At 49.7% G+C, this 69,188-nt stretch overlaps 3 protein-coding genes across 5 annotated transcripts in view; 2 read left to right on the top strand and 1 right to left on the bottom strand.

Moving 5' to 3' along the window:
• Positions 1–15,955, top strand: part of Sdc4 (syndecan 4) — a 24,021-nt gene extending 8,066 nt beyond the window's left edge. The window contains exons 2-5 of the mRNA XM_045157626.1: positions 6,712–6,850; positions 8,715–8,761; positions 10,219–10,417; positions 13,953–15,955. Coding sequence (XP_045013561.1) covers positions 6,712–6,850; positions 8,715–8,761; positions 10,219–10,417; positions 13,953–14,104 — 537 coding nt within the window. The 3' untranslated portion in view covers positions 14,105–15,955. The remainder of the gene's footprint in view (positions 1–6,711; positions 6,851–8,714; positions 8,762–10,218; positions 10,418–13,952) is intronic.
• Positions 15,956–27,497: 11,542 nt separating this feature from the next.
• On the bottom strand, positions 27,498–42,134 carry Rbpjl (recombination signal binding protein for immunoglobulin kappa J region like). Its single transcript, XM_004663915.2, has 13 exons — positions 42,113–42,134; positions 40,707–40,815; positions 39,359–39,484; positions 37,001–37,071; positions 36,727–36,842; positions 36,340–36,514; positions 34,231–34,368; positions 33,722–33,831; positions 33,349–33,501; positions 31,495–31,650; positions 31,139–31,242; positions 30,070–31,023; positions 27,498–28,104 (listed from the first exon to the last, which is right to left on the bottom strand). The coding sequence occupies exons 1-12, from the start codon at positions 42,132–42,134 to the stop codon at positions 30,750–30,752; spliced, it is 1,554 nt and encodes a 517-aa protein (XP_004663972.2). The 3' UTR covers positions 27,498–28,104; positions 30,070–30,749.
• Matn4 (matrilin 4) lies at positions 40,508–60,987 on the top strand. 3 transcript variants are annotated; one of them, XM_045156505.1, is made up of 11 exons: positions 40,508–40,783; positions 43,360–43,473; positions 45,187–45,759; positions 47,569–47,691; positions 52,000–52,122; positions 52,208–52,330; positions 52,424–52,546; positions 58,108–58,536; positions 58,664–58,816; positions 60,450–60,557; positions 60,642–60,987. In XM_045156505.1, the coding sequence occupies exons 2-11, from the start codon at positions 43,395–43,397 to the stop codon at positions 60,698–60,700; spliced, it is 1,893 nt and encodes a 630-aa protein (XP_045012440.1). In that variant the 5' UTR covers positions 40,508–40,783; positions 43,360–43,394; the 3' UTR covers positions 60,701–60,987. The 3 variants fall into 3 exon arrangements, with proteins under 3 accessions (XP_045012440.1, XP_004663973.2, XP_045012439.1); XM_004663916.2 differs by having other exon boundaries at positions 40,616–40,783; positions 58,123–58,536; XM_045156504.1 differs by lacking the exon at positions 40,508–40,783 and adding an exon at positions 40,909–40,936.
• The last annotated feature ends 8,201 nt before the right edge of the window (positions 60,988–69,188 follow it).

Below are 69,188 nucleotides of genomic sequence, written 5' to 3'. Positions count from 1 at the left end.
CTGGGCTAAAGCAAGACCCTACCTTGAAAAACCAATAAATAAATAAATATCTCTTTTAAATATTTTATTCATTTGCAAGCAGAGAGAGATAGAGAATGGGAGCACCAGGGCCTCCAGCCACTGCAAACTCCAGATGCATGTGCCCCCTTGTGCACTGGTTTATGTGGGTAATGGGGAATCAAACCTGTGTCCTTAGGCTTCAAAGGCAAGAGCATTAACTACTAAGCCATCTCTCCAGCCCAAGCTCTCTATTTTCTTAGTATGAGGTGCTCAACATTGTGTGATCTTCGACAGGTTTCTACCCATAGTCTGAAGAAACCTGACTTGCTGTTGGAAAATAAAAGCAACATAATTGCCATTATAGAAGTTCCTCTGGCCCTCTAGCCTGCAAAGCCCCTCTGGAGCACCTTCTGCAGGCTTCTTCAGGTCTCTGAGCACTAATCCCTGTCCCCCCCAAACCAGAAGGAAAGCACCTGGAGGGTAATAATAGCTAGCGCTCATTGAGCACCGGCTGCGTACCAGGGCACCTACTGGGTCCTCTACATTTAGTCCCCAAGATGTTACCAGCCTTGGTCACACAAAAAGGAAACTGAGGACTTAAGAGCCAGAACAAGCTTCCAGACTCATAGGAAGTGGCAGCTCTGTGGGTCTTGCCCATTGTGGCAAATGGGGTTAGGGGAAGAAGTAAACATGCCCAATCACCCTGTCGGGGAATCTCTTGCCAGAATTCCTCTGAGAAGTCCAGCAGTTGGAAACCCAAGGGTTCTCTCCTCTGTCTTCAAACCGATTTGTCCAGTTATTCTGAAAGCAGTATCTGGTGTGGCCTTGGCCCTGCCTTCCCTGGGGAGGAGGCGGTTGGGGGCCAGGCTCTCATTAGTTCACAGTTAACCAAGCCCTGACCCTGAACTCCTCCCCGGTGCTCCAGCCAAGTTTCTGTTCCCTTGTTTAAGCAATATCACTTTCACCTTTGTTTACACCTGGGCGAGGGAAGGGGTGCCCTGGAGTCCTGGCCTGGGCAGAGTGCTGTGGGCTGTGCATGGTTAGGGTGGAGGTAAAGAGTAGGTGGCAGTAAGAAACCTGGCTGTGGCTAAGCCAGGATCTGGGGAAAGAACTGAGTTTGACTCTTAGCTTTGTTGCTTTTCATCTGTGTGACTCAAATAAACCTCAAATTTCTCACCCACAAGACAGGTAGAACACCTTGTAATGTGACACACACGCACGCACACACACACACACACACACACACACACACACACACACACACGGCATGAGAGGCACTCCGTTAAGTGTCTTGACAACATACTGGCTATTCACCTCTGTCAGTCCCTTTACTTTCCTTGGGGTGACAGGTGAGGACTTTGGGAGAGAGTTGGTGACCTTTTCTTGGTTTCGTGCAGTAGTCTGAGGACTAGATGATGAACACCGCTGGGGTGACAGCTGCTGTCTGCATATTGGGTAAGACTCCTTGTGGGCACCCAAGATTCTGGAAGGCGGCGCTGGCTTGGGAGCTAGGAGACCTACGTTCTAAGCCTGGCTCTGCTGCCAGCTGCTTGGGCGACCTTGGCAAAGTGTCTGGTTTGTAATCTGTATTGAAGGTTATAAAATGAGAAGGTTGGGCTCAGAAACCTTCTGTGGGCAGGTGCTGTGTGAGTCCCTACAAAAGTGCACTTAACCCTGTTCTTTTCCCTAGATGGTTCTTTTAACTCCCAACACTGGTTTAGGTGCCCAAGAGCCACGGGGCCTTTTGGGGTCCAGGTTCACTGCCTTATTCATGTGGCTTTTATGGTTTGTGAAAGGGACAGCAATAAGACCCAAGGACCCAGAGAGGGTGTCCGTGAATGTGTACACATGTGACCACACATGCCTGGGCAGGATTGGGGTGAGCTGAGGAGAACAGACCGCATCCTTAGTCAGGAGCAGGGCTGGGTCCCTCCCTGGTCAGGGTTGGGCCTGAATGCTGGGTGGCCTGACTCTTCAAAGCCACCCCAAACTGAATAGGCCTTGTCTGAAAGAAGAGTGGGGGAAGACTGTTGGTGTCCTCCCAATCCCTAAAAAGAAAATTAAATAAATTATAAAGACCCACAATCCCATGCGGCTTAGGTCCTGTTTGGCTAGCCTTGTCCTAAATGGCTTCTACCCACTTGAGAGTCTCTTGTCAGAGGTGAGCAGAAAAGAGGCTAGAAAGGGGTAGGGAAGGAACCTCTTAAGCTCCAGGAGGGTTAATTCCTCCTGTCCTTCCATCCGTTCAGCTGCCTCCCAAGCCCCTTATTTGCTGTACAAAGGAAACCTTTTAGGTTTTCTCTCTCTCTTTCTTTCTTTCTTTCTCTCTCTCTCTCTCTCTCTCTCTCTGTATTTTTCTTTCTTTGCTTTTTTGAGGTAGGGTCTCTCTCTAGCCCAGGCTGACCTGAAATTCACTTTGTAGTCTTAGGGCAGCCTCAAACTCATGGCTACCCTTCTACCTCTGCCTCCCAAGTGCTGGGATTAAAGGCAGGTGCCACCACACCCGGCTCTTCTTCTTCTTCTTCTTTTTTAAACAGTTTATTTATTTGAGAGAAAGAGGCATCAGGGCCTCTAGCCATTGCACACAAATGCCAGGCACATGTGCCACCTTGTGCATCTGGCTTACTTGGGTCCTGGGGAATCGAACCTGGGTCCTTAGGCTTTGCAGGCAAGTGCCTTAACCGCTAAGCAATCTCTCCATCCCCTTTCTAGGCTTTTTCTAACACAGCCTGTCCTGTCAGAACTTTGGAAAAAGGATCTGATCTTTCCTGTGTCGCTGATCCCCTGGTGTGACCTCAGACTAAGTTCCTCTGAGAATTTAGCATAAAAGTGAAGGCTAGAAAGATGGCTCGGCGGCACTTGTTTGCAAAGCCTGAGGGTTGGGGGTTCAAGTCCCCAGTTCCCATTGTAGCCAGATACATTAACTGATGCATGCGTCTGGAGTTTGTGTGCACTGGCAAGAGGCCCTGCATCCAACCCATTCTCTTTCTCTCTTTAATCCCAGTATTTGGGAGGCTGAAGTAGGAAGCCTGCTGTGAGTTGGAGGCCAGCCTGGACTATAGAGTGAGTTTTAAGTTAACATTCAAAAACAGAAACATAAGTGAAGGCATAGGGGTGGCCAGGTGTCTCAAAAAAGGGCTAACCTGGAAATAAATCTTGGTTTCAGCCTCAGTTTTGCCACTGACCCAGTTGCCAAATCTTCACACCCCCTTTCTCATTTCTTCTCACATGTAATATGGAAGTAATTACTAGTAGTCTGTCATTGTGCTGTCTCTAATCTCCTGGACTGTTTGGAAACACCCTATAGCACTTTCACACAAACCAACATTCCACATTCCGTGGCTTCTGGGTATAAGATGGGATCAGAAAGGTCTGAGATCTGTGCTGGCGTTTTGGCCCTTGTCCTGAGCAGTTTGAATTCTGACATCCTGTCTCTACCTCCACCAGTCTGGTTTTCAAACCAAGTCAGTGTGTGGCCAATCAACTTACTTTTTCAGCGTCTCTCTCTCTTGGTCTTGTGTGTTCTCTTTATCTATTTCTCCATTGCTTTAGTTATTTATTTGTAAGCAGAGAAACAGAGAAAACACACACACACACACACACACACACACGCACACTTGTAACCTATGCCAGAGTTCGGGTCCAGTGTGGTCACTTTGTGCTTGTGCGACCTTAAGGAAATAATTTTGTCTTTCTGAGCCGTTTCTACCTCTGCCTACAGAGTCCACGTCATGCCAAATGCATGGATGCCAAGTGCGTAGTTAAGACCTGGCACTTGGGAAGTCAGGGAGGCTCCGTTTCAGATTCTGAGCCCCAGGTAATTTGCAGCAGGAGGTGGGGATAAGAGCTCTGGGTCCCCACCCTAGGTAGAGGCACTTACACAACCCAGAGGAACCTTCTTCCTGTGCTGCCAAACCGAAGCCACAGGCATGGTCTCCATGCGGGGGCTGGAATTCCAGTGCCCGCAGCCCAGTAGCGCCTGATTCCGGAGTCATGAAGTCATCTTAAAGGGGGGGGGGCTTAACGCCTGCTGGATCCCCACCCCCAGAGTACCAAGCACTCTACATCGATTTCCCCCAGCCCCCCCTGGAGAGAGGTGGGTGCCTCCTCCGCCTCCCTCCAAGTTCCCTTCCGGGAATCCAGCTTCCTGACCGCGGGGGTGGGAGAGCGGGCACAGTTAGTTTCTGCCACCTCTCCCCGGAAGCCAGTTTCGGAAGTGTAGAGGAGGAGCCTGTTTTCCAAGCAGCTTTCCTGACCTCTCCGGCACTCAGTAGCGTGTCTCAGGCGGGGACAAACAGCTGTTTCTTCTCAGACTCCCCAGGATGTCACAATCAGAAACAGATCTGGCTGCTTTCTACCCTAAGCTCTGCGTAGCTAATACTGGGTGACCTTAGGCAAGTCACTACCTTACTCCAAGCTGGAGTTTTCTCAAATTCTGTAAAAGAGAACAACACGTTCCCAGACCGACGGTTCAGCTTGTATTCTTTTTAAATATTTTTTTTAAACTTTTATTTTTACTTATTTATTTGAGAGAGAGAGAGAGAGAGAGAGAAAGAAGCATAGAGAGGGAGAGAGAGAGAATGGGCGTGCCAGGGCCTTCAGCCACTGCAAACGAACTCCAGATGTATGCGCCCCTTGTGCATCTGGCTCACGTAGGTCCTGGGGAATTGAACCAGGATCCTTTGGCTTTGCAGGCAAACACCTTAACTGCTAAGCCATCTCTCCAGCCCTTTGCATTCTTTTTATCATTCATTTATTTATGAGAGAGAGAATATGGGCGTGCCAGGGCCTCTAGCCATTGCAAACGAACTTCAGACACATGTGCCGCCATGTGCATCTGGCTTACCTGGGTACTGGGGAATTGAACCTGGGTCCATAGGCTAAGCAAGCAAATGCCTTTCTTAACTGCTAAGCCATCTCTCCAGCTCTTTCCCCCCTCCCCCCACCCCATATAGGATCTCACTCTAGTCCAGGCTCTCACTTGGCATTCATTATGTAGTCTCAGGCTGGCCTCGAATTCACAGTGAGTGATTCTCTTACCTCTGCCTCCTGAGTGCTGAGATTAAAGGCATACGCCACCACACCCGGCTCAGTTTGTATTCTGTGCTTCCCAGCAGACCCAGACCTCCTCCTGCAGTTGTGGAAGCCAGAGAAGATGAAGTGAGTTGGCAGGAGTCTTGCACAGTGACCCTTGGACAGGGCTATCCCATGGGCAGAGAGAAGGCTCAGTCCAGAGGCTAGAGGAAGTGCAGTGGGTATATGAACGTGTGCTATGCCTCTGAGGAAGTGTTGTTTAATACCTAGCTGAGCTAGGGGACAGGGTGGGGAGGGGGCAGAGTGACCGATTCTGCAGAGACTTGGGAAAGTTCTGTTCCTCTCTTGAACCTTGCATGTCTTCCTTTTGAAAACTGCTTGATGGGAGTGGGCCTCAGACTCTGGTAACCAGCTGGATCTTCCACAGGGGCTTTGTGTCCTGGTGTGAGGGTAGGGACTATGCCTCTGAGCCCTGCATGGAGCTGGCAAGAGCACAGATGTGTGTGAGAGAGGTTTAGACGATGCCATGAAGTCAGGAGTGTGCTTTTGAGTCACCCGTCTGACCTGAGGCTGGCTTGGGACGTGAGTGAGCCAACGCTTGTCTGTCCCAGCCCAGTCTGACTCAGCTGGGAATCGTGTCCCGGACGGGGCAAGACCAGAGCCAGTAAGTAGCCCACTCCCTGCGGCGTGTGAATCACCTGCCAGTGTATGTGGGGTGTGGAGTATGCTGGGGCTGGTGCGTGTTTATAGAGAAACGACACTACGTGCAGTCCTTTTCCTGTGAAGGGCACTTGTGCCACCAAAAGAAAATGATTTAGTCCTTAATGCCCACTGTCTCCTGTTTAAAAATGAATTAAAGCCAGGTGTGGTGGTACACATCTTCAATTCCAGTACTTGGAGGCAGAGGTAGGAGGACTGCAGTGAGTTTGAGGTCACCCTCAGACTACACAATAAATTCCAGGTCAGCCTGGGCTAGAGTGAGACCTTACTTTAGAAAACAAAACAAGGGGCTGAGGAAATGGGTTAGCAGGCAAGTCATGTGCCTGCAATGCCCAAGGACCCTGGTTTGATTCCCCAGGACCCACATAAGCCAAATGCACAAGGGGCACATGCATCTGGAGTTCATTTGCAGTGGCTAGAGCCCCTGGTGTGCCCATTCTCTTTTTCTCTTTATCTGCCTCCTTGTTCTCTCTCTCTCAAATAAATAAATAAAATATTAAAACAAAAAAAACAAAACAAAACAAAAAAAAAAACAAGGGCCAGATATGGTGGTGCACACCTTTAATCCCAGCACTCGGGAGGCAGGGGTAGGAGGATCACTGAGTTCAAGGCCAGCCTGAGACTACATAGTAAATTCCAGGTCAGCCTAGGCTAAAGTGAAACCCTACCTCACATAAACAAAAACAAAATGAGTTAACATCTTGTCTTCAGTTATTAATAAGCAGCCAGGTATGTAGCAAGTATTTAATAAATGGTACCTAGACATATTAATCTGTTTATTACCACCTTTATTGTTTTTATGAATCCAGCACATCAGAGGCCCAGCTGGATCCAGGATCTGGTCTTATCTCCTGTTAGTACTTATGTGTTCACTCGGTCAGCTCTTGAGGGTTCAGTTGCAGCACCCCAGTGGAGGAAGGGAGCTGTTGGCTAACGCTTTGCCTCTTTTTATCCTAGATCCGAGAGACTGAAGTCATCGACCCCCAGTATCTCCTAGAAGGCCGGGACTTCTCTGGAGCCCTACCTGATGATGAGGATGCCGGGGGACTTGGGCAAGAAGTCGATGACTTTGAGCTGTCAGGCTCAGGAGATCTAGGTATGGGGGTGTATATTGGACGAGCCTAGAGCTCAGACAGGGCTAGAGCACACGGTGAGAGACAGGTGTGTGTGTGTGTGTGTGTGTGTGTGTGTGTGTAGATTTTCATACAACACCCTTCCTCTACCTCGAAGAAAAACAAACTTGGTTTTTTTCAAGGTAGGGTCTCACTCTAGTCCAGGCTGACTTGGAATTCACTGTGCAGTCTCAGGGTGGCCTCGAACTCACGGTGATCCTCCTACCTCTGCCTCCCGAGCGCTGGGATTAAAGACGTGCATCGCCACGCCTGGCTTTCTGCTTCCAATTCTTGTAAGGCTCCAGCCTGATCCTGTCCACTAAGCTCCTCCCTCTGACGGAGGGTAAAGGGAGAGTGGGGAAGGAGAAACCCTAAGTGTTTTTTTTTTTTTTTTTTTTTCCCTTACTTTAGAAAGGAAAAGTACTGGCTCAGAAGTGGGGGCAGGCCAAGAGGCGTTAGTGTGGGCAGAGCTGTGGGTGGAGCACTAAGAGCCAGTCCCCCTGATTCAGTGTGTGCAGGCTTCTTGGGGCCTCTTGGGCCAGTGACTTCCTGGCCTCCAGGTCAGACAGCTGAGAAGCATCCTTCTACGTTTGGGGACACGTTCACAACTTCAAGTCTGAGCTTCGGAGTTACGTGATACAGAATGCAAGCCTTGACTCTCTTCCCTGAGATCCTTGGGTTCCCAATGTGTAAAATGGGAGCAGGAGCAGCTACTCATCAGTGTTTATGGAACTGAGCTGTGCGAAAGGTCTTAACACTCAGTAATGACGTTTGTGCTTTTAAAAATAAGTTTTTTTGTGTACATTAATGATATACAACCTGGTGGGATACTTGGCTACTTCTAGAAGCACAAGGGTGCCACAGTGAAACAAGCAAACATATTTCATTGTCTCATAGTTAACTTAAAATGCTTTCATATTGCAATATGTAGTAGTTAATATCGCAATTAAACTCTTCCTTCACAGACTTTAGTTCCCTGATGAGCTTGTTCAAATGTAGATTCTAATAAAGTTGGCCCGCCTGCCTTAATTCCTTTCTCCTTTCCTCCCTTCTCTCTCTCCCTCCTTTCCTTCCTTGTACTGAGGATGGACTTCAGGTCTTTGCACATACTAGGCAAGTATTCTACCACTTAGCTATAGCTCTTTTTCTTTCCTTCCTTCTTTCCTCCCTCCCTCCCTTTCTTTCTTTTTTTGAGGCAAGCCCAACAGACTGACCTCTTTTTTCTATGAGAGAGAGAGAGAGAATTAGCATGCAAGGGCCTCCAGCCACTATAATCAAACTCCAGATGTGTGCGCCCCCTTGTGTGCATGTGTGACTTTGTGTGCTTGTATCACTGTGCATCTGGGACCTGGAGATTTGCACATGAGTCCTTAGGCTTAGCAGGCCAGTGCCTTATCTACTCAGCCATCTCTCCAGCCCAGCTTTTGTTTTTTTTGAGACAAATTCTCACCGTGTAGCTCAGCCTGGCCCTGTGCTCTCCATCCTGCCGCCTCTGCCAGCGATTTGCTGAGGTTGCAGGTGTGTACTGCCTTGCCTGGCGACATTGTGCAGTTCTCACCAGCTCCTAGGCATGGCTGTTGGTTCTTGGATCCACTCTTTCCAGAACCAGGGTTTAGAGCCGATAAGGCACCCGTCTAGCTACCAGCTGGGCACCCCAGAGAGGCAGTGTGAGGAGCCCCATTGTTCAGAATATGTGATTGGGGTTGAGGTGAGAGTGCCCCCTTGCTGACTTGGAACTCTCAGGATGGCTTGTAAGAAGGACTGTCCCCAGCTGAGTGAGGCTGAAAGGGGACAGTGCCATGGGCATATGATGGATCTCCCGCTCACACAGCCATTTTGACCTTGCAGATGACTCAGAGGACCCCACAAGTCCTGATGGAGCCATCCAGCCCTTGGTAAGTGTTGTATGCTTTTGCCTGTCCCCCTTTTCTCCTTTCAACACATTTATTGAGAGGAGCAGAAAGCATAGCCCAATGGGCAGAATAATGGGAATATTTTTCATTTTTATTTTCAAATTTTTATAAACATCTTCCATGATTGTAAAAAATATCCCATGGTAATCCCTTTCCTCCCCCCGCTTTCCCCTTTGAAATTCCAATAATGGGATTTTGACTCCATTCTGCCAGAAGGTTTTTGACTGGGGGCCTGAGCTCACTTGGAGATGGGTACAGCTGTACATGGAAACTAGGCAGTTCTCTGTGCAGGGAAATCACCACAAACCAGCCCCTTTTGTGCACAGTACAGCAGTGTCCCCACATTATTATCAACCACACATGCAGGTCTGTGTACTGTCCACTTAGACTATCTCCCTGTGTAATTAAAGTCCTTGTCATTTTTTTTTTCAGGTTACATTCATTTCCTCTTAGTGTTGGAAAAGTTGTTTATTTATTTATTTTTCAGCTTTTTCAAGAAAGAGTCTCTCTCTAGCCCAGGCTTACCTGGAATTCATTGTGTAGTCTCAGGGTGGCCTCGAACTCATGGCAATCCTTCTACTTTTGCCTCCCAAGTGCTAGGATTAAAGGCGTGCGCCACCCCCTGCATTGTTTTTTTTATTTGACAGAGAAAGAGGGAGAGAGAGAGAATAGGCATGCCAGGGCCTCTAGCCACAGCAAATGAACTCCAGACACATGTGCCCCCTTGTGCATCTGGCTAACGTGGGTCCTGGGGAAATCGAACCTGGGTCCTTAGGAGTTGCAGGCAAACACCTTAACTGCTAAGCCTTCCCTTCATCCCCTGTGTATTATTTTTTCATGTCCCTCAGTCAAAGCATTGCAGCAGGCTCCTCTGCACACAGTCTCTGTCAGTTCTTCCTCAGGACAGAATCCCAGAGGCAGAATCGCTTTTTTTTTTTAAATAATTTATTTATTTATTTATTTGAGAGTGACAGACACAGAGAGAAAGACAGATAGAGGGAGAGAGAGAGAATGGGCACGCCAGGGCTTCCAGCCTCTGCAAACGAACTCCAGACGCGTGCGCCCCCTTGTGCACCTGGCTAACGTGGGACCTGGGGAACCGAGCCTCGAACCGGGGTCCTTAGGCTTCACAGGCAAGCGCTTAACCGCTAAGCCATCTCTCCAGCCCCAGAATCGCTTTCTTGAAAGGACCAGTGGGTTTTACCACGTCACTCCCAGGGAGTTCTCTGTTCTGCAGCAGCGGGCGGAACAGGTGTACCAGAAGGGTCCAGGCTGAGGGCTTTGGTGGCGTTATAGGTTGGTCCCTAGTCAAGTAGCATATGGTTCAGCCCACACTGTCCATCTGTCTCAGTGTCCTGTCATCTGTCTGTCTTGGCTTACTGCCTAGTTGGCTTCCTGCCCAGTGAGCTCAGTGTTTTCTCTCCTTTCCCTGCACTTAGGTGCCGCTAACTAACCACATTCCTGAGTGGGCAGAGCCTGGGATCCGGGTCCCCTCCAAACCCAAGGTACTGGAAGAGAATGAAGTCATCCCCAAGAGGGTCTCGCCCTTCGAAGGGGATGAGGACGTGTCCAACAAAGTATCCATGTCTAGCACCACCAAGGACAGCAACATCTTCCAGAGAACGGAGGTCCTAGCAGGTATGGTCTCGGTCCCTTGCTCCTCCTCACTGTCTTGATGGGGAAAGGGCAGCTGGCCGCAGTGCCTCTAGCCCATTAGATTACCCTGGAACACTGAAGGGGCTCCATCTCCCTTCAGGAAAGGCTGGGTTGGGAATGGGGGGTGGGGAGGGAGGATTGCATATCAAAGGCTTGTAAACAATAGGCATTGAATTGTCTCGCCTTAAGCCCCTCAGGTATTTTTCAGAGCAGCTTTCCCAGGTTGGGTTTAGCATCTAGGAGTTAATCATTAAAGGGTTAATTTCCCTTGAAAGCCTAGAGCTCCGTGGAATTAGATTGGCTCCTCTTCCCACAGTTTTAATCGCCACTTAACCTTAGCGGAGCTGCTTTTGAACCAGATATAATACCTCCATTTTACTCTTTAGTAAAACGGGAAAGACGATACTTCCTTGGGTTGGTGTAATGGGTTCATGAAAAATAAAATACGAAGTTCATTTGCAGACTATAACAGGGTGTTGTGACCGTTGACTCTTCACTGTCCCTTCAGGAGGTGGGACATAGAATATGTGACCGAATAGAGACCCTTCCTGGTATGGTTAAGCCCTGCCTGTAACAGCTGAGGCGGTATGAGTGGCTGTGCCAAGCCTGGCTTAGGGGACTGTTGGTCCTCCCCTCCCTGGCAGCTCAGGGTAGGGGTGGGAGTGGGCAGGGTGTGGTCTCCACAGAGAAAGGAAGGAACTCTCCACAGTTGTCAACTGGCTAAGAACCATTCTGGATAAACTGGCCTAGTGAGTGGGTACCCAAGCCCAGGCTGGGTAATTCCTGGTTCCTGGGAACCAGCTGGACCAACAGCTTCTAGTGAAGGAGCTCTGTGCCAAATGCCAGTGTCGCGCCTTCATCCAAGACAGGCGGAGAATCTCCCCGCATCTTGCAGATGAGGCTCCCTTGGAGTTTAGCCTTGATGACTCTGGTCCCAGCTCAGCTCAGCCCTGCCCCTGGCCCCTTGGTTCCTTGGTTCTTTCTAGTTATCCCTCTCTACTTTGTGATTTCTGGGTATGGAAGGATAGGCTGTCACAACAGAGGGTCCCCAGAAACCATTTGGTCCTAGGTGTTTTGGGCTGTTCTGTGGAAGCGTTAGGATTCAGAGCCCGCCCCTGTCTTCCCATCTTCCTTCATCTGTGGAGTTCTACTCTCAGCTAGCATATTTTAGAGCCACTGGCTACAGATTTTATTTACATTTATAGATTTTAAAAGATCTGTCCTTTAGGTTTTGTTTTAAGCAACTAAACAATCTGCTGAGTCTAAGGAAACTTGGAGAAAACTTTGGAAATCGTGGATCTAGTCTAAGCTTCTGTTTCTTACAATGGGGAGCATGAGGCCCCGGCCAGATCATATTGCAAGAGAAGAACGGAAGCCAGGCCATTTGTTTCCTCTGCCATTTGAGAATTATGCCAGTGTATGATCCTTATGAGAAAAGATAGGCTTTAATTCAGCCCATGTGTCCTACCTAGTGAAGGTCCAGCGACAAGTCAAAATATATCCTCTATTCCAGCAGCCTTTAAACTGCACCAAGGCGTTTTATTAAGTGTTATATGCCAGATGCTTCCAAGTGCCCCTCGTGGCATCACTCCAACCTGAAACTGAGTCGGAATAACTGCTCTGACTGAGGAAGTGGTGGGTCCAGGGTTGGGGGGGGGCACAGCTGATTTCTGAGCCCATGCTTGGACCTGGCCCCTGTAGGATGTCCTAACAGCCCGAAGGCCTAAAAGAGAAGTGGGGTCACGGGAGGGGAAGGCGATAGAAACAGGAATGGCACTGATGCCTGGTAACGCATGTTCTTTTTCTGGTACCTCCTTGGAAGTACTTTATTGTATTTTTACAGGATTTTAGGCAAGACAGAGCCTTGCTTAATTCCTCTGGGCCACTCTGCCTCATTCTGTACATAGATCGGCAGTGTGGGCAGGAATGGGAAATTAATCTTCTTAGCCTGAATAACTTAAGACTGAATTAGGGACTCAATCTGCCACAGAAAGGATTCTGTCAGCCATTCCTGCCCCCAGCACACAGGAATGAGTCATTTGGTCCATGTGGCGTGGTAGGGGACAGACAGACAGAAGCTCACCCAAGTTAAGAAGCCCACCTCTGCCTCAGTGTCATTTATTATTTTTTAAAGTATTTTTATTTATTTACTTGAGAGAGAGAGGCAGATAGAGAGAAAGAGAGAATGGTGTGCCAGGGCCTTTAGCCACTGTAAACGAACTCCAGGCACATGCTCCCCCTTGTGCATCTGGCTTACACGGGTCCTGGGGAATCGAACTGGCGTCCTTAGGCTTCACAGGCAAATGCCTTAACTGCTAAGCCATTTCACCAGCTCCCCCCACAACACTTTTTTGAGGTAGGGTTTCACTCTAGCTCAGGCTGACCTGGAATTCACTCTGTAGTCTCAGGGTGGCCTCGAACTCACAGCAATCCTCCTACCTCTGCCTCCCGAGCGCTGAGATTAAAGGCGTGCGCCACCACGCCCGGCTTACTGTTGCGCAGGTGCAGGTCAAGGTACTGGGGGACACTGAAAAGCGAGTGGGTTACAGCAGAAGACTCTTGAGCACACGGCCTGCACATGGGATTGTTCTAAGGAGCACTTTCTGTCAATTAATTTATTGAATCTGTAGGACAGAATATGAGAAGGGTCCTCCCTCGTGCTTCCATTTTGCGGTGAGATGAAGGAGTGAGTTTCATTGCCTAGTATGGGAGATATGGGGATGGACACAAGCCAGAGGCCAATAGAGGAAGACGTGTGCGCAGGAGCCATGCTTATCTGTGTTCAGTTACAAACCATCTGATGATCTGCAGTCTAACAGTATGGTTATTGGATGTAGGTAGGATGTAATGTCTGTAGACAAGCAGACCAGGCAGGTATGTGTGCACAGAGGGAAAGCCAGGCAGCAACCCGTGTTACGGATGGACGTGCCTGTTTATGATTCTTATTCCTGGCTCAGTGTTAAGCCATAGCTGGGGAGTCAGCTGATACTTGTTTATTTTTAGTTATTTGAGAATGACAGACAGAGAGAGAAAGAGGGAGAGGGAGAGAGAGAAAGAAGGAGAGGGAGAGAGAGGGGGGGAGGGAGGGAGAGAGAATGGGTGCACCAGGGCCTCCAGCCACTGCAAAGGAACTCCAGGTGCATGCGCCCCCTTGTACATCTGGCTAAAGTGGGTCCTGGGGAATCGAGCCTCGAACTGGGGTCCTTAGGCTTCACAGGCAAGCGCTTAACCACTAAGCCATCTCTTCAGCCCAGGCATCTGATATTTGGAAAGAGCCTGGGTAGATGCGGGTTGAAATGGTGTCTTTGCTGTCTGGGCCGTAGTTTGGCCCTAAGGTCTTCAGTGATTTGCGTAGTGAGGCCGTTAGGGTTAGATGTCCTAAGGTCTTCCACTTGCCTAGTGTAGGGGATGGAGATTGGGAGGTCAGCTGACTGCAAGAGAACTGACTGGGCGGACGGACATGTGTAGCCCAAGGTCCCGTTACTAACGGCTTACCCTCCACTCTCCCCCTGTCCAGCTCTGATTGTGGGCGGCGTGGTGGGCATCCTCTTTGCTGTCTTCCTGATCCTGCTGCTGGTGTACCGCATGAAGAAGAAGGACGAGGGCAGCTACGACCTGGGCAAGAAGCCCATCTACAAAAAAGCCCCCACCAACGAGTTCTACGCATGAAGCTTCCCACGGACACTGCTTGGACTTAAGCAGGGAGGGAAGCCAAAGGATTGCGAGCAGTGGGCATTAGTAGGGAGAGGGCACCTTAATCCTGACCTACCTGTCAGTATCTCCATCTCTGGTCACCTTTCCAGGGTCAGAAGCGAGAGCGTGTACTGCGCTGCCTCACTTTTCTTGATTCTTTGGACCCCAGTTGCCTTGGAAGAAAAATGGGGTGAAACTTGGCCTTTCTGAAGGCAAGCCTGGGATTGGGTCATAATTTTAAAACTTTCCAAATCAGAAGGTAGGACCAGTTCAGAGCTTGTATCAAACATGCCACATCTAGGACCATCCTTAAGCTGGAGAGGATATGAGGTATGTGTTAGAAGCCTGCCCAAGACTGCCTTCCTCCCTCTGTACACACCCTGTCCATCTGTCAGGAATCGGGGGAAGGGACTAGAACCCTCTAGACTTTGTGGTGTGTCCATCCATGGGTGCTTGTTCACACTATGGGTGTCTCTGTGGTATACCTTGGGCCATTCGGGGCTCTTTCAAGTGACTTGGAAATCAGTTTGTTTGTTTTTTTGTTTTTTTTTTTGAGGGGGTTGGACACGGGGTGGGGGGAGAGGTGAGTGTATAGAAAGCTCACACCGAAAGGGCTGTGTAGAATATTTGTAAATCTATTTTTTTTAAACGGTTCATTCCTTTATGCAGAGTGTCTGGTGCCTAGGCAGGAGTGTGGAGATACAGAGATATTCTTACTGAAAGCATTTCCACCGCACCTGCTAAGTTTGTATTTAATGGGTTTTTTTTGTGTATGTGTTTCTTGACAATGAGAGAAGAGCTGGAGATAAGATTTTTATTAATTTTTAATTTTTTACTATTTATAGCTTCAGACGGGCTTCCTCCCTCTTCCTTTTTTTTCACTTCCTTTAAACCCCCTTTTCCATTTTTTTTTAATACTTCATCACACTCCCCTATATATGACCTTGGCCATTTCTGAAGCTGCTTTATCTAAGAAATAGTTTTGGCTGAAACAGTTTTCTAGCAGATCCCAAAATACAATGTATGGGGATGGTGGGGTATTTGTGTATGTCCATGTGCTTATAATATATTGTTCTTACTTGGCTCTAGAAAAATAGATAAATATATTTTTTTAGGATATAGTGTGATATTTCCAGGTTCCTGTTGGCTGGGTGGCTGAGTGAGTGATGTTCCGTGTGGTTGGGTCTGTCCCTGTCCCATTCTTTTGCCCTGTTCCAGGTGCCTTCTCCTGACTGAGCTGAAATAGTTGAGGGTAGTAGCCCACCCTAACCCTCTTTGTGCCTTCTGCTTTGGGGCCCAGTGGGCACCCTTTCTCCCATCTCTCGGGATGTGCTGCAATACAGGAAACACATGTGGGCCAATTCACGTTCACGGCAATTAGAAATTCATGTCTCAGTTGTACTGGCTACTTTTGAGAGTGTTTGGTCACCACCCATTGGGCTCACTCCCAAGAGACCTAGACTGGCTTAGAGAGTTGCAGCTCGACTTCGCTGGGATGATGACCCTTGTCACCCTGGGCAAGGGAAGGGGACCAGAAGGGTGGGGGGTGATGTGATTTGTTATCTGGGCCTCACCCTCTCACAGGAGAGAGGCCTGGCGGCTTAGCCCATGGTAGGTGGGGGAACCACACTCCCTTGCTGTACTCAGAGGCTGTTAGCTCCCATCACCATCCTAATGCAGGGTCCCAGCCGGCTGGGTCCTCCTAGCCCCAGTGCCCTTTTCCTTGGGCTGTGTTGGAGTGAGCACTTTTCTGTAACCCCTCTCACACTGTTGTCTGTTACTGATTGTTTTGATAAAATAAATAAATAAAACCTGGTACTTTCTAGACCTCCTGCCTCCATCATTTCAGTGTTTATAACAAATCGTTCTTGGCCTCTGTACCTTTTTTTTCTATATGTGTGTGTGTGCCATGTGTGCACTGAATTGTGTGTAGGTGTGCATGTGGAGGCCAGAGGTCAATCTCATTTATTTATCATTTTTCTCCTTATTCTTTGAGACAGAGTCTTGTTACTGAATCTAGAGCTCACCGATTCAGCTAGACTATCTAGCCAGGGAGCCCTAAGGATTGCCTATCTCAACCTCTCCAATGCTGGGAGTATAGGCATGCACCACCTCACTTGGCATTTTTACGTGGGTTCTGAGGATCTGAACTCAGGTCCTCATGCTTGCACACGTAAGCACTTTAACCACTGAGCTTTTGGATCTTTTGAACTCTTGGTTTTTCGAGGTAGGGTCTCACTCTATCTCAGGCTGACCTGGAATTCACTATGGAATCTCAGGGTGACCTCGAACTCTTGGCGATCCTCCTACCTCTGCCTCCCGAGTGCTGAGACTATTAAAGGCGTGCACCACCATGCCCGGCAGATCTTTTGAACTCTTTTTTTTTTTTAATTTTTAATTTTAATTTTATTTATTTATTTGAGAGCGACAGACACAGAGAAAAAGAGGCAGAGAGAAAGAGAGAATGGGCGAGCCAGGGCCTCCAGCCACTGCAAACAAACTCCAGACGTGTGTGCCCCTTTGTTCATCTGGCTAACATGGGTCCTGGGGAATCGAGCCTCGAACCGGGGTCCTTAGGCTTCACAGGCAAGCGCTTAACTGCTAAGCCATCTCTCCAGCCCTCTTTTGAACTCTTAACGGAGAAAATCCCCCTGATAAAGCTCCCTGTGCCTTGTCACACACCGGGACAGAGATGTGGGAAGGCAGGAGGGGTCGGGAGGGAGAGAGGGAAGATGCTAGAATATGGACCCTGACGGTGCAAACAGCATGTCATCTGCATCAGTGTTTTGTTTTGGTGTCACTATATTTAAAAACAAACAGGGCTGGAGAGATGGCACAGGGGTTAAGGCACTTCCTTGCAAAGCCTGACAATTGGGGTTCAGTTCTTCAGTATCTGTAAAACCAGATGCACAAGGTGGCACATGCATGTTGAATTCATTTGCAGTGGCAAGAGGCCCTGTTGTGCCTTTTTTTCTCTCCTTGCAAATAAAATTTAAAAGATTGCCTCCAAACCTAGGAATTTAAACAGATACAAAAACCTCAGGCTGGAGAGATGGCTTAGTGGTTAAGGTGCTTACGCCTGCAAAGCCAAAGAATCCAGGTTCGATTCCCCAGGATCCATGTAAGTAAGCCAGATGCACAAGGTGGCACATGCATATGGAGTTCATTTGCAGTGGCTGGAGGCTGTAGCATGCCCACTTTTTCTCTGTCTCTCAAAAAAAAAAAAATTTAAATATTTTTTAGAAATCTCATATAGTTTCTTTGAGTCAGAAATCCAGGGGCAGCTTAGGTGGGTGGCCAGGGCTGTAGTCCTCTGGACGCCTGACCGGGCTGGAGGATCCATTTCCAAGAGGGCGCATTCACATGCCTGGAAACTTGGCACTGGCTGTTGGCAGGAAGCCTCCGTTGCTCACCTCCTTGATTTACACAGAATTGACTGTGTGTCCTTATGATGTGTGAGCTGGCTTCTCCCGGACTCAGTGAGCCAAGAGAGCCAGGTAGACGATACAAGGCCTTTTATGTCCTGGCTTTGGAAGTCACACGCTCCCTCTCATAATATCTTTCTTATTAGTCATTTGGGTCGGCCCTGTTTATTATCAGAGCAGACTACGTACGCAAAGGCACGGATACCAAGCAGCAGGTCTCATTGGAAGCTGTGTTCGTCACTTTCATTTCTGTGACAAGACACTTGAGAGATATCCTGATGAGAGGAAGGATTTGTTTTGACTCATTTTCAGTCTGAGGTCACTTGGCTCCACGTTTCTGGGACTGGGGCGAGGCAGGGTGTCACAGCAGAATGGCATGGGGGACAAAGCTGCTCACCTCAGGGTGGCCAGTGAGCGAAGGGAGACGGTGGGCCAGGGTCTAGGTATTTCTTCCCAGGGCATTTCCTCATGACCTAGTACTTCCTCAAACTATGCTCCACCTCCTACTTTTTCTTTTTTTTTCAAGGTAGGGTCTCATTCCAAGATGACCTGGAATTCACTATGTAGTCTCAGGGTGGCCTCAAACTTACTGCAGTCCTCCTACCTCTGCCTCTTGAGTGCTGACTCCCTCCTACTTTTCTTTTTTTTTTTTTGAGGTAGGGTTTCACTCTTCTAGCTCAGGCTGACCTGGAGTTTACTATGTAATCTCAGGATGGCCTCTGAACTCATGGCGATCTTCCTGCCTCTGCTTCCTGAGTGCTGGGATTTAAAGGCGTGCGCCACCACGGCCTGCTTCTACCTCCTCCTTTTTATCACCTCCCACTAATGCTTTCACATTATAGTCCATGAAGGGATTAATCCCTTGATTGGGTCAGGATCCTCAGAAATCCATCACTTCCCCCAAACTCAGCTCATCAGCTGGTGACACAGCCTTCTGGGAGGAGGGCACTTTCTATCCAAACCACAGTAGAAGACATCTTAAAGGCTGGTGACTATGTACGTTCCCCCATTGCTGGTCCACGCTGGACAAGGGTTTGTTTGACTTGTATGCTTTCACTGATGAGTACAGTATTATTCCTCAATATCTGATCAAGAAATGCACGAATGGATTCTGGACAATACTGGGCACATTTTTGTGAATGATCTGCCAGTCATGTGGGAACCCTGACCCCTGAGAATGGTGTTTCCTGCGCATGGAAAGGTTTATAAGTCAAACAATTCCCCGCCCCATGCTAATAACTTACACGTAGCCACGGGGGAATGGCAGCTGAAGATCCCAAGGTGGCTCCAAGAATTCTTTCCCCCACTGGCATCAATAATTTATAGAATTTCTTCCCCCTTGACTGTGGATAGGACCAATAAATTCTATAGGTTGCCACTAGGTTTAAAAATAGGTTTCATTTGATAGGGCAGGTGAGGGAATTTTGCAGATGTATTTAAGGCCCCAAATTAGTTGACTTTTTTTTTTTTTTTAAATGAGAGAGAGAGAGGGAGAATGGGCACTTCAGGGCTTTCAGCTACTGCAAATGAACTCCAGATGCATGTGCCACCTTGTGTGTCTGGCTTACGTGGGTCCTGGGGAATTGAACCTGGGTCCTTTGGCTTTGTAGGCAAGTGCCTTAACTGCAAAACCTTCTTTCCAGCCCTATATTGGTTACTTTAGTCCTGAGCTGGAGAGTACCCATGTAAGCCAGATGCACAAGGTGGCACATGTGTCTGGAGTTCATTTGCTATGACTTAGAGGCCCTAAAATGCCCGTCCTCTCTGTCTCTAACTACCTTTCTCTTGCACGCACACACACACACACTCTCTCTCTCTCTATTTTGAATAAATCTCTCTCTCAAATAAATAAAATATTCTTATAATATGGCAAGGAGAGGTTCTTTCCAGGTTTTGTCTGGCCGGGGTTCTAAAGGCTTCCTGTATCTGCATTGGCACCTCTTTCCCAATTTGGGGGAAATTTTCTTCTATGATTTTGTTGAAGATGCCTACTATGCCTTTGGAGTGGAATTCTTCTACTATGCCCTGAATTCTTATATTTGATCTTTTCATAGTGTCCCAAATATCTTTAAATTCCCACTCATTCTTTTCTGTAAGTTTGTCTTTCTCTTTGTTGGACTATATTAGATCTGCCACCTGGTCTTCTAGTTTAGATATTCTGTCCTCTCCTTCATCCATTCTACTGGTGAGATTTTCTACAGAGTTTTTTATTTCACTAACTGTGTTCTTCATTGCTAGTAATTCTGACTGGTTTTTCCTTATTATTTCTATTTCCTTATTTATGTCTTGTATTGCCTTCTTTATTTCATGAAATTGCTGTCCTGCATCTTCTTTGATTTCCTCTTTGATTCCTTTGATTTCCTGTTTGATTTCTTCTTTGATTCCTTTGATTTGTTCTTTGACCTCTTTGAACATATTTACAATCATTCTTTTGAAATCTTTCTCAGGCATTTCCTCTAACTCGTTCTCACTGGAGGTTATTTCTGATGCATTAATACTTTTAGGTTGATTTATATCGTCTTGCCTTTTAGTGTTTCTTGTGTTATAATGTATATATTTTTGCATCTTGGATTAAGTTAATGCTTGGATTTTCTAGCTAGGTGGGTATTCTTAGCTTTATCAATTGATTTGATGTTATATATTTTCCAGGTAGGAGTTTAAGGTGTTAGGTGTGGCTCTTAAGACTCTCAGAGTATCTACAAAGGTGTTCCTAGGGGCTGAGTTTCTCTGCTATGGGAGTATTCAAGTAGGCTGAGTGGAATAAAATACAGGTAGATTCTAAAAGTTAACTAAACACTGTACCCATTCAATCAAAAACAGCCCCAAGTATGTATGCCAGAGTAGTTATTATAACAACCAGATCCTCTATCAACAAAGAGGTTAAGATTTCTGGTCTGTTGAGGGATCCAAGTCTGCTTGTGACCAAGTGAGACCCTTCCCTGGTGCAACCCCAGTTACCTTGGATGATTTTGGTCTCAGTCAAGTTGCTGCCTGGTCGTCGGGCTGCTGTTCTGATTTCTGGAGCTGGGCACTGGCTTTTCCTGCGGGGCAAACCGAGCCTGGCAAGTGTGGCCCTGCAGATCAGCACCCCTGCTGCTGGAACTGCTGCTAAAGCAGCTGCTGCTGCTGAAGCTGCTGCTGCTGGGTCCACCACTGCTGCTGCTGCAGCAGCTGTAGCTGCCATTGCTGGAGCCACTGCTGCTGCTGCTGAAGCTGCTGCTGCTGTGTCCACCCCCGCTGCTGCCACTGAGGCTGCTGCTGCTGGGTCTGCCACTGCTGGGGCCACTGCTGCTGGTGCCGGAGCCGCTGATGTTGCTGCGGGACCCTGCTCCTGCTTGGGTCCCGCTGTCAGCCCAAGTTGGCGTGGCCGGGTCCCGGGCCGCTGCTCTGTTCGCGGGAGCTGGGCTCAGGCGGTGGGGGAGGGGAGGGAGCCGCGGCTGCTCTGGTTGTCTCGCTGCTCCACGTGTGCTTCTACCTCGCGGTCTGCTCCTCCGCTGCTCGCTGCCGCTCTCCCCTCACGTTTCCCGAGTTGCGGAGAGCGCGGTGCGAGGGGAAAATCCCGCACCTGGCTTTTCCTGCAGCTGGAGCCGAGCCTGGCAGCTTTCTGGTGCGCCGCCGCTGCGGTTGGCGGAGCTGCCGGAGCCGCTTTTGCCGGCCTGTGCGGGCTCTAGATGCTCTGGATCTCTTCTACTTCTCCGCTGCTGCTTCAGTTTCCTATACACCTCACTTTTTAGTAAAAGTGTGTATTTTGCTGTGTTTTTTTGGTCTTTTTCCCCCTAGGCTGCTTTGGCGTGGTACCTACGCCACTGTCTTAACTGCTCTAATAAATAAATAAAATATTCTTAACAACACCTTATGAAACAAATTTTACTATCCCCTCTTACAGAAGTGGAAACAGGTGCAGAGACCTCAAGTGACTTGAGCTTGCCAAACTTATCCAGCTCGCACACATAGCTTTGGCTCCAAATGGCCTAAAAAGCTGACTCAGCTGCTTCTTAAGACAAGGACGCCCATCTGCCACCCAAAGGTACATGCAGATTTGAGGTATGAGAAGGGCCTATCAAAGCAAGTAGAAATGGTTTTTATTGTTTATTTTTTTAATTTGAAACTTTTTTATTTTTAGTTATGAGTGACAGAAAATGTCAGATAGATAGAGAGAGAGAGAGAATGGGCGCACCAGGGCCTCTCGCCACTGCAAACAAACCCCAGACCCGTGTGCCCCCTTGTGCATCTGGCTTACGTGGGTCCTGGGTAATCGAGCCTCGAACCGGGGTCCTTAGGCTTCATAGGCAAGCACTTAACCACTAAGCCATCTATCCAGCCCCTGTTGTTTATTTTTATTTATTTATTTGAGAGTGAGAGACAGAAAGAAAGAGGCAGATAGAGTATGGGGACACCAGGGCCTCCAGCCACTGCAAATGAACTCCAGACGCATGCGCCCCCTTGTGCATCTGGCCTACATGGGTCCTGGGGAATCGAGCCTTGAACCGAAGTCCTTAGGCTTCACAGACAAGTGCTTAACTGCTAAGCCATCTCTCCAGCCCTGTTTTGTGTGTGTGTGTTTTTAATATTTTACTTATTTATTCCTTTGAGAGAGATAGAGGGAGAGAGAGAGGGAGAGAGAGAGAGAGAGAGAGAGAGAATGGATGCACCAGGGTCTCCAGCTATTGCAAACCTACTCCAGATGCATACGCCACCTTATGCATCTGACTTATGTGGGTGCTTGGGTATCAAAGCTGGATCCTTAGGCTTCACAGGCAAGCACTTTAACTGCTAAGCCATCTCTCCATCCCAGAAATGTTTTGGGTAGTGTAGATACACTAGAACAAAACAAGCCATGGCAAAAATATTTCATCCAGTATAAGCCTGCTCTTATCTGGTTAAATGCAGATGTTATGGTCACCAAACTGCCCTATAAGCACTACACCTAATGTTCATATTAGTATCTTAATGCCACTCTCACTTTTGGTTAGAGAAGCTTCTCTTTTCAGATGGCGGTGACCACTGGAATGACTCAAAAGACTGAGAAGTGACAGAAGAGTGTTCAGCACTGAAATACCTCTATCACACCTTCCAAGGCTCAGGGTCCATTGCAGAAGAGGTGACAGAAAGAAAGTAAAGTGCCTAAGGAAGGGTGGGACTCCTTACAATGCCACTGTCCAGACAGAAATTGGCCTCGATATCCATGACCTCACAGTACCTAGTACTACCTTCACAAGACCCTCATAATAGGAGAAAAAGATGATGGTATCAAAAGAAAAGACTAATGGAGAGCAGGATGTGATGGAGAGTGGAGCTGTGAAGGGGAAAGTGGGAAAGGGGAGGGAATTATCATGGTTTATTGTCTGTAAGTATAGAAGTTGTCAAACATAAAACTACACATTAAAAAAAAAAGAATCCAGGGTGGGGAGGGAGGGAATTACCATGGGATATATTTTATAATCATTTTTTTTAATAAAAATTAAAAAAAAAAAGAATCCATCCAGCTTGAGGTGTGTTAAATAACAAATTCCTCCCAATTGAAAATATTCCCTCCTGAAGGGAAGAGGGAGGCTCTGGAGACTCCGAGGCCAAGTTTGGGAAAGCTGAAACTTAAAAGGGCATAGATTCCCTCCCCAAGGTTACAGGCGTGGTAAACAACTGTTGAGGGGCAGACTTTGACCAGGGCTGTGTAGCAATTGAAACATTCCCTCCTGGGGTGGGGGAGGAGGGTTTGCTCAGGTGACTGCGGAGTTCCGTTGGACAAGTCCAGGAAGAAGGTCGCACTACCCCTCCCTAAGGAAATGGTAAACAACGGTTGGGAAAAGACTCTCAACTCTCCACCCAGCCAAGCAGGTGATGCAGAGAGACACAGTGTGGGGATGTCACCTATGCTAGGGTGGGCTTTTCAGCCATGCATCCATTGCTCCTGTAGGCAACCCCTCACTCTGCGCTGTGGGTAACCCCAGTAGACTCACTGGTTCACTTTGGTGCCATCATATTCTGGTCCGGGGTCTGAACCCTAGCTGGGGTGAATACGAATGTCTTCATGTCTCCCCAGGGGAAAAGTTTCCTGCAGCAGTGTTGAAGGTGCAAGGCTGAACACCATGAGACAGGAACTCCACCCTAGATCTTGCTAAGCTGGGTGAAACCATGAAGAACTTGGTCACGATGCTCTGACTTCAGAACTTGAACCGCTAAACTTGAACGGCTCTCTCCCCCCAGGGCAAGCAGCCAGCTGCGGCACGTGTTTACTCCTTCACCCACAGAAAGCTTTATTGTACCTTCCTTTGTCCCCTGCGGACTGGAACAGCGCCAAGGCTGACTAGGGTGTGTGTGTGTGTGTGTGTGTGTGTGTGTGTGTGTGTGTGTGTGTGAGAGAGAGAGAGAGAGAGAGAGAGAGAGAGAGAGAGAGGGAGGGAAGGAGAAAGAGAGGGAGAGAAAGATTCAGGACTGGCTCTTAGGAAAACCTATAGATATCATACTTGTTTCACTTCCTTTAAAGCTACTTCTGTCTTCATGGTCCGTGTCTTCCAGCCATCCACATCCTCCCCAAGGAGGAACATATCTGAGAAATTTACCCACACTGTTGTTTGAACTAATTTCTCTCTGTAGACAAGGGGGGAAGGGGGGGGAGCTACTGGTTGCCAGGTGTGGTGATGCAAGGTTTTGAAATTCAGGGGGATCCCTCATATTTATGAACCCTAATTTGGGTCCTGTCCTTTTTAATTTAAAATATTTTTACTTATTTATTTACTTGACAAAGAAAGGAGACAGAGAGAATGGGCACACCAAGGCCTCCAGCCACTGCAAATGAACTCCAGATGTGTGTGCCCCCTTGTGCATCTGACTAACATGGGTCCTGGGGAATCGAACCTGGGTCCTTTGGCTTTGCAGGAAAATGTCTTAACCACTTAGCCATCCCTCCATCCCACCTGTCCTATTTTTAACAAAGATTTGATAAAAACAAACCCAGGATGGATAAGATCTAGGAAGAAGGCTAGAGCAAAGTCAGAAGCATGTGGAAAGTAGGCAACATGCACTCATGTGGAAAACAACATAGTCCATGAGATTCATTTAAGAGAAATTACTGGGGCAGAACCATGAACATATGGAAGATAACATCTACGTAGACAGATTTAGAAGAGTCATGTGTGGAAGGCTCCGTATTTATCCAGAGCGTCCCCATGGAAGAAAGTTAAAAGTGGTGAGGGTGGACAGGAGGGATGGCTTAGTGGTTAAGGTGCTTCCAAAGCCAAAGGACCCAGGTTCAATTCCCTATGACCCACGTAAGCCAGATATACAAGGTGGCACATGCATCTGAAGTTTGTTTGCAGAGGCCCTGGCACGCCCATTCTCTCTCTGCCTCTTTTTCTCTCTCTCAAATAAATGAATAACAACTTAAGAAAATTAAAAAGAAAAAAGTGGTGATGGCTTGAGAAATAAGAGAATGCTAGGCAGTGAAAAATGAGTATTAAAGAGAATTCTACCCGTGGTTGTCCCGAGTTTAGAGAAACTACAAGGTAACAGGCCCAGAGTGAGGAAAAGCAGCCACATGGTATATACCTGGAGTGTAAGGGAAATCTGGATGGGGAAGATTCTGTGAGCAGAGGAGAATCACACATGTGATTAAAATGAATAGTTACCCCAAACTATGAAACAGAGGTAAGCAGAAAAACTACCCCGGCCAAGAAGCAGTATCCTGCATCCCTCCCTGCCAGCCAGCCGGGAAGCCATTCTCGTATTTCCAAGCAGAGATCGCAAGGCAGAGCAAGGGATGTGGAGAGAGCGAAGGAAGGCTGTGATCGGCCTTCGTGGTAGCTGGAGAGATGGCTTAGCGGTTAAGCACTTGCCTGTGAAGCCTAAGGACCCCCATTCGAGGCTCGATTCCCCAGGACCCACGTTAGCCAGATGCACAAGGGAAGCGCACGCATCTGGAGTTGATTTACAGTGGCTGGAGGCCCTGGTGTGTCCATTCTCTCTCTCTCTCTCTCTCTCCCTCCCTCCCTCCCTCTTTCTCTCTCTGCCTGTCACTCTCAAATAAATAAATCAAAATAAACAAAAAAATTTAAAAAAAACAAAGAAAATGTATTTTTTCATCAGATTCAGGTCTGTAGATTTGAAGGGGCAGGCTCCAGGGCGAGTCCACCTGGGTAGTCAAGTCGGCCCACTAGGTAGTGTGCTATACTGGTCAGCAGGGGGCACTGCAACTGTTGCAGATGGGTCTTGATCAGACAAGAGTACCATTCATGCCAAGGTGGCAAGGGTGGAATGGCTCTCTGGGCCTTTCGTCCTAACTGAAACTGCCTCAAAGAAGCTAGCTTTCTCCTGTTTCTCTGTCATTGGTACATACCTTTAATCTCAGCGCTCAAGAGGCAGAGGTAGGAGGATCACTGTGAGTTCGAGGCCAGCCTGAGAGTACAAATTCCAGGTCAGCCTGGGCTAGAGTGAAATTCTACCCTGAAAAAAACAAAAACAGAGCCAGGCGTGGTAGTGCACGCCTTTAATCCCAGCACTTGGGAGGCAGAGGTAGGTGGATCACCGTGAGTTCGAGGCCACCCTGAGACTACATAGTGAATTCCAGGTCAGCCTGGGCTAGAGTGAGACCCTACCTCGTAAAAAAAAAAAAAAAAAAGAAACCAGCAAAGAATATATATATATATATATATATATATATATATATATATATGAATTTATATGTAATATATATCATATATAATAAATACTTATAAATATATATATATAATTTTGAATCAGGATCTCATTCTAGCCCAGTTTGACCTGGAACTCACTCTCTATGTAGCCCAGGCTGGCCTTGAACTCATGGTGATTCTCCTACTTCAGCCTCTCAGTGCTGGGCTGAACCACCATGACTGGCTAAAAAAAAAAAAAACCTAATTAATCAAAAACAAAAGATAGTAAGAAAGCCCAAGGTTGGTTCCTCCGCCAGGAGACTGGTTTGTGAGTGGCCGGACCTCAGGCAGCACGTGAGGCCACCATTTGGGAGCTTTGGGAACAGCGATTTCAGTCTTATCCTCAGTTTCATGATCCGTCTTCTCATTCACTTCTCCCTGGGCTACCCACACTCCAACCAGAGTGCACTGTGGTAGCATAAGAACCAGGAGAACCTTAGAGCCCGACTTTCTGTCAGGATGTCAAGATTCAAGTTAATGACAGGCTCTGTCCTCAGTCTGCTGTGAACTTAACCTCTTGGAGCCTCAGGAGGAAGAAATGCGGACTGGAGCCTTGATTCCTAACTGGCTGTTACCATCCCACTGGAGAGTTTTCCAACAAATACAGATGTCCAGGCTCTGTTCTCTAGAGGCTTCCATCCAATGCATCTGTGGTGTGAACTTAATTTTTACAGCTCAGTAGCTGATTCTAGTGAAGTAAATTGGTTGCATAAGTTGTAAATAGTGAATTGATCTGTAAGTGAGCTAGTCTAGAGTGCTTGGAAATTCCTTAGAAGTATGAAGAATTGTATATGCTTTTGCCCCCAAATAATCTCAAGAACGTTTTAAAAAGATTAGGGCTGGGGAGATTGGCTCAGTGGTGAAAAACACTTGCTTGCAAAGTTTGCCGGCCAGGGTTCAATTCCCGAGATGGAAAGTATCGCATGCAGCTGTGACTCCAGTGCATCTACCCCATGGGAAGCAGCCAAATGAGCCTAAGGCTTTCTTGCCAGCTATCCTGACATCCCTTTGCAGTCCGGCAGCTCATGTGCAGTGACAAGAGTCTCGAAGGGTGGAGCAGACACCTCAGAGTTGTCCTCTCTGACCTTCACAACACACACACCCCCCAGTAAAAAAAATTGAGACATCTTTTAGGTATCCCGGTGCTTTAACCACTTGGCATGCAATGTTCAAGAGGGAAACAGTGCCACCTGGTGGTTTTCCTTGGTACTTGACATTATCAAATTAATCTTTCAATGTACAGCAATACCATTTATTTATTTATTGGGCACCAATTCAGTGTGCAAGGCAGCGCGTTACATTCTTTAGGACAAGCAGAGACAAAAATCTTTCCACATGAAGTTCACAGCTTAGAGGGGACAATGGGTTATGAACATAAGGCCCTTTGATCCAAGATAGGTGAATATAAGCCCGTTGTCCAGGCTGGCATCCTGGTCATGTGATCTTTGGTTAGAAGGGCTCTGAACTTGATTTCACCATATGTCTCCATCTGGAGGTTACTAATAACATTTGAACAAGGGAGCCACACGTTTCCAACACACGCTAGGAAAATTGGGAAAATTCTGAAGTAACATCTCTGAAGTAACTTGGGTCTGGGAGGCAGAGTAGTGGAAGGAAGAAGGAAGGAGTGAGCAGCTTAGTGTGGGAGGAGCGATAGAGTCCCTAAGTCTTGCTGACGGGGCCATGTGGGGTGGGGGAAGTAGGCAGAAGATGGAGTGCTTCAGAGAGGGTAGGGGAAGGGAGGCTGATTCGAAATGACTCAAGCTCAGGTACAAGAAAGATGTCTGGCGACAAATCCAGAAGCTGGAACTCAGCGGGCAGATCAGGGCTGGCACTCTGAGGTCAAACTTACAGATATGTGCTTAAGTGGGACCAATGTCTGCAGGGGAAGTAAAGAAGACAGAGCTGTGTCAGCTAGACCTGGGCTCTATGGGCCACCCAGATTCTTGGCTTCTTAGATTCATGACTTGAGACATGGCAGACTAAGCCCAGGAAGTAGGGTTGGATGACCCTTGAGTCCAATTCCCCTCATCATACGCTATGAAAGTCCTTTTCACTTCCCCTTTGCTTCAACAACACCACAGGACAGCAACACAAATCCTTTGAGGCAGGCACTCGTGTTGGGGACAGAGTCCATCCACATGCTCCTTGCCTCCCAGAGTCATCTTCAGAGGCCACGCAGGCGGAGTCTCTGAGCAAGCTCCCCCATCACCCTCACAGTGAAGTCTTCAGAAGAAAGCTCACTGGGCACTATAAGCTGCTTCTTTCTTTAAACATTTTAATTTTATTTATTTATTTGAGAGAAAGAGGCAGAGAGAGAGAGAATGGACACTCCTGGGCCTCCATCCCCTGCAAACAAACTCCAGATGCATATGTCACTTTGTGCATCTGGTTGTATGTGGGTACTGGGGAATTGAACCTGGGTCCTTTGGTTTTGCTTGTAAGCGCCTTAACCACTAAGCCATCATGCCAACCTTGAGCTGTTTTTTGTTTTTGTTTTTCAAGGTAGAGTCTCACTTTAGCCCAGTCTGACCTGAAACTCTCAGGGTGGCCTTGAACTCACAGTGATCCCCCTACCTCTGCCTCCCAAATGCTGGGACTAAAGGCGCGTGCCACCACGCCCAGTTTGAACTGTTGTTTTTTTTTTAATTTTTTTTTTTTAATGGGACTCCACCATTGTTCAGTTGTTCCAAGAGTTCCTCCTGGCTTGACCTGCGGAGATTTTGGTCTGAGAGGTCCTAAGTGTGCCTCTTGGCAAAGTGCATTCTTGCTTGTGATGTTGCTTGTGATGAGGGGATAATTAACAAGGTCATTGGTTTCCACAGCTGACAGGTGGTCCCTAGGCTCAGTATGTCAGCAACCTCTGAACCCTACTCCTTTTCTAGAAAGCGTCAAAAAGGTAGGCTACAGCCCAGTGAGGTGGCTCAGCAGTTAGAGGTGCTTGCTTGCAAAGCCTGCCAGCCGCTTCACTTCCTCAATAACCATATAAAACCAGATGCACGAAGTGGTGCATGTGTCTGGAGTTTGTTAGCAGTGGCAAGAGGCCCTAGCATGCCTATATTCCCTCTCTGTAAAGTAAATAAATAAAAAATGCTTTTATTTATTTATTTATTTATTTATTTATTTATTTATTTATGAGCAGAGAAAGACAGAAGAGAGAATGGGCATGCCAGGACCTCCAGCCACTGCAAACAACTTCCAGGTGCATGTGCCACTGTGCATCGAGCTTTACACAGGCACGAGGAATCGAACCCAGGTCATTAGGCTTTGCAGGCAAAGTGCCTTAACTGCTGAGCCATCTTTCTTTCTAAAATAATTTATTGTTACTTATTTATTTAATTGAGAGAGAAAGAGAAAGAAAGAAAGAGAGAGAGAGAGAAAGAAAATGGGTGCACAAGGGCCTCCACCCAGTGCAAACGAACTCCAGATGCATGCACTACCATGTGCATCTGGCTTACATGGGTATTGGGGAAACCAAACTGGGTCCTTAGACCTCACAGTCAAACCCTTAACTACTAGGACATCGCTCCAGCTTTCTCTCTTCCAAAAGGTAGGCTGAAGCCCCGTGTGGTGGCACACACCTTTATTCCCAGTGTTGGGGAGGCAGAGGTAGGAGGATCGCTGTGAGTTCAAGGCCGCCCTGAGACTATATAGTGAATTTCAGGTCTGCTTGGACTAGAGTGAGACCCTATCCTCCCAAAACAAAAACAAACATACAAACAAAAAAGGTAGACTGAAAAGTTAAAAAAAAAAAAAAAGTTGTCTGTTCTACTGGACTCTGCCTTGGACAGAGCCCAAGACACACAACTGACAATTCTATCACAGGACGTTAGTTCTCTGTCACCTGAATAAAGCGCAGCCTGGATCCTCAGCGTTACATCCCACCGGGTCTGCAAAAGAAGCCACGGGCGGGGGGGGGGGGGGGGGAGTTAAGATGGCAAAACTGGATTGTCTTAGGTACGTGCCCACATACTGTGGTCCAGAGAGCAAACCTAGACAAGGGTGTTGGGAAGGTTTCAGTCACAGAGATTAAGCGTGTGGGGCCGGGACAGATCCTTGAGCTGCAGGGCAGGACTGGGTGCTCCAAGCAGGATCCAGGGCTCCAGATAAGATTGGTGCTTTGGGGCCAGGCAGAACAGTATTCCTGGGCGTGCGAGCCTCACTTCACGCCTAGGCTTTTGAAACTACGCGATGGCTCTTCAAGTAGGGCCATATATGTCTGGAGGGCAAACCTCCACTCTGGGCTTGAATCCTCAAGAGTGCGCGGAACTGTGTGAAAGACACAGGAAGAACCAGAAAAGACCCAAAGACGAAGGAATACGGGAGGGATGGGAGAGGAGGAAGGGAGAGAAGAGGCGGCACCGAGGGAAACATACAGGGATTAGAGCCACCTGCTGAACGCCATTCAGATCACCAGTGGCCCCTTCCTGCCCTTTTCTCAGCAAAGGGACAAACAGGATTCACGTGCCAGGATTCAGAGGACCTCCTGACAGCTTGGGGCGCCTGGGGGGCGGTGTGGGGAGGCTAGCCCTGTATGAAGAGGTGGAAGTTGGTGCGCGTAAACTCGTGGTGGATGCTCTCCAGGAGCGCGTCGGCGTCGGTGGTTTGCTCGGGAGCGCCTGGGGGCCGCGGCCGGTCGCTATATTCCGGGGTGTAGGTGAAGGAGAAGGCGCTGGGGTAGAAGAGCCGGTCGGCGCGCACCAGGCTCACGGGCACCTTGATGGGCGCGCGCAGCCAGCGCCAGTCGCTGCCGAAAGCAGCCACGTCGGGCACCACGCACACCAGGGACCTCGGGCTCCTGCAGGCGGGGAGCGCGCGGGCGCTCGGGATGTCACACGCTCCACCTGCCGCTCCAGGCCAGCCGAGGGGTGCTGCTTGTCCCCCGCCCTCGCCCCCGCACCCCATACCTGTACCTGTACATGGTTTCTGCCTCCACATCTCCAAACCACACCTTGAGCCCACCGTGGAAGTTCTCGCCCAGCAGCTCCAGCGTGGCCACATCACCCCCGCCGCTTAGCTGGGAAGGACGAGACCAGGTGTGTGTGTGTGTGTGTGTGTGTGTGTGTGTGTGTGTGTGTGTGTGTGTGTGCTGGGAAGGACGAGACCAGGGGTGTGTGTGTGTGTGTGTGTGTGTGTGTGTGTGTGTGTGCTGGGAAGGACGAGACCAGGTGTGTGTGTGTGTGTGTTGTGTGTGTGCCCTTTTGTACTTTTTTTTGTACTTTCTCACCAGCCTCCCCATCCCACAGCGGAATCGCCTCCCGGGATTCACCTCGAGGGTGTTGATGAGGGGCACTGGAGTGACAGGCTCCCGCGTACACGCCAGGCTGGTGCAGAAGGAGAATTCCACCGACTCGGTGCCAATGATGGTCCAGCAAGAGCTGTCGTTGAGCAGCGCCCTGTTGGCCTCCTTGGGGCAGAGGGAGGCCTGGGAGGAGGTCCAAGGGATGGAGCAGAAGCGTCTATAGCAGCCCCCCCCCCCACCCTAACCAACCAGTGTTAGGATCCAGGTCCATTTTCCTGTGGGATCTTTTTTTTTTTTTTAACTTTTTTTTTTAATTTATTTATTTGAGAGCAACAGACACAGAGAGAAAGACAGATAGAGGGAGAGAGAGAGAATGGGCGCGCCAGGGCTTCCAGCCTCTGCAAACGAACTCCAGACGCGTGCGCCCCCTTGTGCATCTGGCTAACGTGGGACCTGGGGAACCGAGCCTTGAACCGGGGTCCTTAGGCTTCACAGGCAAGTGCTTAACCGCTAAGCCATCTCTGCAGCCCTTCCTGTGGGATCTTTGACACGATCCTAAAGTTCTCTCGCTAGAGCCAACTAGAGTTCTTGAACCAGCTAGTTTCCAATAGCCTCCCCCCACCCCACTGCAGCCACCTGTTCATTATAGGGGATTGAACCCTGGGCTTCACACACGCTAGGCAGGCACCCTTCCACTGAGCTGTATCTCCAGCCCTCTTTTTTTTTTATGGCCTTTCTTCCTCGTATTATTATTTTATTTATTTATTTTTATTATTTTTGGCTTTTTGAGGTAGGTTCTTGCTCTAGCCCAGGCTGACCTGGGATTCACTCTGTAGTGTCAGGGTGGCATCCAACTCACGGTGATCCTCTTAACTCTGTCTCCCTAGTGCTGGGGTTGAAGGCGTGCGCCACCATGCCCAGCCTCCTTTTATTTTCTCAGTTTTAGGACAGGGTCTCATTAAGTTGCTCAGGCGTAGCCCAAGTAAGCCTTGTGCTTTCTGTTCTATCTCAGCCTCACAAATAGCTGGGATTACAGGTCTGCACCACGGGACAATCCTCTAACATGATGCAAGTCGATGCCTTATAGCCTGTAGTTTTAGCTGGGAGCGGTGGTGTAGACCTGTAATGTCGGCACTTCGGAGAAGGAACCAGAGATTCAGAAACCCAAGGCCAGCCGTGGCTATATAGAGAGGCCAATTTGGGTTATGAGAGATCCTCAAAACAAAGCAAAGCACTCCCTAAAACTAGACAATAAAAATAATTCTACAGTTTTAATATTCGTTGGGAAGGAATATTAAAATATCAAAAATAATTGTCATTTTCTACATATTATGATTTTATCTACTAACATCTTAGGGTAATATTCTTTTGGGAGAAATAATACTTAATAATAGTTATTGTTTTCCACGCTGTACAATTTTTTTGTTTTTCAAAGCAGGGTCTCACTCTAGCCCAGGCTGACCTGGAATTCACTACATAATCTCAGGCTGGCCTTGAACTCTTGGCAATCCTCCTACCTCTGTCTCTCCAGTGCTGGGATCCAAGATGTGCGCCACCATGCTCAGCTCACACTGTGCAATTTTATGTCTTAACTTATTATAACTATTAGTCTCTGTTCAATACTATTTCCTGTTGTAATTTTCTTTACATTCTGGAAATTTATATCCGTACATCTCTATTTCTAAAAGTCCTTGGGAAGGAGTAGTGTTCAACAATAGTAACGATTATTGTTTTTCTACATCCTATGATCCCACCCTGGTACTCTGACCTTGCGTGGGAGGCAGCGCTGCTCAGTGAGCAGCGACCATTGTGCACAAGACCTTACACTCTGGTTCTCCATGTCTTCTCTTTCTTGGATGCTTGATAGCCTCTGCAACTCACCTGGAATTGCACCACCTTCTCTGTGGCAAGGCATAAGTAGGTGCCACCCCCTCCTGGGGTGCCACCTGGAAACTGGAATGCGCACTTGTGGAGTTGGGAGATGGGCTCATCCACGTCAAGGAGGGCACACTGCTTGGCTACTTTGCGGATGATCTGCAGTAGGAGAACGGTCGGAAGCGTGGGGGCAAGGTGCTGGGTCCCCAGGGAGCCATGTAGGCAGAGGCGGGTTTCCAGAAAACACTGACTAGTCTCAACGTGAGAAGAGGTGTCTTCATCAGGCCTTGAGGGGGCCTCACACTCGGGCCCTGCCCACATTCCATAACTCTCTTTGGATCTGGGAGGACTCCAGCGGGTGGCACCTCCTTGCCCGTACCATAGGAGGTAGCGTGGTGCCTGTGACCGTGCAGACGAGCTGTACCAGGGAGCCGTAGCGGATGTAGCCCTCTCGAGGTGGGAAGTCCCCTTGGGGACACTGCTCATCAGCTGCTGGGTGGAAAGAAGGAAAGAAACAAGGCTCTCAAGGGCCCCACCCTTCTGTCTCTTTACCTCTGGCACTACTTCCTGTCCTCATGACCCTCAGGGAAACAGCAAAGGCTGAAGGTTCTAATCCTGGATGGTTTATCTGTGGCGCTCTTTACAGAATGTCTGTCCTCTACGTTAGCGCCTAGTTGACATGAGGGGAAAGGGCATCTACCCACTGGAATCAGAACAGGCTGGAGTCATTGACTCACTAGGACTATGGACACATTTTTGTTTTCCCTCCCACTTCCAACGCATGGGTCAGTTACACAGGGCCAAGTTACCTTTGTTGAGGAGCTTGGGTAAGAGATGAACGGACTAACGCTTGTGGGGTACCCAGCCCACACCAGCTCGTGTGATTACCCAGGTGGAGCGTGAAGGCAGCCCACTGTCTTGCACTGGCCACAAAGGCCCCATCTTCCACAGAGAGGTAGCGTGTGGACACTGTCTGGGAGCGCAGGCGATTGAAAAGGGAGACCTTTGAGCCCGAGGAGATGCACACTGTGAGGGAGAGGCAGTCAGGGCTCTGGCCCACTGTGGTCCTTTGGTCTCGGCAGACATTCTCAATTCCTTGCCACCCTGTGCCAGCCTGACTACTATGCCCTCCAGCCTGGAGACACTGGGCATTCATATTTCACAGCCACTTATCTAGTGCCTGCTCTCTGGCACTGCTGGGCACCCTTTCATGCAAAGAAGACAGCCTCATTGTGCCACTCAGGCCTGCTTTGTGGTTAAGGCACCATGCTGGGTAATGAAGTGTGAATTTGGACGAGCTTTGCTCTGAAAGAGCTCACGGTGTTGAGGACATAGGCATACAACACTAATATGATGGGGTGAAGGCTGAATTGAGGCCTCCTTGGAGCAGGGCAGAATGAAGCAGTAGGTAGGAACTGCACGGGTGGTTGCTCAAGCAAGACCACATGGTATGAAGGAGCAGTATAGTATTTCTAGAGCTTGCCCTCTAATCTGTCATCTGGCATGTGGCACACGCTCAGAGCCACAGGTGGGCTTTTTCACTGGACTTTTTAATCAGTGGGTGAAAGGGCACTGGGTGAAGTGTCACCCTCTCTCCTCTCGTAGCGCTGGATAAAACTCCATTTATACTTAGCCTAAGCCCCCTCCAATGACTAATTGCTAGTATTCATTGTACCCCAGGTACTTTTCTAAATAACGTGCTAGTCATTTGATTCTCTCAACAACCCTCTCTCAACCTGCTGCTCTAGATGAGGCAGCTGCAGAGCAGGATTCAAACCCAGGCCTCCAGGCTCCAGAACCCTCACTCGTAACCATTATCCTGATAGCAAGGGCCATATAACCTTGCCTGGTCTGGTCTGATACATTCCAGGGTTTTGGGTTTGGTTTTTTTTTTTTTTTGAGACAGGGTGTCATATGTTCCAAGATGGCCTCCAAATTGCTATGTAGCTGAGGATGACCTTGAACTTCTGATCTTCCTCCCTCTACTTCTGAGAGTGCTGAGATTACAGGAGTGCAACATCATGCCTGGTTTATACTGTGCTGGAGACTCGAACCCAGGGCTTTGTGAACTCTAGGCAAGCACTCTGCCAACTGGGCTACATCCTCAGCTCCTCGCATGTTTTTTTTTTCCCCCTGAGGCAGGGTCTCACTCTAGCCTAGGCTGACCTGGATCTTACTCTGTAGGTCCATGCTGGCCTGGAACTCACAGTGATCCTCCTACGTCTTCCTCTTGAGGGCTGGGATTAAAGGCATGTGCCACCATGCCCGACATCTCCATATGATTTTAAGAAAAGTATTTGTGTGTGTGTGTGTGCATGTACGCACATGCATATGGGCATCCCAGGATCTCTTGCCTCTAAAAATGAACACTAGCTGCTTAAGCCTTTTTGTGCATCTGGCTTTACATGTTGCTGGGGAACTGAGCCCAGGCCAGCAGACGTTGCTGCAAATGCCTTTAACCTCTGCGCCATCTCCCCAGCCCCTCTCTATAGGATTTTCAACAGGCAGAAAGTAGGAACTGAGCTCTGGAGTCACTCTGAGTCAAGATTACTTTCAGGTTGAGACATTTTGCTAAGTGAGAAATCTCAGGCAAGTCACCTGGGATATGGTAGCCCTGAGTCTATGTTCCTACCCCTCTCCTCTTTAGACTGGCCTAGGACATCCTCCATTGTAGACCCCATCCTTGGAGTGCTGGGATATATACCGTCTTTGTGGTCACGTTTAGTCTGCAGGGAGTGTGACTTCTAGTGCACACACACACACACACACACACACACCGTCAAGTCTGGCATCAGACACATTTCCTAGGCTTTCGCTCTCATAGCTCCAGGTATGCCCTTTCTCCAGGTCAGAGCTCAGCTGACTTCACCCAGACTCGGCCCATCTTTCGGCTCTGACTCCACCCCTGCGCACTGCTCTCCCCCCCCCCCCAGCCCCCCATTTAACAGCTCTCTTGCCTGCCTGCACGCTCTCCCTCCCTCTCCCCCTCCCGCTCACGGTCGGTGTTTTTCAGCGACTGCTTCTTCTGCGAGGGCTTGGAGATGACCTTGATGAGGCGGCTGTAGAAAGTCCCCAGCTCCCGGCCCCCGCGCAGCACCAGGCGCAGCACCAGCCGGAAGTGCTTCCTCTTGTCCGCGTCCGAGATGTACAGGGTCTTGGCACAACCGAATTCCTACGGGTCTCGTGGAGGATGGCGCCGTCTGAGCCAACCTCCCAGTTATGACGACCGTCCCATCGGAGGTGACAAGAAGCTGCACAAGCCAGGCTTTTGGGCTCAGCCTCGAGGAGAACCACCCCCCACCCACGCCAACCCCGCACTCCCCCCACCCCCCCACCCCGCAGGGATCCAAGGACGGGATGGGATGCTTTCCCACGAGATCTCACCCTGGAGTCCGGCTGCTCTTCGAAGTTCAGCTTCTGCGTCTCCGCCGCGCTGCCCGACGCCCCGTCCAGCCCCATGTAGCCGCAGACGGTGGGCCCGGACTCCGCGGCCTGCTGGGCTGCGGAAGGACCCGGGCGAGGCAGACTGAGCTCCCGCCGCCAGAGGGCGCCGCGAGACCGCGCCCCCGCTGCCCGCCGGCTGCCGGCCTGGCTGGCTCAGTGGTCCTTCCTGCAAAAGGGGTGCGCAAGCCTGCGGCTCTGGAGAGGAGGCTCTCACCTTGACCTTGCCCTGGCTTCACCCTCCAGCCGGGACCAGCGAGGTAGACGCAGGGCGGGGGACAGAAGAACCTGTGGACACACGGGAATTCCGAATTCGCATAGGCTTCTTCTCCGCTTGACTGCTTAGCTGTCTTGGAGGCATCTCACTGTAGCATGAACACAGCGAATTGTGGTTCTCTTTCCTTTAGTCTTCTCCATGACTGAACCCTATCGACCCCAAACATTCTTTTTCTTACACCTCTCAACCCAACAGCAAGCCCCGCCCATTCTCCATTCCAACCGTACCCAGGATCCATGGGCTTCCCGCCACCTTACCTCCATCCTTACTTTTTTTTTTAAAAAAAATATTTTTTAATATTTATTTATTTATTTGACAGAAAGAAAGAGGGAGAAAGAGAGGAAGGGAGAGAGAATGGATGTGCCAGGGCTCCAGCCACTGCAAACGAACTCCAGACACGTGTGCCCCCTTGTGCATCTGGCTTATGTGGGTACTGGGGAATCGAACCTGGGTCCTCAGGCTTTCCAGGCAGGTGCCTTAACCGCTAAGCCATCTCTCCATCCCTGGCTTTACTTTTTACCCAGTTACTTTTTTATTTTTATTTATTTATTTGAGGGCAACAAAGAAGGAAAGAGAGGGGGGTGAGAGAGACAGAGAGAGAGAGAGAGAGAAAGGGTGTGTCAGGGCCTCCAGCCACTGCAAATGAACTCCAGATGCACGCACCACCTTGTGCATCTGGCTTACGTGGGTCCTGGGGAATCGAGCCTCGAACCGGGGTCCTTAGGCTTCACAGGCAAGCACTTAATCGCTAAGCCATCCTTCCAGCCCTGGCTTTACTTTTTACCCAATTACTTTTTGCTTCATCACTGCCTCAACCTTCCAACCGTTTCTTCTCCCCACTTCAAGTTGCTTTGCACATAGCAGTCAGACTGCTTTAAAAGACACAGGGCTGCAGAGAGCTCAGTCAGTAAAGCAAGTGAGGAAAACCAGTCAAGCCAGTGTGGTGCCTCATGCTTCTAATCCCAGCACTCAGGAGGCTGAAGCAGGAGGATGGCCTTTGAGTTCAATGCCAGCCTGGGCTCTACAGTGAGACCTTGTCTTGACCCCCCCCCATATAAAAATAAAAGTGAATAATAATATTAACAATGCTAACATGAGTCATCTCATGATGTTTCTCTTCTTAAAATCCTTCAGCAGCTTAAAATTCCAGGTCCACATATGATCCTGGCCTTGCTTTCTTTTCCAATTGATTTCCTGTAAGTTCCCCCTCTATCCAACCACTGTAGCTGCTATATCCTCCGACAGGCCTACTTGACACAGCCCTCAAGGGCCCTTGCCTTTTCTGTTCCTTCTAGTTGGAACATGCTTCCAGGAGATTATTATTAGTATTATTATTAGTGGTAGTATTGGCATCTCAGTTCTAACATCATTTTCTTTTATTCTAATTTCTTAAAACTATTTTTTTTTTGCAATAAGCACCTTTATCTATTGAGCCACCTCCCCAGCCCATTGTGTGTGTGGGGGGGGGGTGAGAGAAAGGGGGAGAGAGAGAGCGCTCATAGGTCTCTAGCCACTGGAAACAAATTCCATATGCATGCGCCTCTTCATGCATCTGGCTTACATGGATACTGAGGAATTGAACCCTAGTTTGCATCTCTCCAGCCCCCCAACATCACTTTCTAAAAGGCCCTTTGACCTCACTGCTAAAGTATCTCCCTGGAAGTTTTTGTCAAGTGACCCTGTTTTCTTCCAGCTCCCATAATCTGAGTGTCTTGTTTGCTGATTTGTGGGGGGTAACTGGCTGAGTGACCCACATCAGAGCGAAAATGCTGTGGGAGGAAGGACTGTTTCAGTCTTGTTCTGTTGATTGCCTAGTGCCCAGCAGTACCCACAGGGTCTGGCCCATGACCAACCCTTCAAGTATCTGACTGAGGGCTAGAGAAATGGCTTTGTGATTAAGACACTTGCCTGCAAAGCCTAAAGACCCAAGTTAAATTCCCCAGTACAAGAGTAAGCCAGATGCACATTGGTGGCACACACATCTGGAGTTCGTTTCCAGGGGGCACAGGCTCCGGTGCGCCATTCTCTCTCCCTCCCTTTCTCTCTCTCTCTCAAATAAAGGAAAAATCTTAAAGAAAAGTATCTGACTGAATGACTCAGGGGTGAGGATGTGGGGATCAGAGAATCTGCGGGTTGGTTCTGGTATAGACCAAAGTAGAGGCTCATGTTGGATGAGGGACAGGCCCCTGGTTAGTTAAGAGCAGAGGTCTCCCAAGCGTAAAAGAGGCCAAAGAGTGGGAAATTTGTAAGGGGTCTTGGAGCAGAAGGTTGTGGAGACCCGGCAGGGGCGGCATCTACCTCTTCTCGTTTCCGTAAGATTTCTGGGCCACCTTGGCATGCAGGATCCGAACAGTCTGTTCACACTTCTGCTGCAGGCATGCGCGCACGCCTTCCCTCAGGATGGCTGCATGCTCCGGGGGGGACCTAGGAGTGGGAGCCGGCCAGCGGGCCTCAGCAGGGAGAGTCAGGGTTGAGGTGGCACGGAGCTCACTCCTGGAGGTAAGTGAAAAAAAAATGCGGGACGGGCGGGTCAGAGGAAGAAGTGTTGGCAGATGAGGAGTGGAGGGGGGAGGGGGTACTTGCATGGACTAAATATTTGGGCTTGAGGTGCTCAGACTCCTCCCCCCTCCCCAATCACTCGGGTGTCATTCTATGCATCTGGTTCCCTGGACTATGGTCATAGGGAAGCGTAGATCAGCTACAAAGGTGTGCTTGGGCTGGCTTTCAGATGGATGCTGGGTATGTAGAAATGGTAATTAAGCCCCACTCTAGGAGACTCCGATAGGGGAAACTGCCTTTGCTGGCTGAGGGCGGGGAGGATGTCCAGAGCACAGATGCCCACACGTATGAACGACCTCCAAACAGCACCCCCACGATGGAGGGCATCGGAGTCTTTCTGGGGCCAAGCACCACCTCTGCCTTTCACGAGAAGTCTTGCTGCGTGAAGTTTCTTCTCTTTGATTACAGGGGAAGCAAGATATTGGCTCTGCAGGGTTAGCCAGGTCAGAGCCTTGGGGGGGGGGGGGGGCGGGCGGGGTCTGTGACCTCTCAACCTGGGGTTTTAATGGATGAGAGCTGGTGCTTGCAAGGTGTTTGGGGGGGAAGTCAGTAGGTTGTGGCCAAGGGGAGAGGTATGAACTCCGAGGCTGTTTTGTTTGGTTGTTGTTTTGTTTTGTGTGTGTGTTTTTCTTTTTCTTGAACCTTCTACTTTCCAGGCAATGCCGGCCTTTCATCGCTCCTGGAGCACACAAGACAGACCGCGGAGGGCAAGAGTCCGGGCGCGCCCTCGAAAGCCCGGCCAGGCGGTGGACCGCCCGAGCCAGGGCCGCTCCTCCTCTCGGGGAAGTGTCTCGCCGAGGCTTCCAGCGCATTCCGGCTGCGGGGAGTGTCGCCTGCCCGCTGTCCGTCTCTCGGCAGCTCCGAGACAGTGGCAGGGTTAAGGGGGGGCTCCTTGCTTTGCCCCGCCCCAGGGCTCGGAGGAAGACGGGGAGGGGGGAGATCTCCACCCGCCCCCCGCCAGTGGGAGGGGTCGCAGCCTGCGCTCCCCCTCCCCACCCGCCAGCCCCCCGGTTAAATGCGGCCGCCTCCCCGGCTCGCCCCAGCTGCCTGGCAGTCCCCACCCAGGGCAAGCTGCCCACGCCGTTACCTGGTCCAAGTGCCCGGGAGGCTCCGCCCGTCTGCTCCGCTCTGCAGCCGCGCCTCCGCGCCGTCCGGCAGGTTCAGGTGAGTCAAAGGGCCTGGGGGCATCGAGGGGTCTGCAGACGTGCAGGCGGAAAGCCCCCCCCCCCCCACACACACCTCAAGCCCCCAACCCGGCCACAGCATTTAACCGCCTACCGGCCCACCGTCGCATCTGCAGTATCCTTTCCAGCTTCTGTAAGGTCCTTTCCAAACCGAGCCCCCCTCCAGCAGAAAAACTACTACATAGGGGTCACTCTTTCCTCAATCTCCTCCCTCTGGACTCGGGCATGTCCCCCCCCCCGTAGACCCTCTCCCCCAAGTTGTCCATTCCTCCCCAGCTCTTGGAAGAATGACTCACAGAGCTCCTCTCCCTCGCCAGTGCACTTTCTACGGCCTAAGGGCACCTGAGAACCCAGCTCTTCCAAAGATCGGGATGAACTCCTCAGAGAAGCCCTGGGTTCTGGTGTCGGTTTCTTTTCTTGGGGGGGCACCCTCGAAATGAGACCTTAAGTGAAGGCATCCCCTTCAGTACCCTTTCTAGACCTATTTTTCCTCTGTGGGGTGAGAGAGAGGCTTGGTAAAGTGATGAGGGTAACTTTGAGGCTCGGGCTGTTTCGTCTTTCTAGGATTTCTGGGATGGAGGTAAGAGTGGGGTCCCAAGCAGATATTGGCTCAGGCCAAGAACAGAACCAGGTGAATCTATGAAGATCAGGGGGAAGAGGCAGCGGTCCAGAGCCTTCTGGAAGCCCCTCGTGCCTTTACACACGTTATCCAGAGATGCTTGGCGGCTTCAGCTGTGGCCCAGGCTAGAGAAGGTAGTCCCCGGCCACCTCCACCAGCAGCTGGTGCCCCTTAGCCAGCTCAGGCACCCTCCCACAAAACCCCTCCCTCGCCCCCCCACCCCCCCCCCCAGCCAGAGGGATCTCTGTTCTTCTACCAGGCCTGGAAGGAGATGGAGAGGTTGGGGGTGACGAGAATCCCGGGACAGGAAGGCCGCCTGGAGTTAGAGGCAGGCACCGGCCTGGCTCAGAATGGACCCATTCACAGAACTTGGGGGGTGGGGCTGCGGTGGGTCGGGGGCGCTGGCAGTCTCTGCCAAGAAATAGCAGCATAAAAATGCCCAGCGCAGCCTTAGCGTGCGGTGTGGGGGCTTGGGGTGGGGAAAGGAAGGAAAAGAGGCGGTGTGACTCCTGGGCGCCAGGGAGATCCCCCGGCAGCTCTGGAGGGAGAATGGGAGGGCAACCGCAGTCCTGCCCCTGTACTGGGCTGTCAGCCCTCTTGAGCCTCAGCTTCCCCATCCGTACAGGGATGCTGGGTCCTTCGTGATTCTCAAGGGACGTCGCCAGGGACTGCAGGAAGGTGTAGGCTCACCTGCTGCCCCCACGGGGTCCATGGCCGCTCTGCCAGGCCCCAAGCCGCGCTCTCGCTGACCTCTTGGTGCGTCCAGCGCCGCGGGCGTCGGAGCTCTTCGCACCTCTGCTCCGGTTATATTGCGCTGGATATATCTTCTCTAAGCCTTATCTCCAAGGTCCGGGGCTCCCAGCACCCCCTGTTTGCTTTGGGCTGGAACACCTGCAGGGCAGATGTGGGCTTCCCACGGCCGCAGAGGCCAGACCCGGCAGGCGTCCCCTGGCGGCCACTCCTGGCATCAGGCGGTGAACACAGAAGTCCAGCTTGCTAGAGAGCGCGGGTTTGGGGTTTGGCCCGCCTCCGAAAGGCCTGAGATTTTGGTCTTGGCGCGGCTAAGTGTCAGAATCGGACAGAGGGTTAAATGCCACAATGTATGATGTTTAACATTATGCCTAGTACTTAAGAAAGTTTTAAAAAAGTATTTTATTTGCAAGAAGAGGGAGAGGGAGGGAGAGAGGGAAAGAGAGAGAGAAAGAAAGAATGGGTGCACTTTAGTCACTGCGCGCTAACTCCAGATGCACGCACCACTTTGTGTATGTGGCTTTATGTGAGTGCTGGGGAATCGAACCTGGGTTGTTAGGCACTGCTGGCAAATGCCTTAGCCGCTGGGCCATCTCTCCAGCCCGGATTTTCTTTTATAAGCTTTTATCTACATTTATTTGGTATCTTACAGTTTGCAAAGTGTAGCTTTCCTGCAGTTCTACAAAGAATCTGTTGTGTTTCCCAGCAACCCCAGTGTGATGATTTTTTTTTAATATTATTATTACGAGATATTTCAAACACACAAAAATAGAGCGTTTGGCTGGGAAGATGGCTCGGTGGTCAAGGCGCTCACTATACAATTATGACCTGAGTTCGGGTCCTCTGGCCCCATGTAAAAGCCAGAAACTGTGGTTCTGTCATCCCAGCACCAAGCAGTAAGAAGGGAGGCAGAGGCGGGGAGATTCCCCTGATGTTCGGGAATGCAGTGGTCAACAAGCGACCCCTGCCGCAAAACTGTGCGGAAGGTGAGGACTGGCCTGAAGATTGTCCTCTGACCTCCACACACACAGTGGCATATGTGCACTCCCATGTGAGTGAACACATACACACATACATTTTTTTTTAAAGGAAAAAACGACCCTTTCCCCCTTACTTCCAAGTGCGCCTCCCCCAGAATAAGAGCTCCGTGAACGTCAGTATTTGACTAATTTCTTTCCTCCCTCCAGGCTCTGACACCTTGGTTCTCGGCCCTCCAAGCATCATGAAGGGCCCTCTTTGCTGGTCACTGCCCGTGTTGCTGGTCTTTTTCCAGCCCTGGGAAACTCAGCTCCAGTCAGCAGGTGAGCTGGGGCTCAGCCCTCGGCATGGGAGGGGGGAGCCGAAGAGATTTTTCCACCTGCCTCCAGCCAGGGCTGCCCCAGGGAGAGACAAGCAGCAGGCTGAGCAGGCTTTGAGCTTTCTACTTCACCAGTCTGGGCCACAATTTCTCATCTGTAGGGTGTGGTTTCATCAAGGACTTTTATTTATTTATTTTTTTAAAATTTATTTATTTGAGAGCGACAGACACAGAGAGAAAGACAGATAGAGGGAGAGAGAGGGAATGGGCGCGCCAGGGCTTCCAGCCTCTGCAAACGAACTCCTTGTGCATCTGGCTAACGTGGGACCTGGGGAACCGAGCCTCGAACCGGGGTCCTTAGGCTTCACAGGCAAGCGCTTAACCGCTAAGCCATCTCTCCAGCCCTCATCAAGGACTTTTAATTTTTTATTGAAGTTTATTGAAAACAGGAAAATTCAGTAGATTTCAGATGAAAGTCCTGATTTGAGGCTTTTATTGAAAAAAAAAAAAACATTCAGGGGCTGGAGAGACTGCTCAGTAGTTAAGGCACTATTTGCCTGCAAAGCCTACGGACCAGGATTCTATTCCCCAGTACCCACATAAAGCCAGAGGCACAAGGTGGTGCATGCACCTGGAGTTCCTATGCAGTGGCTAGAGGCCTTGGTGTGCCCATATTCTCTTTCTCCCCCCCTTTAAATAAATAAATAAATATTTAAAGAAAAAAATGCAAACACCTAATATTCAGTCCACAAGGCTATAGGAAGACAGTATGTTGCTGGAGTGTGCCACTTTAGGGAATTTCCAATTTGGGAAGGATAAAGCCTCTTTGGGGATCCATGGCCCTTACTCAACCAGTTCATTCATTCATGTTGCCTGCCTGGTCCCTATAAGCATTTGAGTTTTAAACAATTACATTTAGCTGGCATAGTGGTGCACACCTTTAATTTCAACACTTGGGAGGCAAAGGTAGGAGGACTGCTGTGAGTTCAAGGCCACCTTGGAATTACAGAATGGGTATCAGGTCAGCCTGGGATGGAGTGAAACCCTACTTCAAAATTAAGAACACGAGAGGAAAAAAAGTGTAAATTTGGGCTGGAGGGATGGCTTAGTGGTTAAGTACTTGCCTGTGAAGCCTAAGGACCCCGGTTCAAGGCTCGGTTCCTCAGGTCCCACGTTAGCCAGATGCACAAGAGGGCGCACGCGTCTGGAGTTCGTTTGCAGAGGCTGGAAGCCCTGGCGCGCCCATTCTCTCTCTCTCTCCCTTTATCTGTCTTTCTCTCTGTGTCTGTCACTCTCAAATAAATAAATAAATAATTTTTTAAAAAGTGTAAATTTATTTATTAGAAAGAAAGAGAATGGATGGGTGCACCAAGGCCTCTTGCCACTGCACACAAACTCCAGATGCATGTGTGTCTGGGTTTATGTGGGTACTTGGGAACCGAACCTGGGCCAACAGATTTGCAAGCAACTGCCTTTAACCCTTGAGCCATCTCTCCAAACCTCACAAAGGCATTTGAGTTTGCAGCAAGTCCTCACCCAATCCTCAGAACAGCCCTCAGAGCGGTGGTGGGCGGGGAGAGGGGGGATAGAGGAATTTCTGCAATGTCCTCTCTCAGGTCCGCAACGCACGATGGACGAGCGTTATCTGTTGTGCTAGGTCTTCTGGGCTTTCCTGGGAGATCAAGCTGTCGCTGACGTCTGCGGTGCCCCTCGGCAGGTCCTCCTCCGTGCACCGCCCGGCCTCTGGATTTGGTGTTCGTGATCGACAGCTCGCGCAGCGTGCGCCCCTTCGAGTTCGAGACCATGCGGCAGTTCCTGGTGGGCCTCCTCCGCAGCCTGGACGTGGGGCTCAATGCCACGCGCGTCGGGGTCATCCAGTACTCCAGCCAAGTGCAGAGCGTGTTTCCCCTCGGGGCCTTCTCGCGCCGCGAGGACATGGAGCGAGCCATCCGCGCCCTGGTGCCGCTGGCGCAGGGCACCATGACCGGGCTGGCCATCCAGTACGCCATGACCGTGGCCTTCAGCGAGGCGGAGGGCGCGCGGCCCCGGGCGCAGCGCGTGCCGCGCGTGCTGGTCGTCGTGACCGACGGGCGGCCGCAGGACCGCGTGGCCGAGGTGGCGGCGCAGGCGCGCTCGCGCGGCATCGAGATTTACGCCGTGGGGGTGCAGCGCGCCGACGTGGGCTCCCTGCGCGCCATGGCGTCCCCGCCGCTGGACCAGCACGTCTTCCTCGTCGAGTCCTTCGACCTCATCCAGGACTTCGGCCTGCAGTTCCAGGGCCGGCTGTGCGGTGAGATGGAGGGGCGCGGGCAGCCCTGACCCGCCGGTGACCCTGCGCATGCGCGCCTCCTCTCCCTCCCCTCCCCCCTCCCCCCCTCTACGGGGTAGTCGGACGCATGCGCACGTCTGCTCCCTCCACCCCGCACCCAGATCCCCTGCCAGGAGGTGTGAGGCGTGCCACGTTTCAGCTCTGTGACCTTCGCTTCCGCTGATTCCACCCAGCGTCTAGCTGGTGCGGCTTCGATCAGGGGTTGTCGTTTGTCACGAACTTAATGTCAAACTCCAGCACCAAAAACACCTTCAACCCAAGACTCACAATTCCTTACTCTCGGTTCAGCGTCCGCGTGGGTCTGGCTGCTCCCCACACAGCTGTTTCTACGAATGATGCAAGATCTCTTCTAGTCACACTGGATTTGGTTTGCTGTTTTTGAGGCAGAGTCTAACCTGGAACTCTTGTAGTCCAGGCTGGCCTCAAACCCATAACAATCCGTATCTCAGATTTTCTAGTGGTAAGATTACAGGTACAAGCCACCATACAGGCCCATAAAAATATGCACACACGTGTGTGTGTGTGTGTGTGCGTGTGCGTGTGTGTGTGTGTGTGTGTGTGTGTGTGTGTGTGTGTGTGTGTTTCGAGGTAAGGTCTTGCTCTAGCCCAGACTGACCTGGAATTCACTATGTAGTCTGAGGCTGGCCTCGAACTCACAGCAATCATCCTACCTCAGCCTCCCCAGTGCTGGGATTAAAGACATGTGGCACTAGGCCCAGCCTAAAAAAATATTTTTTATCTGTTTGTGAAGAGACAGACAGAGAGAATGAATGAATGAATGAATGAATGAATGGGAGTGGGTGTGCCAGGGCCTTGTCATACCTCTTGCCACTGAAAACAAACTCCAGATGCTTGCATCACTTTCCTCTTTGTGCACTTTCCTCTTTGGCTTTACATGGATACTGGGGAATCCAGAATGGGCCAGCAGGTGTTGCAAGCAAGCACCTTTAGTTGCTGAACCAGCCCAGATATTTTAGAGAGAGAGAGAGAAGGGGAGAGAGAGAGAGAGAGAGGGAGAGAGAGAAAATGGACACACCAGGGCCTCAAGCTGCTGCAAATGAACTCCATTGTCCATCTGGCTTTATGTAGGTATTGAGGAATCAAACCTGGGCCATTAGGCTTTGCAGGCAAGTGACTTAATTGCTGAGCCATCTCTGCAGTCCTGTTTTTAATTTATTATTTACTTAAGAGAGAAAGAGAAAAAGAGAGAGAGGCAGATAGAATGGGTACATCAGGGCCTCCAGCCACTGCAAATGAGTCACACACCACCTTGTACATCTGTCTTTACATGGGTATTGGGGGATTTAACTTGGGTCCTTTGGCTTTGCGGGTGAGTGTCTTAACCACTAAGCAACCTCTCCCTCCAACCATGGTTTTTAATTTTTTTTTTTTTTGAGACTAGGTCTCAGGCTGGCCTTGAATCTTGGTCCTCCTGCCACCACCTCCTAAGTGGTGAGATTACAGGACTGTGCCACTACACCCAGTTTTCTAGTTATATTTTGGCCTTGATCTAGTACCTCTCCATCTTCCTGCGTTGCCGTAATCTGTGTGTGGCCGTACCCTATCCCAGCATGTGGTCCAGCGCCCTCTTCTGAGCCTATTCATAGGGACTGCTCAAGCCCTACTTCCCCTAAGCCTCCCACCTGGAGCCACATCCCACCCAATGCCATCCTTGAGGATGATGCCAGGCTCAGGTCCCCTCTCCATCCAGCCCTCTCTGAGGCTCCTGCCCCAGCTGTCCTCTGCTGATTCATGTCTGTGTGTCCTCAGGGAAGGACCTGTGTGCTGCACGGGATCATGGCTGTCAGCACCAGTGTGTCAACACTCCGGGAACCTTCCACTGCACTTGTGACCCTGGATACAAGCTAGCCGCAGACAAGAAGAACTGTTTGGGTGAGAGCCACCCCCTGCCCTGCTATCTCATTGCTCCTGTACCTCTTTTTTCCCCCCAACCCCCTCACCCAGCACCAGAACCATGAGTTTGGTAGGGGCTTAGGAAGTAAAGAGATACAAGACTCAGACAGGCATGACCTATGGTCACACAAGTCCTTGGTGGAACCAGAACTGGGAATCTTTTTTTTTTTTTTTTAATTTTATTGATTTATTTGCAAGCAGAAAGAGAGACAAATAGAGAGAGAGAATGGGCACGCCAGGGCCTCTAGCCACTGCAAATGAACACCAAACACATGTGCCCCTTCTACATCTGGCTTACATGGGTCCTGGGGAATAGAACCTGGGTTCTTTGGCTTCACAGGCAAACACCTTAACCACTAAGCCATCTCTCCAGCAACCCCCCTTTTTAAAATTTTTTTGTTACTTTTATTTATTTATTTGAGAGCGACAGACAGAGAGAGAAAGAGGCAGAGAGAGAGAGAAAGAGAGAGAATGGGCGCACCAGGGCCTCCAGCCTCTACAAACAAACTCCAGACGCGTGCACCCCCCTTGTGCATCTGGCTAACATGGGTCTTGGGGAATCAAGCCTTGCACCAGAGTCCTTAGGCTTCACAGGCAAGTACTTAATCACTAAGCCATCTCTCTAGCCCCTGTCTGTTTTTTTTTTTTTAAATTAGGTAGAGAGTTGTAAAATTAAATTAAAAAAAGAAGGTTGTATGGCTACATCACATGTTAGAACCGTTATTTCCATCCTCCCTACCCCCATCCCACTGAGGGCACCTCTCAGTGGCATTGCTAATGTTCCCCCTAGGTGTGTGGGTTATGAGATTGGGGAGCATCAGTCAGTCATTGTAAGGGGGCGGCAGTGCCTCTGGACATTCCCTTCCACTCTGTGGCCCTTACCATACTTCCTCCCTGTCTTTCTCAAAATTCCCTGAGCCACGGTGGGTGTGTTTTAAGTCTGCTTTCGTGTTGTGCTCTCAGCAGCTTCTGGGTTCCTGCTTTGCTGCATTTTGAGTGTCCTCTGGGGCTGTCTCCCTGCCCTGGTGCTGGTGGAGAGGCTCATCAAAGCAGCACTCTTGCTCACCTCGCCGGTTCCTCTGTGGTTTCACCTGGGTCCTGGCTAATGTGTGAGGGGTGGTTCATCTCCTCATTCTAGCTACCTTCTGAAAAAGCAAAACAGATTCTCCAAAGGAGACTGAGGTCAGCATAGGCAAGACTAGGAATCTTGGCCCCCATCCCCACTGGTGAAATGTGCTTTCATATTTCATAGCCTTTCTGGCTCCAGTCCACTTCCTAAATCTGGTTTGTCTGTCGTTTGTTTGTTTCCTTTCCTTTCCTTTCCTTTCCTTTCCTTTCCTTTCCTTTCCTTTCCTTTCCTTTCCTTTCCTTCCCTTTCTTTCTCTTCCCAGGCACATTCTTCCAGTTTCTATGATTTAGACAGGATTGGGGGATGTTTAACTAGGTGGGTCTCCCCCTAAATGCTATTCATTCTTACCTCTGTACCTCATCTTTTTTATTTATTTTTATTTTTTGCAATGCTCAGCTAGGCTGCTCTTGTTGCTCCTTATTCCCTCTACAAATCTTTCAAGACCTGTCCCTTCACTTGTGTCTTCTGAGAAGCTAAGGCACATGACGTCTTGCTTGTACAACTGGGCTTTTCTTTTTCCTGTGTATGTCGACTCTTGTGGTCATATTTTGGTACCACTTACTGAGTGACAATTTAGTATCAGACACTGTGTTAGGAGCATTCCATACATTATTTCTCAGCTTTACAAAATCTGGGGGGAAAGGCCATGTGATTCCAGAAAGCTGGATGCCACCCAGGGTTTTCTTGTTAAAAAATTTTAAAGTGTTGGCATGAAGCTGGGTGTGGTGGTACACACCTTTAATCTTAGCATCCAGGAGGCTGAGGTAGGAGGATTGCTGTGAGTTTAAGACTAGGCTGGACTGCAGAGTGAGTTCCAGGCCAGCCTGGGCTAGAATGAGACCCTTGCTCAAAAAACAAACAAACAAAAAAATCTGTATGTGATGACTGTGAACATTCAAACCCTTCCCTATGACTTCTAGACTTCCAGTGGTCACATCTTGTTGTGAGCTTCCCTTCCCCCCTCCCCTCAGTTCCCCTCCTCTTTTCTCTCTTTCCCTTCCCTATCTATTAAAAAAGTTTTTATTATTTATTTGAGAGAAAGATACATAAAAAGGCAGAGACAGGGAGAGAAAGAAAGAGAGAGAGAGGGAGAGAATAGGTGCACCAGGACCTCCTGCCACTGCAAATGAGCTCTGGTTGCATGCACCACTTTGTGCGTTTGGATTACGTGGGTACATGACGCTCCTGCCTTGGCCTCCTGAGTGCTGGGATGACAGGTGTGCGCCCCCTTGCCTGGCTCTCCTCTATTCCTTGTCCTTATGAATCCTTTTCCCAAACTTTCAACTCTACACATGATGATATTTTTACACATGATGATATATTATGTAAATTAAAGTCTTTAGCTTGCATGCTTGTGTACACAGGAGGATTGTGTACATGTGCATATGCCCATTTTATGACAAGTAGAAGTGGACAGAGATGTGAATTATACCTGAAAATCAAACATACACACACACAACCCCGCCTCCCCCCCAAAACCCCTGTCATTTATAACCTCAGATTAGAAACCTCGTTCCAGGGCTGGGGAAAACGCTCAGTGGATGAAACACTTGCTCACAAGCATGAGTATAGGGGTTCGGATTCTCAAAACCCACATCAAGCTGGACTCTGTGGCACTGGCACCTATAATAGCAGTGGTTATAAATATGGTGAGAAGGTTGGGAGAGGCAGGAGAATCCTCTGGAAGCTTATGAGCCAGCTAGCTTGGCAGCAATGAACACCTGTAGACTCTGCCTCAAACGAGGTCGAAGGTGAGGACCAACACGTGAAAGTTGTCCTCTGACCCCCCCACACACACACACGTGGCACATGTGCACCCAGACTCACACAGACCAACACATCCACACACAACAAACCCTTGCTTCTGAAAGTAGAAACCCTCAGCCAGCCCATTACAGAGAACTTTTGTGGACACACTCATCTTCACACTGTCTGTTGTGTTCCCTTCTTCCTCTCTCCACCCCATCTCTTGGGCAGGACTCCCAGAAGTTTGCAATTCTCCTTTCTCCAGTTCCTCTTCTGCACCTGTAGGCTGTTTTTTGCACATCCAAACCATGAGGGTTCTTAGCCTCTACCCTCCTCAGAAGAAAGTTGTGAATAGCAGCAACTCTTCTTCTTTTTTTTTTTTAATGTCCTTTTCTTTCTTTTTTTTTTTTTAAATTTTTATTTATTTATTTGAGAGTGACAGACACCTCTGCAAATGAACTCCAGACGCAGTGCGCCCCCTTGTGTATCTGGCTAACGTGGGATCTGGGGAACCGAGCCTCGAACCGGGGTCCTTAGGCTTCACAGGCAAGCGCTTAACCACTAAGCCATCTCTCCAGCCCAACTCTTCTTTTTTTAAACAACTTTTTGTTCATTTTAATTTATCTATTTGAGAGTGACACAGAGAGAGACAAAGAGGCAGATAGAGAGAGAGAGAGAGAGAATGGGCGTGCCAGGGCCTCCAGCCACTGCAAATGAACTCCAGAATGTGTGCGCCCCCTTGTGCATCTGGCTAACATGGGTCCCAGGGAATTGAGCCTCAAACCAGGGTCCCTAGGCTTCACAGGCAAGTGCTTAGCTGCTAACCCATCTCTCCAGCCCCATAACTCTTTTAAGAAAATACTTTATTTATTTGGGGGCAGGGAGAGAATGGACACGACAGGGCCTCCAGCCACTGTAAACGAACTCTAGACGCATGTGCCACCTTGCGCATCTGGCGTTATTTGGGTCCTGGGGAATTGAACTTGGATCCTTAGGCTTCGTAGGCAAGCATCTTGACCACTGAGCTGTCTCTCCAACCCCAGATATTCTTTTCTATTGTTCCACTTTGCTGATGGGGAAAACGGAGTGCAGAGAGGAAAAGGCTGAGCTCTTGCTTCTTCCCTTGTATGCCTCTGAGCGTCTGGAGGACAGGGGTCTGCTCTGTATAACTGCAGGGTCTACTTCTCCTACCTGACCCAGGCGTGAACCCTCTGGCTCTGGGTTTGAGTGGGGAGGATCACCTGGCCCTGCAGGAAGGAGCTGACAGAAGTTACAAATGCCTGGGTACCATCCCTGGAGAATGAATTAGTCCATTTTGGGGTTTGGGCCCTGGTGAGGGGAGTCCTGGGTGTTCATGCTGCCAGGCTGTGAAGCGCAGCCTTGAGCAGATATGGATCTCTTCTCCTCTTCAGCCATTGACCAGTGTGCTGAAGGAAGCCACGGCTGTGAACACCACTGTGTCAGCACCCCAGGCTCCTATTTCTGCCGTTGTCGAGCTGGCTTCACCCTCCAGCAGGACCAGAGGAGCTGCAGAGGTAAGTCCCTTTCCCCTGCCAGCATCCCAGAGCCTCTGATGGCTTCCATTAGAAGTGACGTGTTTCTGGCTCCTCTTTCCCCCAGCCATTGACTACTGCACCCTCGGGAACCACAGCTGCCAGCACATGTGCGTTAGCACCCTCGGGGGCCCACAGTGCCGCTGCAGAGCGGGCCACGAGCTGCTGCCGGACGGGAGGAGCTGTCGGGGTGAGGCCGGGCCTCTGGCGTCTGGGGGGAGTATTAAGGGATCCTAGCTGGTAGGGCCCACCTTGATTCATCCTGCTCTGTGTCTCCTTTAAGTCAGGGACCTTTGCAATGGGGTGGACCATGGCTGTGAGTTCCAGTGTGTAAGCGAGGGATTTTCCTACCGCTGCCTGTGTCCTGAAGGGCGGCGACTCCAGGCAGATGGCAAGAGCTGTGACCGTGAGTTGTTGATGGAGGGTGGGTGGTCTGTCTGCTTCTTGCCAGCTGCCTGCCTTTGGAGTGTCCTTGCTCTGCCTTTGTTGCAGCCTAGTAATGTGATGTGATGCAACGCAATGCAACGTGACGCGACGTGATGTGACGTGGGTGTGCTGGGTGGCCGTGGAAGGGCATGCTATACCTGCTTCCGTCACTTCCCAGCCAATCCTCCAGCCTGCTGCCAACGTGAATTGAAAACTTCCTACTTGATCTTACTTTTCCTTTGCTCAGCATTCCTTCTGCAGCTCAATAATGTCTATCAAAAAAAAAAAAAAATCAGGGCTGGAGAGACGGCATAGTGGTTAAGCTCTTGCCTGTGAAGTCTAAGGACCCCGGTTCAAGGCTTGATTCCCCAGGACCCACGTTAGCCAGATGCACAAGGGGGCGCATGCTTCTGGAGTTCCTTTGCAGCGGCTGAAAACCCTGGCGTGCTCATTCTCTCTCTCTCTCTCTGTCTGTCACTCTCAAATAAATAAAAATATTTTTAAAAATCAGCTGGGCATGATGGCACACGCCTTTAATCCCAGCACTCAGTAGGCAGAGGTAGGAGGATCGCTGTGAGTTTGAGGCCAGCCTGAGATTACAAGAGTGTATTTCAGGTCAGCACCCTGGACTAGAGTGAGACCCTATCTTGAAAAATAAAACAGACAAACAAACAACAAAACAAAACAAAATGAGACAAAACAAAAAAGTCAAGTGTCTTACCCCGAAGTTTTTCAAATGGTTGGCACAACCATGCTAATGGATAATGAAAGCAAATTAGTGGTTACAACTGGCATTTAAAAAACAGATTGGAAGAGAAAATAGTTTCCTGCATGTAGAAAGAGTAAGTATTATTTTATGAAGTTTAAATTATATGTATGCATAGGAATTGCATAATGATGTACCGTTAGCAGTGTTCATTATAGACAGTGGTCACAGTCACATGGCCTGTCTCTTCCTAATTGTTAGAGAGCTTCCAGTTCCCATGCCTCTGAACATGCCACTCGCTCCCTTCTGAAACATCCCTCCCTGCTTTGGCAAATTCTTGCTCACCCTTCAAGATTATCTTAGTCCATTTGTGTTGTTAGAAAGAATGCCATAGACTATGTGGTAGTCTTTTTGTCTTTGGTTAGCTGTATGGTGCTGTAATGAATACCTGAGGCTGGATGATTTATAAAGAATAGAGGTTGAGCTGTGCATGGTGGCACACACCTTTAATCCCAGCACTTGAGAGGCTGAGATAGGAGGAGCACTGTGAGTCCGAGGCTACCCTGAGATTACATAGTGAATTCCAGGTCAGCCAGGGCTAGAGTGAGGCCCTACCTTGAAAAACAACACAAACAAAAATAATCATAATTTTAAAAATAGAGGTTTATTTGGCTCCCAGTTCTAGAGATCCCAAAACATGATCTCAGCATCTGCTTGGCTTTTGTTGAGGACCTCATGGCTTATGGTGGCCCAGGGCCACAGTGCATAAGAGAGTAATGAGCAGGTGTGTGAAAGACATCAAACACGTGGGGTGCCCTAACTCCATAACTACTCACTGTCATGGTCATTGGTCCTGTCCCTTGAGACTGAGCTGGTCTTTGAGGTGGGCATTGCTCTCTTCCTAGAGCTGTGTTCTTATGTCCTCATTACCTCCTACTTGCCCCGTTTATGGTTTGGATATAACATGCCCCCCGCCCCCCAGGCTCATGTGTTGAAGAATTGCTCCCTCACACCAGAATGTCCAGAGATGGGGCTTTTGGGTAGTGGTTGGATCATGGCATCAGTTTTTGCCAATGGATCAATCCACTGATGGATTCCAAATCTGAATAGGCAACTGGGAGGCCATGGCACTTGAGAATACGAGACCCAGTTGGTGTGGGTCACTGCGATTGTGCCTTTGGGAAGGTCTCTCTCTCTCTCCTCTCTCTCTCTCTCTGACACAGGGGTTCTCTGTGTATCCCAGGCTGGCCTTCAACTTACTGTGTAGTCAGGCTGGACTCAAACTCCCATGAATTCTCTTGCCTCAGTCTCTCAAGTGGTGGGATTATAGGCATGTTTCACCTCGCCCTGTTTGAAGGCTGTCTTGTCCTGCCCCTTGCTGTCTGTCTCTCTGCCTCCTGTCTGTATCGAGGTGAGCTGCCTTGTTCTCTCTTGTTCCCACTGACACTGTCCACCTCAGGCCAACAGCAGTGGAGCCAGCAAGCAAGAGGACAAAACCACAGGCTAGAAGTCCTCTTTTCTCCTGTCAGGTCCTGTGTCACAGAGACACCGAGTCCAACACTATCTCTTCCTCTTCAGCACCCGCCTCCTTTCATCCTGTTCCACTGGAGATCAGGCTCCTAGGACATGAACTTTGGAGCATAAGCCATATCTAAACCATAACGCTGTTTTAAATAATAAATTATTTACTTCATTATTTTTAAATATTGTATTTATTTGAGAGAGAGAGAATAGGCATGCTAGGGCCTCCAGCCACTGCAAATGAACACCACCTTGTGTATCTGGCTTACATAGGTCCTGAGGACTAGAACCTGGGTCCTTTAGCTTTGCAGGCAAGTACTTTAACCCCTAAGCCATTTTTTTTTTTTCCCCAGCTGGAGAGCTTTTGAGCGATTTTTCCATCTGTGCTTCCCTTCTTGCCCTAGACACATGGGGATTACAGATGCTAATGCCGCCAGGCATGGTGGCACACGCCTTTAATGCCAGTACTGGTGAAGCAGAGGTAGGAGGATTGCCGTGAGTTTGAGGCCAGCCTCAGACCACATAGTGAATTCCAGGTCAGCCTGGGCTAGAGTGAGACCCGACCTCGGGGGGGAAAAAAGAAGAGATAGATGCCTGCACTACAGTATCTGGCTTTTGGGGATTCAAACTCAGGTAACCCTGCTTGCATGGCAAGCACTTTATCCACTGAACCATCTCCCAGCGCTCACAACAACGTCTTAAACAGGGCTGGAGAGATGCTCAGTGGTTAAGGCACTTACCTGCAAAGCCTAATAATAACCTGGGTTCGATTCCTCACTACCCACATAAAGCCAGATGCTCAGCGGCACATCAGGAGTCTGTTTGCAGCACCAAGGGGCCCCGGCATGCCCATTTTCCCCTCCCCGTCTCTCTCCTTACAAATAAATAAAAATATTTTAAAAAAATATCTTGCCAGGCATGGTGGCGCACACCTTTAATCCCAGCACTTGGGAGGCAGAGGTAGGAGGGTTGCTGAGAGTTCGAGGCTACCCTGAGACTACATAGTTAATTTCAGGTCAGCCTGGACCCAAGTGAGACGCTACCTCAAAAAACCAAAATAAATAAATAAATAAAAATATCTTAAACATTTATTTCTCAGTTCTGGAGGACGGGAAGGCCAAGGCCAAGGTGCTAGCAGAGTGAGTGTCGGGTGAAGCCCTCTCCCTGGCTCTCACACAGCAGCCTTCTCACCACGTTCTCACATGATGGAAGGCGGGAGGAAGTGCGTGCTCTTGGGATTCTTTTTTTTTTTTTTTAATTTCTATTTATTTATTTGAGAGCGACAGACACAGAGAGAAAGACAGATAGAGGGAGAGAGAGAGAATGGGTGCACCAGGGCTTCCAGCCTCTGCAAACGAACTCCAGACGCGTGCGCCCCCTTGTGCATCTGGCTAACGTAGGTCCTGGGGAACCGAGCCTCGAACCGGGGTCCTTAGGCTTCACAGGCAAGCGCTTAACCGCTAAGCCATCTCTCCAGCCCGGAATTCTTATGAGAAACAAATTCTGCATCTAACACTAACTGCCTCCCAAACACCCTAACCTTAGGGGAGCAGAATCTAACATAAATTTTGGAAGACACAGTTATTCAGTATAAATCAGAGGTCCAGTTGGGTGTCACCACGTGCAGGCATCCTCCACAACTCCAGGAAGATGCCATCGTTCCTGCCATGGGCTCCTTGCAGCAGTTACTGTAACTAGCTGGGGACGCATCCAACTTGCTGTGTTATATCTTGATTTTCTTTGTGTGTATGTGTACACGTGTGTTCAGGCGTGTGCATGCTGGGGAGCATGCATGCCGTTGCACATGTGTGGAGGTCAGAGGACAACTTTTGGGTCAGTCCTCACCTTTCCACCGCATTCAAGGTGGGGGTTCTTTCTCTGGATCTTTCTCCCCTATTGCTCTTTGTTGAACCTCCAGTGAGTGTCTGAGGGAATTCTCCTGTCTCTACCTCCCATCTCTCCATCAATGAGCTGGGATCACAGAAACCTGGAATTTTTTTTTTTTAATTTAATTTATTAGTTTTCTTTTCAGTAAATACAGGCAGTTTGGTACCATTATTTAGGAATTTTTTTTAAATTTATTTTAATTTTTTTATTAGAGAGAGAGAGAGAGGGAGGGAGGGAGAGAGAATAGGCACACCAGGGCCTCTAGCCACTGCAAATGAACTCCAGATGTATGTGCTACTGTGTGCATCTGGCTTACATGGGTACAGGAGAATTGAACCTATATCTGCAGGATTTGCAGCCAAGTGCCTTAACCATTAAGCCATCTCTCCAGCCTGTATTTTTTTTTTTTTTAATGTGGTGTCTGGGATCAAACTCAGGGACTCAGGCATAAGTGGTGGGCACTTTATCCACTGAGCCATTCCTCCAGCATTCTATCTTGATTTTCTTGTCTTTTTAAATTTATTTGAGAGAGATGCTTGATTGATTGGTTATAGGTGCTCCTGGCCCTCTTGCTACTGCGTAAGAACTCCAGACACATGCTCAGTGTTGCACATGTAGCTTTACGTTGGTACTGAGGAATCAAACCTGGGCCTGCAGGCTTTGCAAGCAAGTGCCTTTAACCACTGAGCCATCTCCACTGCCCTGCATGTTGATGTTTTTATGGATTAGGATTACATATATATTAATTTTTTAAAGTTTTTTAGATTAATTTTATTTATTTATTAGAGACACACCCACACACCACGAGAGAGAGAGAGAGAGAGAGAGAGAGAGAGGGAGAATAGAGAGAGAGAGAAAATAGGCTCACCAGAGCCTCCAGCCACTGCAAACGAACTCCAGATGCATGCGCCACCATGTGCATTCTGGCTTACTGGGACCTGGAGAATTGAATCTGGGTCCTTAGGCTTCACAGGCATGAGTCTTAACCGCTAAGTTTCCTTTGTTGTTGAATCTTGTTCAGAGCCTTCGAATACCTTTGGCTCCGAATCAAGCAACATTGTAATTAGACATAGGGGTTTGGGCAGATACTTCCGGCTTCTAGTCCTGGCCCAGTCACTATTACCTATGGAGTTGACAGATAGCATAGACGGTCAATAAATTACAGCTACGATGGCCATTATTACTGTGATTATTTAAAAAAAGAGAAAGACATTTAACCAAGCGCCTGGTTTGTGCTAAGCACTTGGTAAATGCCAAAGGCCACTACGAAGACCAGACCACGACCACAGTGATGATGATTTAGCCGGCTAGGCACACACAAGCAAGGACGCGGGGCTGGTCCCTGCCGCATGCTAAATGTTTGCAACTGTCTGACTGCCTGGGCAGACGGTTCCTGCTAGTCACAGATCTGACCCCCTCCATCCAAGCCCTCTTGCCGGCAGGGTGCCGGGAAGGCCACGTGGACCTTGTTCTACTGGTGGACGGCTCCAAGAGCGTGCGCCCGCAGAACTTTGAGCTGGTGAAGCGCTTCGTGAACCAGATCGTGGACTTCCTGGACGTGTCGCCCGAGGGCACGCGCGTCGGGCTGGTGCAGTTCTCCAGCCGCGTGCGCACCGAGTTCCCGCTGGGCCGCTACGGCACGGCGGCCGAGGTGAAGCAGGCCGTGCTGGCTGTGGAGTACATGGAGCGGGGGACCATGACCGGCCTGGCCTTGCGCCACATGGTGGAGCACAGCTTCTCCGAGGCGCAGGGGGCGCGGCCCCGGGCCCTCCACGTGCCCCGCGTGGGCCTGGTCTTCACCGACGGCCGCTCCCAGGATGACATCTCCGTGTGGGCAGCGCGCGCCAAGGAGGAAGGTGGGCTCGGCTCGGGATGAACTGGGCTGGGGCGGGGTGGGCCCGGGAACGGGGAAGGGGACCGTGGGGAGCATCTTTCCCAAGGTTTGGGGCGCCCCAGCGCTGAGTCCCCGGGCTTCTGCTGTAGGCATCGTGATGTACGCGGTGGGCGTGGGCAAGGCGGTGGAAGAGGAGCTGCGGGAGATTGCTTCCGAACCGGCCGAGATGCACGTGTCGTACTCCCCGGACTTCAGCGCCATGTCACACCTGCTGGACAATCTCAAAGGCAGCATCTGCCCCGGTGAGCACATCTCCCTCAAGAGCTTCTGTTTTCTCACGGCCGGACCTCTGAGGGGTTCCTTTTCCTGTTCATTCCCCCCTCGCATTTAGGAGCCACCTGGTTAGTTACAGCTCCCTAGACAGAGCCTGGTCCTAAGTGCAACCACGGTTCGCCATCTGGTCCTCAGCTGAGGGGAAGGGGACCAAACCTGTGTCACATGATGAGTGACAGTAGTCGTGACCGGGAGTGACTTGACATAGGTCTTTAGACCGTCTAACCCAGGCCTAAGATGTGGTTTTTCTTTCAGCGAATCCAGCTCCTCCCACAGAGGTAGGGTCAGTAGAGCGGGCCCAGGACAATCTGTGATTTAATGTCCATTCTCACTGCCCTTCCCCAGTTCTAAGCATCATCCAGGCAGGTATTGTAGAGGCACTGTGTTTCAGGGTCTTTCCTGCCCTTATTCTTACGTCTCCTACAGAATGACCCTGGATAAGTCACTTAACCAGCACTCCTCTTCTGTAACAGGGAAGGCTGTTGACAGGGGACTTTGGGGGTTCTGCATTTTGGCTCTATGACCCTGGGCAGACCCCGTCCCTTCTCTGACTCTTGATTTCCCCACCTTTAAAGTTAGAGGAGGTCTTTGTGCGAATGTCATCGATCCCATCACTAACATGACATCAGCAGTTTGCTAAGAACACAACTAAGATGAAGAGATAACATTTGAATCATAATGATGACATTTTTTTAAAGGTACAGTCTCACTCTAGCTCAGGCTGATCTGGAATTCACTATATAGTCTCAGGGTGGCCTGGAACTCACGGTGATCCTCCTACCTCTCCCTTCTGAGTTCTGGAAATTAAAGGCATGTCTCATGACACCTGGCTAAAATAATAATAATAATAGTAGTAGTAGTAGTAGTAGTAGTTATAGTAATAGTAATAATTTTTTAGTTGCACCAGCCACAGTTCAAGTGTTAAACTGGGCCAGGCAGATAGAACATTTTCATCATTGCAAAGTGTCCCACTTGGAGACTGCTTGCTGCTTTGGGCTTTTTCTAATCAATCAAGTCTCTGGACCAGCAATGTCAGCATCACTTGGGAGCGCATTGGAAACACAGGTTCTCAGCTCCTTCCTCATTCTGTATTTATTTCTGTTTTGTTTTTTTTTTTGGGGGGGGGAGGAGTTGGAGGTAAGGTCTCATTCGAGTCCAGGCTGACTTGGAATTCACTATGTAGACTCAGGCTGGCCTCAAACTCACGACAATCCTCCTACCTCCGCCTCCGGAGTGCTGAGATTACAGGCGTGCGCCACCACGCTCAGCTTCCTTCCTCATTCTGAATCACATCCTGCATTCTAGCAAGCTCTCTGACGACTCGGGCAGGCATTAGGGTTTGAGAAAGTCTTGGAATCTTATGCACATACACAAGTCATTGAATCCGCACAAACGCCAATGAATAGTTTCTCTCCCAAACTGAGGTTTAAGCAAAGTTAAACGTGTTTTCCCAATACCTTTGGGCTACCTGGCTCCCAAGTCTGTCTGAATCCAAAGCCCATATACTCAACGTCAGGCCCAGTGGAAGCAAATCAGAGGGCCAAGGCCAGAGTCGGCCTCCAGTAGTTTTTCATTCCTCTGACTCTTCTTCCTGGGCCTCAGAGGAGGGCATCGGCGCTGGGACGGAGCTGCGGAGTCCCTGCGAATGTGAAAGCCTGGTGGAGTTCCAGGGGCGCACGCTGGGGGCGCTCGAGAGCCTGGCGCAGAAGCATATCCTTGGGGATGGGATGGAGGCGCGGGATGGAGGGCGGGTGCGGGGCTCGCTGAATCCCAGTGGTTTCCTTAACCGCACACTGGCCCAGGTGACCGAGCGTCTGGAGGATCTGGAGAGGCAGCTGGCCAACCAGCAGTGAGGGCCAGATCTGGGCTGGACGCGGCCCCGCCGGCTTGGATTCCCTGCTCGTCCTCGGGGCACCGGCTGGGACCGTCCGGGAAGAGGCGCTGGCGGGCTCCCAGCGCTGCGTGCGAGCGGGCCTCGCCCGGACCAGATGCCAGAGCCCGGGGGCGGGCGCCAGAGGATGGGCGGAGACCAGTGCGGAGGGCGGTGGGCGCGTGCAAGAGGACTTGCACGCCCTTGCCACGTGCTGCTCTCAGTTCCTTATTGGATTGCTTTTTTACCCTCTCTTTTCGTAAAAAAAAAAAAAAACACAAAACAAAACAAACAAACAAAAAAGCCCACAAGAGTTTCCACGAGGTCGGTGTGTGGATCTTGCAGTGCCCCGAGGGGGAGGGGAGACCAGACGGAGCCCTCTCCGCAGGCGCCCGGATGGCGTCTCCTTGGAGAAAGGCGCATTGTGCGGGGGGTCGAGCAGGGGGCCCGGGCGGTGGGGGACGGACATTCCCCGTCTTGTTTATTCAGCAAAGAACAAAAGGCTCCTTATGCAGGATGCGGGAAGGGAGGGAGTTCCGCGGGAACCCTTGGGGTCTGAGCATGTCTGCGCCCCTTCATCCTCCAGCGATTGAACGGTTCTTTCACAATTCCTGTCTCACGGTGCCCTCCGCCCCCCCCCCCCATGCGGCCCAAGCTGGGAAGTTGGTGAGGAAGTGGGAGGAGCCCTGACGGAACACCCAGATGGACGTTGTAGGTGCCCAGCGAAGAATTCCACCTGCATCCGTCTCCCTCCGGCTCAGGGCGCTCGGTGGGAGGAGGCAATATCGGCTCTGCCCCAGCTTCTTGTCCTCCCCCTGGGCCCCCCAACAAAACAAAACTTAAAAAAAAAAAGAGCATTTATTTATAAGGAGAGAAGAGGGAGAGAGAGAATCAGAATGAATGGGCGCGCCAGGGCCTCCAGCCTCTACAAAGGAACACCAGATGCATCGCCACTTTGTGCATCTGGCTTATGTGGAACCTGGGGAATTGAACCTGAGTCCTTAGGACTTGCAGGAAAACGCCTTAACCGCTAAGCCATCTCTCCAACCCCGAAACTTAAAAAAAAAATTATTTATTTATTTATTTTACTAGCAAGGAACACAAACTTCTCAGGTACGCGTAAGAAAACGTAAAGTTTAAAATGTTTCTAAGCCGGGCGTGGTGACTCACGCCTTTAATCTCAGCACTCGGGAGGCAGAAGTAGGAAGATCGCCGTTGAGTTCGAGGCCACCCTGAGATTACATAGTAAATTCCAGGTCAGCCTAGGCTAGAGTGAGACCCTACCTCGAAAAACTGGAAAAAAAAAAAAAAAGTTTCCAGTTCCAGAGTGACTCAGACAAATTACTGTAGGTTTGTTTGGCCATAGGCAAAGCTAAAATGGAAATTGTTACTCCCCAGTGGTTGGTGTGACTTGAGGAATTTCTTCTAAGGCGTCTGACATTGTGTTGGATACATTATCAGGTCCTTAGTTAAAGGTAATTACTACCTGAATTCTTACGGTAATAGAAATGCATTCAATGTTGGGCATCATTTTAAGTAACTTGCAAGGACTATCCTTTTATCCTAAGAAGAGCCTTGTGAGGGAAGAACTTTATGGATGAAGAAATGGAGGCTCCAATAGGTTAATTTTCCCAAAGCCCCATCTGTGGCAAGTAAGAAGCACTATGGATTCATGACCTTTGTAGTTCTGGGAGTCAGAAATCTAAGATGGCTGCGGACTTTCTGAAGACGTGCTTTTCCTTCCTTTCTCAGCTTCTGGAAGCCCCCTGAATTCCTTGACTCAGGGTCTTACATCCCTTTCTTCATCTGCCCCTCTCCTGTCTCAGGCCTTGTGAGGAGCCTTATAGTTATATTGCTGCCGCCTGGATAATGTCCCCATTTAAGAAACTCGCCAGCATAATCACATTCTTTGTTATGGAAGATCACATATTTATCCATAGGTTTCAGGTACACTGTGTGTGTGTGTGAGAGAGAGAGAAAGTGAGAGAGAGAGAGAGAGAGAGGTTGGGGGGGAGAGAAAGAACTCTGGCACCATACAGGGCTGACTTTTGGCTGATTGATTCAAAGCAGGCGCTCATCTGTGCTTGGCCCCAGGCCAGGCTGGGTAAAGAGGACATCACGTGACTATGAAAACCCCTTGAGCTGGGGGACTTCAAGTCTAGAGTGGATGAAGCCCACCAGCCTATAACTGTGGCAGACAGAGGGGGGTTGATATTCTGATGGAACGAAGGACAGGAAATGAAGGCAAAATCTGCTTTGAGCCAAACTTAAAACTCTGGCTAATTTCCACATCCACCCATGGAGGACTTTTATAGGTGAGTGAAACATACCGGTGTGTGTCAGGAGTGACCGAGTGTAAGGGTAGGGATGGGGAAGAGCTTACCTGAATGTCAGGGTCAGCTGAACTACTACGTGTCGGACCACATCTTGCCCAACCCCTTCATTTCTCAGTTGAAGAACGTGAGATCTAGGCGATCTCAGTCTTAGTTCTCAACCTAACACCACAAAATGGGCAAACATCTGGACCAGCCAGAAGCCTTGCACAGGGTCCGAGTGGAACAGAGCACTACACTGATGGGAACCGCTGAGGGATGGATGGCAGAGGGCAGATTCTTTCGCTCTTCCGTGGCTTGAGCCAGCGCAGCCTCTCCCAGTTCTTCTTCGCCCTAGCTCGTTTCTCCTGCAATCCCCTTAATGACCACAGGATGGCGCCAGGAGCTCTGACTTAGGGCTGGGTACCAGAGCCCTTGCAGACACAAGGACAGAGAGGCTGTCCTCCTTAAGATCACCCCTCCCTTTAACACCAAAGGTTTTAGAATAGCAAAGAGATCGGCGGGCCAGAGAAACATTCACAGGTGACTATGGGATGGGAGATAGTCTGGTTCTTTCATGCTCAGCCCCCTCCCCCTAAACCAAACATACCCTTTCTCCATGTTCATCATTGCTATTTCATTTCAGAGTGGGGTCACCACTGGCTAGGCCTATATGAGCTTGTGGGCCTGTGACTTCTGTGCCCCCCTCCCACTGGTATTTGGGCTTTAAGAGGAGCCAGCAAGGAAGAGAGCGAGGGAGAGAGAGCAAGGAGAGTATTGCTCATGAAAGGATTTCAGGCAGCCAAGGCCACAAATGTGTGCTGAGTCCATCTTGCGTTCAGGGATTAGGGTGGGCTCTTTACCCTGGCAGGGGTGTCCAACCTGTGGCCCGTGGACTCCTTGAGGCCCAGAACTGCTATGAACGTCGACCAGCTCAGAGACGTTAATTGCACATGCTGAGAGTATGAACTTTGTAGATGACTTCCTGTCACAATGTCACACACACAACCATTTGGATGCTTGAGTAACCGGTGGGCAACATGCAGGCTGCGGGTCCAACACCCCCACGGGTGAGTCTCAAGGCAATGCTGTGAAGTTACCACCATCACTTTTCTTGTCAGAGGAGGCAAGTGAGGCCAGAGAGGGGAAAGCAGATGCCGCGGGTATCCGTGTCTCCTCGTCCTTCATCAGAGTGGTCAGAAACGGGGCAGTTGTTTGGGCTGTTCAGGAAAGGTCTTCTGACTCAATACCAGCTTCCAAAAGGTCAAGGGTCTGGGAAATGTAACAAGAGTGCTGGAGAGAATTGCACAGCTATGTTTTACTTTTTAAATTTATTAATTGGAGAGAGAGAGAGAAAGAGAGAGAGAGAGACAGGGAGGGAGGGAGAGAATGAATGAAATGGGCAGGCCAAGGCCTTTAGCCACGGCAAATGAACTCCAGGTGCATGCACCACCTTGTGCATCTGGCTTACCTGGGTCCTAGGGAATTGAACCTGGGAATTTTGGTTTTGTAGGCAAGCACCTTAACCGCTAAGCCATCTCTCCAGCCCAAGGACTGTACTCTTGATTCAGCTGCATTCCAGAAGGACAGGAGAACAGGAGGGCAGGAGGCCAGCAGGAGTGGAGGACAGTTGGTGTGTGGATCAAGGCACAATGAGGATACTGGCAATCACTGTGGCTTGTGTTTGGGTGACCCACAAGGCTGTTTTTCATCACTCTTTGCATAGCACATCAGACATCACCCAGGGAGGAAGGCAAGGAATGTGACGGCTTCTGTTTTTAAAGTCAAAACTGCAGAGGGAGAGTGCCTTGCCCCAAGTTCATACGTCAACTTGCTGCCATGGCGGGGCTGGGTGGGATCCAACGGCCTGGCTCCCAGCCCAGGATCTTGCTGCTACACGTGGGTCCCAGCTGTGGGCAGCCAGAGAGAATGGGACCTTTGTCTTTCAGAGATGAGGCTTAGGCACACTGGCTCTCCAGCCTCAGGTGTGTGTGTGGGCGGGGGGAGGGGTTGGACTCTAGGCCTACGATGTCAGAGGACAGAAAACTCTACTTAGAGTGTGGCAGGAGAGAGCCCATCAAGTGAGTCACATGTCCTGGGGGGGGGGGGCGCTCCCTGCTCCCTGGTGGCTGCTCCTGAACCATGGTCTTATTCCTTGGCTTTGACTGGACTAAGTTTCTCCTCTCCACATTCATCTCCCTCCCTTTCTCCCTCCCTCTCTCCTTCCATCTCCTGAGAAAGCCATTCACTCATGCCTTCCTTCCTAGCCTACCTTAAGTTTAGCAGCCCCTCTGCTGACAGAAAATGAGCGCTTTCATGAATAATGCCCACTGTGGGCCAGGTTCTGTGCTGGGTACCGAATGCCTGTCAGGTGTCTGCTGGGCCCTTGTACCTCTCCTGTTTCTGTTCATGCCACACCTCAACCCCCTGCCATGGATTTTATTTTCCCTATAGCCTTCCCAGGTCATAGTTCAGATGAGTTGTAGGTCAGGATTGAAACTGCTTTCTGATGTCATTTAAGAAGTGTGGTGGCTATCAGAGGGAGGAAAGTAGTGTTGTATTATCTTTTTTTTTAAATTTTAATTAATTAATTTATTTATTTGAGAGCAACAGGCACAGAGGGAAAGACAGATAGAGGGAGAGAGAGAGAATGGGCGCGCCAGGGCTTCCAGCCTCTGCAAACGAACTCCAGACGCGTGCGCCCCCTTGTGCATCTGGCTAACGTGGGACCTGGGGAACCGAGCCTCGAACCGGGGTCCTTAGGCTTCACAGGCAAGCGCTTAACCGCTAAGCAATCTCTCCAGCCCGTGTTGTATTATCTTAATTTTGTCAGTTTTAACTAGAAGTGCCTATATATATGTCTATAAAAAAATCAGTAGCTACAACATGTTGCTGTTGCTAGCGAAGGGACTGCACCTGGCCCTGAGCATCAGGTCCAAGGGCAGCGGGACTCTTCCTGCGCACCACCCTTCCTCGGCATGCGTTCACATTTGCCTCAAGTGTGGATGCACGAGAGAGCAGAAAGGACATATCAGGAAACAAACAGCACCTTTTGAAGGTGTGAGGTGAATTCTGGAATTCTAGAGGTCAACCTTGTTCCTGAGACACGAGATCAAGGACTGAGGAGGTGGCTCGGTGGTTAAAGGTGCTTGCTTGAAAAACCTGATATCCTGGGCTCGATTCCCCAGCACTCACGTAAAAGCAGAAAGTGGCTCATACATCTGGAATTCATTTGCAATGGCACGAGGCCTTGGTGTGCCCATTCCATCTCTCTTTTTCTCTCTGCTAGCAAATATAAATAAAGATAACAAATTTAAATAGAAGAAACATGATCACAGCCTTAGTTTTATTCTCCAACAGAAACCATGCACACCCCTTTTCCTCCAGAAGGAGTCTTGGAGAAGGGATGAACCATGGGTTCTTTTTTTTCCTGACATTTTGTGTACTCACTGAAATTGTAATTTGTATACTCACTGAATTCAGCAAAGGGTGGTCTTAGACAGCAAAAGTAAAATTAGCAATTATCATGGAACAACACTTGCGATTTTTCCTTTTTAATATTTTCTGCATATGTACGTATGTGCACACATGTTTTGATGCATGTGGACACTAGTATGTGCAGGTGTGCGGAGGCCAGAGGTCTCTGTCTGGTGTTTTCCCCAATTGCTATCTTACCTTCTGAGACAGGGTCTCTCGCTGACCCTGGAGCTAGACTAGTAAGCCCCAGAGAATCTCCAGTCTCTGCCTCCCCAGTGCTGGGCTTACGGGCGCACATACCCACGTGCCGCATTTTACGGGGGTTCTGGGGTTTCGAAACGAGGCTCTCATGTCCGCACTGCAAGCTCTGTCTGTCCACTGACCACCTCCCCAGTCCTGTCAGCTGACTCCTGCAGCCCAAAGACAACTGGCATGATATGCCTATGTTCACCTTCAACTGTTCTTTGGAGACATTTGGTAAGGGTTCTACATTTCTTTAAGACTTTTAAAAACATATATTTTTTTAAATTTTTTTGTTTTTATTTTTACTTATTTGAGAGTGACAGAGAGAGAGAAAGAGGCAGATAGAGAGAGAGAATGGGCACGCCAGGGCCTCCAGCCACTGTAAACCGAACTCCAGATGCGTGCGCCCCCTTGTGCATCTGGCTAACGTGGGTCCTGGAGAATAGAGCCTCGAACCGGGGTCCTCAGGCTTCACAGGCAAGCGCTTAGCCGCTAAGCCATCTCTCCAGCCCTAAAAACATATTTTAAAATATGTATTTTATTTATTTATTTGAGAGCGAGAAAGAGAATGGGTGCGCCAGGGCCTTCAGTCACTGCAAGCAAACTCCCGACGCATGCAAGTGCCACCTCGTGCCTCTGGCTTATGTGGTCCTGGGGAATCGAACTGGAGTCCTTTGATTTTGCAAGCAAACGCCTTAACCACCAAGCCATCCCTCCAGCCCCAAGGCTTTTTTTTTTTTTTTTTTTTTTTTCAAAGTGGGGTCTTGCCCTGGAATTCACTATGTAGTCTCAGGGTGGCCTTGAACTCATGGTGATCTACCTATCTCTGCCTCCCGAGTGCTGGGATTAAAGGCGTGCGCCACCACGCCCGGCCCTTTTGCAATTCTCAAAGTGAAAGGCGGGGATTCAGCTAGAGCATGCGTGATAAGCACCATCCGCAGGACAGCGGCAGTAGAGGGGGAGGGGAGCGATGACGAGGACGTTGACGTCACAGAGCAGCAGCGGTGACCAGGGACACGGCAATAGCGCCAAGCATTGGTTGCGTGACAGCTGTGCACCATGCCCTTGAAATTCGTCACCTTTAGTCCTCAGAATTGGCTCATGAAATAGGTGCTGTTATTTCCTCCTTTAAAAATCCAGGAACAAGTAAAGTTAGGACTGAACCAACCACATGATGCTGCCGTGGAAGAATAGGAAAAGAGGTCAGGAACTTGAAGGTCAAGGACTTAAGAGACTTTCTTTTTTTACATTTTTTATTTATTTGAGAGTGACAGAGAGAGCAAGAGAGAAAGAGAGAATGGTTATGCTAGGGCTTCCAGCCACTGCAAATGAACTCCAGATGCATGCACCCCCTTGTGCATCTGGCTTTGGTGGGTCCTGGGGAATCGAGCCTTGAACAGGGTCCTTAGATTTCACAGGCAAGTGCTTAACCGCTAAGCCATCTCTCCAGCCTGCTTGCTTGCTGCTTGCTTGCTTGCTTGCTTGCTTGCTTGCTTGCTTGCTTTCTTTCTTTCTTTCTTTCTTTCTTTCTTTCTTTCTTTCTTTCTTTCTCTCTCTCTCTCTCTCTCTCTCTCTCTCTCTCTCTCTCTTTCTTTCTTTCTTTTCTAGGTAGAGTCTTGCTCTAGCTCAGGTTGACCTGGAATTCACTATATAGTCCAGGGTGGCCTCTGACTCACAGCAACCTTCCAGCCTCTGCCTCCAAAGTACTGGGATTGAAGGCGTGTGCCACCACACCCTGCAAGAAAGCCCCCCCTTTTTTTTCAAATGGGGTTTTGTTGTGCAGACCAGGCTGGTCTTAAGCTTGTGATCTTCCTGTGTTTGCCTCCCAAGTGCTGGGGTTGTAGGCACACGCCACCGTGCCTGGCTTTGTGGGGTCTTAAGGAGAGATTTCCCGGGACCTGGAGATGGGGAAGGAGTGAAGGAAACTCGACCATCTTAATATACAGTGTGGAATGAAGGGCTAGTGGACACACCTCCTATGGTGGAGATGAAGTTAGATTAGAAAAGGTTAATTTTTGTGGGCAGAGAAGGCAAAGGAGGGGAGAGGAATGACAGCAGGGAAGAGGGAATCCAGGAGGGGGCGTACAGGAAACAGGACTTAGATGGAGAGAGCTAGGAGTTCAGAGGTTGGAGAATGTTTGGCCACCTTCTTGGAAAAGGCAGCACCCTTACTAGAAAGGATGCTGGGTCCGATTGTATTAGATAATAATTAATTAATAATTATTTAATAATTAATTAATAATAATAAGAAGAAATGGAAGCAAGATCAGAATTTCCCCTCCCCCACACCACTACGTAGGCTAATAACATTTGAATGTAGGGAAATTATAGGTGCTTCATACCCAATTGTGCAATCTGATTTAAAGGTAGAAGGACTTTCTAAGGGATTATACCTGGAGTCTAAAAGTAAATAAATCAGACGACATCCAAGTGTCTGAA

This window comes from Jaculus jaculus, chromosome 8, assembly GCF_020740685.1.
Source record: "Jaculus jaculus isolate mJacJac1 chromosome 8, mJacJac1.mat.Y.cur, whole genome shotgun sequence".
NCBI classification, from domain to species: domain Eukaryota; kingdom Metazoa; phylum Chordata; class Mammalia; order Rodentia; family Dipodidae; genus Jaculus; species Jaculus jaculus.
This window is presented reverse-complemented; position numbering and strand designations above follow the sequence as displayed.

Bases quoted from the DNA above. Each gene is read 5' to 3' on its own strand.
- Rbpjl (XM_004663915.2), bottom strand. From the start codon at position 42,134: ATGGACCCCGTGGGGGCAGCAG. The intron at 33,832-34,230 runs GTAATCACACGA...TCCACCCAGCAG, and splicing joins TGCCTTCACGCTCCACCTGG to CTGATGAGCAGTGTCCCCAA. The intron at 33,502-33,721 runs GTACGGGCAAGG...CTCCTACTGCAG, and splicing joins GCACCACGCTACCTCCTATG to ATCATCCGCAAAGTAGCCAA.
- Matn4 (XM_045156505.1), top strand. From the start codon at position 43,395: ATGAAGGGCCCTCTTTGCTGGTCACTGCCCGTGTTGCTGGTCTTTTTC. The intron at 45,760-47,568 runs GTGAGATGGAGG...GTGTGTCCTCAG, and splicing joins GTTCCAGGGCCGGCTGTGCG to GGAAGGACCTGTGTGCTGCA. The intron at 52,547-58,107 runs GTGAGTTGTTGA...CCTCCATCCAAG, and splicing joins AGATGGCAAGAGCTGTGACC to CCCTCTTGCCGGCAGGGTGC.